The sequence below is a fragment of the Ananas comosus genome, linkage group 8, assembly GCF_001540865.1.
Source record: "Ananas comosus cultivar F153 linkage group 8, ASM154086v1, whole genome shotgun sequence".
NCBI lineage: Eukaryota > Viridiplantae > Streptophyta > Magnoliopsida > Poales > Bromeliaceae > Ananas > Ananas comosus.
This window is the reverse complement of record NC_033628.1, coordinates 9086925-9159013: the sequence shown is the minus strand read 5'-3', so window position 1 is coordinate 9159013 and position 72089 is coordinate 9086925. Positions and strand designations below refer to the sequence as shown.

General features: G+C 37.5%; 2 protein-coding genes and 1 long non-coding RNA gene across 3 annotated transcripts; all 3 read right to left on the bottom strand.

Annotated features, from left to right (window-relative positions):
* LOC109713708 lies at window positions 49162-51918 on the bottom strand. The gene is made up of 2 exons (XR_002217152.1): window positions 49717-51918; window positions 49162-49610 (listed from the first exon to the last, which is right to left on the bottom strand). It is a non-coding gene; the product is annotated as an uncharacterized LOC109713708 (long non-coding RNA).
* On the bottom strand, window positions 57865-60375 carry LOC109713985 (UDP-glucuronate 4-epimerase 3-like). The gene is made up of 2 exons (XM_020238328.1): window positions 60056-60375; window positions 57865-59949 (listed from the first exon to the last, which is right to left on the bottom strand). Exon 2 carries the CDS (start codon window positions 59947-59949, stop codon window positions 58474-58476), a length of 1476 nt encoding a protein of 491 aa, XP_020093917.1. The 5' UTR covers window positions 60056-60375; the 3' UTR covers window positions 57865-58473.
* On the bottom strand, window positions 64276-70417 carry LOC109713986 (40S ribosomal protein S20-1-like). The gene is made up of 3 exons (XM_020238329.1): window positions 70181-70417; window positions 69954-70067; window positions 64276-64661 (listed from the first exon to the last, which is right to left on the bottom strand). Exons 1-3 carry the CDS (start codon window positions 70305-70307, stop codon window positions 64519-64521), a joined length of 384 nt encoding a protein of 127 aa, XP_020093918.1. The 5' UTR covers window positions 70308-70417; the 3' UTR covers window positions 64276-64518.

The following is a 72089-nucleotide window of genomic DNA, read 5'->3' as shown; positions in this document are numbered from 1 at the left end:
AACTATTAAAAAATAAATAGTTCACTAACGGATGTTAACCAGAGATACATATCTGCATAACTTATGACTTTTGTAAGGACAACTTATGGAATTTCTGTTTTGCAGGAATATTTTCGCAATTCACTATGTTTGCAGGGACGTGTATGCAAATAACCCTAAGAAAAATATAATAAATAACAATAATATTAAAGTATAGTGTAGACGAAAACTTAGATCCTTAACATGATTTGTATAGTTTTTCATTGGTTGAACTGTTTCATATTTTATGTTGGCTTTCTGTTTGGCTTTGTAAGTTAGGTGGTAGTTTAGTATTAAATATGGCCAATTTGCATAAAAAATTCACAAGTTTTGAGCTTTTGTAAAATTGAGTCGTCTTTTTCAATTTTGCAAATTCGGATCGAATTTTTCAAAAATGGACTAAAATACACTTATTCCTTTCTCTCTTCTTTTTTTTTTCTTTCATTTTTTTTTCCTCTCGGAAGAGAGAGGCGGAGAGCCCTCGCCCTCGCCCTCGCCCTTGTCCGCGCACCACATGCCCTCCTCGCTTCCGACCCCACCAAGGCTGTGCTCGCCGCCGCCCTTTGGGACGCCCCTCCTCACCTCCACCCCATGCGCCCTCGACCGCGCTCGCTCACCCCCCGCTCTCCTCGCCTCCAACCCTACCAAGGCTACGCCATGATCATCTTTTTTTTTTTTTTTTTTTTTTTTTTTTCTAGCCAAACCTCCACCACCTCCGTGATCCTTTGCGACTCACCTCCACCTCCATTGCAGCAGATTTTTCACCCACCAAATCTATTTCTACGAACTCGCTGTCCTTATCGCCGCTGACGACAATGAAAAGGAAACGTTTCTCGGCGCCAAAATATTCGCTGGCGAGGGAGGGGACACACGACCCACCGCGCCCATCCACGGCCAACGACGAGCGAGGTGGAAACAGAGGAGAGCATGACGACATCAGAAAAGAGGGCGGGGCGGCGGTGAGCACGGCGTCCTAGAGAGTAGCAACGAGCGTGGCCTCGGCAGTATCGAAGGCGGGGAGTGCACGGGAGCATTTCTGGTCAAGTATTTTTGTTTGCTTAAAATGAAAAAAACTAACTAAAAATAAAAACCTAGAGAGTAAGGAAGAAGAACTAGAGAAGAAGGAAGAAGAAGATAAAGTTGCACTATTAAAATAAAGTTACGCTCTTTTAGAAAAAAGGGCAATTGCTTATATACCCCTGAAAAGTTTCTGACATTCTGATTTACCCCTCTTAAAGGCTAATATGGAAAATACCCTTTTTACGTTCCAACCTATTTCTAATATACCCCTAAAGTTAAAATCTGTTAATGAACTCTGTTATCTCTATGAAATTACCATTTTGCCCTTTCAAATATACTCTTCTACCATCACCGACTTTTCTTATTTGCCATTAAGTTAGGGGCACAAAAAATATTTTACTTTTTGGTCTTTTCAAATATACCCTTCTATCATCACCAATATTTCTTATTTGCCCCTAAGTTAAGGACAGAAGTAGTATTTTATTTTTTTTTTAACTGTGATAGATATTTAACTCACGTTTAATTCAAGTTAACGTAACAGGTGGTAACTGCAGGGATATTTTGGAATAACGGGGGTATATATGAGGGGTATATTGGTAAGAAAAAAAAAGTAGGGGTAAATGAGATATTTTCGAAGTTTTGAGGGGTATAGAGGCAATTATCCCTTAGAAAAATGTTGCACTATTATAGTTATAATTTGTATTTTTTGAGATATAAATTGTACTCTTTAAGATGAAAATTACATTCTTTAAACGTAAATTATACTATTTGGAAGGAAAATAGTGTAATTAGCTCCCAAATAGTGTAATTTTCATTTGAAAATTATAATTTTCATCTCAAAGGGTGCTCGTTGGGGGAGAAATAGTATAACTATTTTTCAAATGGTAAAACTTTCATTTAAAGAGTGTAATTTTTATACTGTTAAGCATGCAAATTAATGATTCATATTGATTATTAAAATTGTCAATTTTGTGCCATTAATTTCAATTATTAGTTAAATAATATCTGTAACTTATTAGATTTGAATATTAAAAATTTTAACTACTCTAAATCAAGTTTGCGAGAGCCGATTGTTAACTAGGGAGTTCCTTCATGAAATAACCAAAATTTTATTTTTCAAACTAAAACTGAAAGAATAATGCTATGTATAATTAGGTTCCATATCTTAGACCCACCATTCCAGGATTTATAACATTCTTTTGAGCTTTTGTACCCAAAAAAAAAAAAACAATATTAGTACATAGTGTGGACCTTTACATATGATTAGTAGAGTGTAAAATTAACATTCTAACTTTGGTCCTTTTTTTTTTCCAAATAACTGTATAAAATTTTATAATTAACTAAATAACCTTCTAAAAAATTTATTTGGCTAAATACTCTTTTGGTTGCCAACTCGGCATGGTATTGGATAAATATATTAAAAGCGGTGAATCGTTCACAGTATTTAAGAATGTGGTGAATGAATTTGATAAGTATATTCACCACCTTCTAAATTTCTTACGAAAGTGATAAATCGTTTACCAACTTCGTGAAACGGTGAATAATTCACCACTTTTAAGTGGATACCCTAAACCCTAAACGCCGCTTTTTAGATTCAAATTCTCAAATAAAATTAAAATTTTAATTTTAAACTAAGAATTTGAAATTAGAATTTTGAATTTGAATTGAAAGATACAATTTTAAAACTGGATTAGAAATTGAATTGAGATTCAAATTTTGAATTTTGACTTTGAAATTGAAATTGGATTTTGATTTTGATATTTGAATTTGTATTCAAAATCTAAATTTAAACTTATAATTTATATTCAAAATGTGAATTATATTTCAAAATTTGAATTCAAAAATTAGAATCTAAATTTCAATTTGAAATCATTAATTCAAAATCTAAATGTGAATTTGAATTGATATTCCAAATCAAATCTGACTTTGAATTTAAAAATATGAATTCAAAATCTGAATTTTAATTTTAATTTTAATTTTAACTTTTAAAATTTGAATTCAAAATTAAAATTTAAAATTTAAACTAAAATTTTGAATTTAAAATCTGAATGTGAACTTGAATTGATATTTTAAATCAAAATATAAATTTGAAACTAAAATCAAATTCAAAGATTTGAATTAAAATTTTAAATTTGAATTAAACATATAAATTTGAATTTGATATTTGATTTCAAATATAAAGTAAAACTTAGAACTGAGAATTGGTGAAGTGTTTACCGTTTTAGAAAAGTAGCGAACGATTTACCGTTTTTCGTACAAAATTTAGAAGGCCGTTGTGACACCCCAACTTCCCAGGGGGTTACCCATTCTAGGACTGCTCCCGTCCTAGCACGCTTAACTCTCTTAACCTCTTGGGCCTTGCCACCACCCAAAATGCTTAAGCCGGGTTAAGAGTTTAGCCATATTATATCTCATATATATGACTATCTGGGGTCTCACAGCCGTAAATCGTTCACTGCCTTCTTGAATACGTCGAAAAATTCACGTACTGCTTGGCACATCCACTGTGGCGCTTAACTGCCATGCAAAAGAAAAATTATTTGGCCAAATAAATTTTGAGTTATTTAGTCAATTATAAAATATATAAGGTTATTTTGAAAAAAGGTTCCTGAACTTTTTGTATATTGATAACATTGGTTTTTTAGTTTTTTGGTATTAAAGTTAAAAAGTTAATAAGATTGTCAAACATGATAGCCTTTGAATGTGTAGGATTTTTGATAGGTCCACATACCGAAATTCATGGTTGAATTTGGTTTACCTGTCACTCTTAAGTACTACTCACCTGAAGATATCGATGTGGCAACTTGAAGCATGATTTTTAATATTTTGATTAGAATAGAAATTATTGTTGATAGGTACTTAATTAGATTTGGCATATTGAACCTAACGAAACTACAATGTACTACAAATCAGGTACGAAAAATGTTTGGTAGGTAGGTTAAATCAACAATATTCTCTACTCAATTAATATCACGTGTTATATATATATAGCAAAAAATTAGCAAACATATGTGTTCTAAAGTCCCACCAAAAAAAAAAAAATTTTTTTTGCTCTACTTTTTTAATAGTATATTAGTATTAGACAACCCTCCGTATCAAGCAAGTGTTAACAGGGAGAAAAAGTGTTCAAAGATCTCCTAAGCTTTAGCACTTTCGCTAATGAGCGTTTGAATTTTTAATTTTAACAATTAAACCTTTTAAATTTTTAATAATTTAATAGGCCACTTTTCTATAGGAAAATTATTAATTGAACATCTGTTTTGATTGTCTATTTTGCACTTACTTTTGCATACCTTTACATAAAGAAATCTATTTTATCTTTTCTAATTATAGTAATCAAGCATTGGAATTGAAGAATGTATAAATTTAATTTTAATTTTTATTGAATTTTTAATGTGTTAGAATAGCATATATATAGAGAGAGAGCGAGCAAGGCTACTGTAATATTAGGAGCACAATAGTTCTTGTACTCTTAAGTTCATAATCACTAATCAATTTTGATGGATAATTAGTTTTAATAACCCGTTTCTCTTATTTCTCCCTCAATTTTTCTTCTTTTTGGATTTTTTTTTCAATATCTCTTCTTTTCGAATTTCTCTTTTCTTTCTCACTCAAATCATCTATCAAAATTGATGAATGATTACGAATTTAAAAGCATAAGGACTGCTGTGCGCCTAATAGCATAGTAGCCATACTCTCTCTCTCTCTCTTTATATATATATATATATATATATATATATATATATATAGTGAGGCTACTATGCTATCGAAAGTACGGAGCCTTCCGTGCTTCCAGCTCGTTTTCGATGTTGTGACTTTCGAATCGTCGATCGGCTGCGTTAAACTTGATCTAGAGTATTTGGAGTACCTAGAAAATAAATTTTATTATTTTTCGATATCATTTGCCTAGTGATCGAATGGGCTCAAAATCAACAAATTTCAATGGCCGTAGTGTGCCGTTTGCAAGTTTAACGGTGTAGAAATATCCAAATCACGTGAAATTTTGATAGAAAATTCTTTATACTATATAAAACAAGATCAATATCTTTGATTTAACTTTATACTGTCAATTACTTACAATTTGTAAGATTTTTATTTTCAGCCGCGTTGATTTGAGCCCGTCGTTCAGTAGGCAAATGATATCGTAAAATCATAAAATCTTATTTTCGGTAGGTATGCTCAATACTCTAATCAAGTTTTAACGGAGCCCGATCGACGATTCGATAGTCGTCAACATCGAAAACGAGTGGAAGCACCGGAAGGCTCCGCTGCTTTCCGATAGCATAGGTAGACCTCACTCTTTATATATATTATATATATATTATATATTAGTATATAATTGAGCTAGAATATTTTTAGAAGCACCAACCCTTGCTGCTTCTAAGTTTGTCTAGCTTCGGATCTACTTCTTATTATTAATTAGTTTTGGATTTAAATACTATTCCACCTACCGACCACCTACCACACATCATCAAACCCTACATCTCTATCTAATGGCTAAAACTCAAAAGCACCACTTTTCTGGTGCTTTTTGAGCGGTATTCTAGCTCAACAATATATATTATATATATATATATATAGTGAAGAGCTACTATCTATCGAAAGAGTATAAAGGTTGGGCTTCCGATTTTTACTGCTGTGGATTAAAGATTCTATGGTTGAGTCCACCTTGCGTTGAGTGGCCCCCCTAGAGTTGAGTGGCCACATAAGTTTAATAATATTATATTAATGGTTAGAAATGATCAATAGGGTTGATCTAACGGCTTAAAAAATATCGGAAGCACCAAACTACTTTATGCGCTTCCATACATATATAAGCGGGTTACTGTCTATTAGCGGCACACAGCAGCTTTTGCGCTCTAACTTCTAACGTCGTAATTTTGATGGGTGGACTACGAAATGAAAGAGGGCAGAGTATGGGGTGAGAAATTTGGTATTTCATTTCTCGTTCTCCGTGAATTTCTCTCTAATATCTCTTTCATCTTTATTTTAACAACTCAGTAAACTTGAGTGGGTAGGTAGAAATTTAGACAGTCTGCTTGCTTCTAATAGTCACAGATAGCCCTGCTATATATATATTATATATATATAATATATATATATATATTAGAGAAGAGACGAGGACGAGACGAGAGAGAGAGACAGAGCGAGAGAGAACCGAGGAGAGAGAAGACGTCACCCTGATCCGAGAGAGACTCCGAGAGAAGAGAGTAGGAACTGCTGGTGCTGCTCAGCGAGCCAGGAGGCTCGTGCCCCGAGTCCTTTTGTAATGGAATTTTCGAATCGACAATCGGCTCCGTTAAACTTGATCTAGCGTATTTGAAAGTTTCCTAAAAAATATTTTTGCGATTTTTTGATATCCATTTTATCTAGCAATCGAAAGATTTCAAATCAATAATTTTTAATGGCTGAAAAAAAATCCGTCTATAAAAAGTGCGTGATGATAGCCAACTAAAATTTCGATCAGAAATATTGATCTGTTGTTGTAGATTAGTAATCACAAGAATTTTGTTCAAAATTTATCTGATTTGAATAGCTTTTACACCGTTAACTTGAAAACGCAGATATCAACTCATTTAAAATTATAGATGGTTGAAACTTTCGAATCATAGGCAATGATATCAAAAATTTGCAAAATATTATTTTCTAGAAACTTCAAATGCTGCTAGATTAATAATCTAACGGAGCCGATCGTCGATTCGAAATTCTATCATCGAAAGCGCGCTTCGAGAGAGCACAGAGGCTCCTGCTTCTGAGAGCACAAGAGTGGCCCGGCTAGCATGCTTTTTAATTAGCACACAGTGAGCTGCCAACATAGTAAAATAATTGATAATAATAATGATTAGTTATTATATTAGAGAGAGATTGTGTATAAGGGCGTCGATTGAGAGAGGATGTAGTGAGATCGAGCAGCGGGATATTGCAAGAGCTACCGTGAGAAAGCCATGTAGAGCTGGAACAATGGGGAAACTTGCAATGCGAAGCTTTGCTGACGAGCTGTGAAATCTGTAGTACACAAGGTGGAATTGTACCGATTGTATAGTGGTTATGGAGCCGGAGAGTTGACAAATCGGCACACTGATGATTTTGCTTCGATCAATACGTTGGTGGGGGAACTGAGAGGACGATAGAAAAGAAGATAGCCAGCATACAGTCGACGAAGTTGTGAGACTTCATGGGGGAGGCTCATGGATCTTTCTCAGCGATATTTTGTGGTGGGATCGGGTACCATAGTTCACATTAACAATTTTAATTGGGAATAGAAGCTTAACAAGAGGCACTAGGCCTCGCGGTCGACTTTCTACGTGCATGTGAATCTCAGTGTATCGCTCAATTTTGAGAGAGGAGAGAGAGAGAGATAGGAGCTGTGCTATCAGTGGAGCACGGAGGATCGATGCGGCCCGAGGTTTTATGATAATGAATTATCGCGAATCGACGATCGGCTGTTAACTTTGATTCTGGCGTATTTGAAGTTTCTAAAATAATTTTGCGATTTTGTATATTATTAGCAAGCGAAAGGATTCAAAATCTATTTTTAATGGCTTTGAAATAAAAATCCTATAGAAGTAGTGAATATACTAAATGTATCGATTCAGAAATATTGATTTGTTAGATATATAAAATTTGTATCAAAAATTTGTATATTGAAATTACCGCACCGTTAAACTGAAAAAAGGCAGATAAATAACATTAAAAATATATAGATTTTGAACTTTCATCACTAGGCAAAGGATATCAAAAATTGCCAAAAATTTATTTTAGAAACTTAAATGAGTGTAGATTAAATCTAACGGAGGCGATCGAGGACTCGATTCAAAATAGCATCGAAGCGGCTGAGAGAGCAACAAAGAGGCCTCCGCTGCTTTGAGAGACAGAGGCCGCATATAAATATATTATAATATATATATATATATATATATATATATATATATATATATATATATATATAGAGAGTAGGGCTATAATACTCTTATGAGTATAGAACCCTTCGTACTCATAAGTAGTTTTCGATGTTGGGGCTTCCGAATCGACCATCCACACCGTTAAACACGATCTAGAGTATTTGAAACTCCTAGAAAATAAATTTCGTAATTTTTCGAAAGCATTATAAAGTCCATCAAACGGATATAAAATGAACGGTCAAAATCGAACGACGTTCTAAAAATAGATGATCGGATCCTTCAATTTAAGATCGGGGTTACTGATCTTTATCTAGGTAATGAATTGAATTTTCTATCAAAATTTCAAGCTATTCCGATTCTTTTACACCGTTAAACTAGCAAGTATCACATACCGTCCGTTAAAAATTATCAATTTTGCGAGCTATTGATCGTAAGGTAAATGATATTAAAAAATTCTAAAAGTTGATTTCTAGACGTTTTAAATACTCTAGGTAACGTTTAACGGTGTGGATCGTCGATACGGAAGCTCTATCATCGAAAACAACTTATGAGTACGAATACGATCGTGCTCATAAGAGTATAGTAGCCGGAATATATATATATATATAGTCCGGCTACTATACTATCGATAGTATCAAATGCTTGGTGCTATCGAGCTTTCTGTCGTTAGATCTACCCCTTGACCATTTCCACCTGCTAGATCATACTATTCAACCAACTGCCTATTCAATTTTAGGGGGCAGCAATCATCTTAACTTCACACCTCTTTATTAAAAGCCCGAAAATCTAATAGCACAAAGCACTTGGTACTAACTCTATATAGAGCTAGGCTGATATACTATCGGTAGCACGAAGGCCTCAGTGTTACTAAGTTGTTTTCAATGATGTGATTTTCAAATCGACGATCGGCTCCGTTAGACTTCATTTGCACTATTGAAATTATTTGGGAACTAAATTTTCAATTATTTTTAATAAGGTCGTCTCATTCATAAAAGAGGTCTATTAATATCAGGGGTCTATTAAATTACTCAATAAAGTTTACAAGTTGGACTATTAAAATTAAAGGTTTAAATATCTCTTTGCAAAAATAATGTCACTATATCCCAGCACTTCTGATAAAAATTGTAATGAAATCCGTCGGGGCCCTTTGTACATATTTTCATAAAATTTACACGAAACCTCTTAAATATTTTAACATAGTGTATTAAAAGCTTATGTCGGCAGAGCACTAAAGAGTTGTTCCAGATTAGTTGACAACACCAAGCCTAATAACTAAGCACACTTTTTGCCCTGTTTTTTTAAGGGAAAACTTCAAAAACCCCCCTTATGGTTTCGTATTTTTTCATTTTAGTACTCTGTGGTTTAAAATGTATCAAGTTAGTATCCTTTGGTTTCGCACTCTCTCACTTTAGTACCATGTGGTTTAAAATGTGTTAGTATCCTGTGATTTTATTTTTATATCAAGTTAGTATCCTGTGATTTTATTTTTTTCTTAGTGAAATATTAAACCACATGGTACTAAAGTGAAAAAGTGCGAAATCACAGGGTACTAACTTGATACACTTTAAACCACAGAATATTAAAGTGAGAAAGTGCGAAACCACAGGACACTAACTTGATACACTTTAAACAATAAGGTACTAAAGTGAAAAAAAGTGAAACTACAAGGGGGTATTTGAAGTTTTCCTTTTTTTAACCATGCATCCATAAGGGATCAATGGCACGTGCTACCTAGTTTATCCATGACCCCTACCACACTTAATATTAATTCCACGTGCTACCCTAATCTTGGTTAGTTAATTTTATACAGTGCTTTAAAGTTTTTTTAAGGCTTTACTTTGAGTAACGGAATGTGCTATCTGATGATAACTCAATCCACATGAAATTTTTTTTGTGTAATTGGAAGGTAAACTTTATTTTTTGGCCCTAAAATGAATCTGACATTCATAATTTGCTAGGATAAGAAACTTTATCTGTGAGATTATTTATTTTATTTCAAAAAAATAAAATATATGAATATCCTATTCAGTACATCTTTTCGGTTTACTCAAGAAGCATACAGTATTTGATAGATGAGTATAACTAAATATCTAGAATGGATAACATATTCATTCTCTAACTTATTTTTTTGGAATATGATAAGTCATCTTTTAGGAAAAATATACTATCTTGCCAAATTATGGATGCTAAGACCTTTCGACGAACAAAATACTTTTGCTTCCATTATGTAGCACAAGCTTCATACTGCATAAGTTATTATTGAATATCTTATAAGGCTTTATTTGGATGCATAATCATATTTGCCATATGTTTTAAATTTACTCTAGAAGCATGTACTACTTAATAGAAAGGGAGGGTGATTAAATATCTAGAGTAGGTATCATACATACTCAATTTTTAAGTTATTTTTTCAGAATAAGATAAATCACCTTATAGGTGGAATATACTATCCTAACAGATTGTCAATCCAAAATCTTTAAAGGATAAAAAATAAAACTCCTAGCTTTCAATCACAAAAAAATAAAAATACTGAATGAGTTATTACTGAATATCATATTTCGACATTAAAATATAATCTTTGTTATTCTGCTGATTTCTATTCACAATAGAAAATTCTTGCCAAATAACTTATTCTGACTTTCAAATAGAAATTTGGTATAGTCAAATTAATTTTCACAGCAAATAATATATATAGTTCGACTATGGTGTTTTTAAAAACAACAAGTATTTGTTGTTTGTAAGTTTTTTACTGTTAGATCTATTCTTTTGACAATTTTTATTCGTTAGATCATACTATTCAACCAACCACCCACTCAACCCTACATATATGTATAAATGTATATATATACATATATGATTATATGTATAGAGAGAGAGAGAGAGAGAGAGAGTGTGAGAATTGGACTCCCATGCTTTTAAAATCATCAAATCAGTGGTGCTTATAAATTTTCGGCCTTTGAAAGAAGATTTGTGGGGTTAGGATAATCGAGATCTTCTAGAATTGAGTGGGTGATTGGTAAAATAATATAATCTAAGAGCTTAAATTGATTAAAGAGATAAATCTAATGATAGAAAACTTGTAAGCACCAAATATGCGGTGCTTATAAAAGTACCATAATTTGACTATATATATATATATATATATATATATAGTCCAGCTATGGTGCTTGTAAAAGCATCAAACACTTGGTGCTTGTAAGTTTTTTACCGTTAGATCTACTTGTCGGATCATTTTCAACCATTAGATTATACTATTCAACCAACCACCCACTCAACCCTAGGGTGCCCACATCATCCTAACCGCATATTTCTTAATCCAATAGCTAAAAATCTACAAGCACCAATAACTTGGTACTTTTAAAAGCATAGGAGCTCAATTATATATATATATATATATATATATATATATATATATATATANACTTCATAATTTTAGAAGTTCGGTACCTTACAACAGAAGTTCGGTACCTTATAATTTCCATCTTACTTACTGCTGTGGATATGCTAGCTGTTAACAAGGTTGCATGTTGTGCCATTTGATTTCTAGTTCTTGATCACGCGTAAAAGTTGTCGCCTTAATTTTTCAAAGATGAGTTGGGAAAGTGGTACAATAGACCACTAGAGTCCAAATCGTTTTACAAAACTCTTGGAATCCTCAGTCCTTTGAGTGGTTATATATATATATATATATATATATATATATATATAGTAGGTCTTGTGTGCTATTAGGAGCATGGAGGCCTCCGTGCTCCTAAGTTGTTTTGATGATAGAGCTTCTGAATCGTCGATCTGCTTCGTTAGACTTGATGTAACGTATCTAAAGTATCTAGAAAATAAATTTTGCAATTTTTCGATATCATTTATCTAGCAATCGAAAGGGTTCAAAATCAACGACTTTTAAAAGTTGATGTATATTGTTTGTGTCACGCCCCGGATGTCTCGTTCCCCAGGCACGCCGACAAATCCACCGTATACAAAGGAATTTTCCCCTGTATACGAAGTGACAGCTGTACCTGTAGATATACAATACTACAAACAGTAGCATAGAGCTGCTCAAATAAACAAAAGCTAAACAAACTGAGTTTCATATACATTGTCCAAATCCAAAATACAGAGTTACTCGCACTGGCGAGTTAAGTAAGCTATGTACATAAACTCAGACAAAACATCTACCTGCAGTAGGGGTGCCTCTAGCTTAGCTCGTCGGGTAGGGCTCTAACTCGCGATGCCCTTGCCTCGATCCTGGTCCGCGGAAGGCGCAGCAGCCAAAACCTGTGGCTCTGCAAAACAGGAGTAACAACTGGGCGTGAGAACTACTGTAAAAACAAGTAGTCCTCAGTGGGTACCGCCCAAAACAACATCGGTCCACTGACTGAGTCTACAGAAAGGAGCAAGAGTAGTCGGAAAAGCAGGAAGTAAACTCTACCGCTATCGATCACTACACTATCATGCTCAACACTAATCAACTGTAGGAAATGTCAAATCTAACCCAATCCAATCGGGACTGTAAACATACCTGTCCCTGGGACTGTGAATACACCCGTCCCTGCCCCGTTGCGACTGTCCAGCTACCTCCACACTAACTGGTCTGTGGAGAGCAAGTCCAACTGGCATGAGCGACACCAACGCGAAAGCACAAAGCCTGACTCCGGAGTGGCACTCGTGGGCGCTACCCAATATGTACCTAGAATCAGCACGACGTCAAGGATGGCGAAAAGCCACACTCGCCCGACCTTCTCGCAGCAACACAACGTCGAAAGTGTGCTCGAATGGCTCCACGACGCGACGTCGGCGACGAATCCAAGCTTCACCCGAGTTCCACCGTGCTCAAGAACCCAGCTAGAGAGAGAGGAGAAGAAGAAAGAACTCCCTCTCTCTGCTCTACACAGACCTAAATAGAGAGAGAGGGAAAGGGTGATATGAACGAGGTGGAAAAAGACCAAACCACCCTTTACCTACCCCCTTTTCCTTTGTACCGGTACACGGGCTCCTGTACCGGTACAAGAGCCAACCCGAGAACAGCTATATCAGTGCGCGCTGGTTGTACCGCTACAGCGTGTTGGTTGTACCGGTACAGCAAGCAGAGTAATCTGCTGTTTTGCAGATTTCTTCGCTACAAGCTGCCATCGCGTCGCACCGAGTCCGTTTTGCGTCTATTTGACGCCAACGCGACTCGGACTTGTCCCGACACTCTCCAGAGCTGTCGGCAAGCCTCCACAGCTGAACACTAGGGATCTCACAGTTTGCAAGTTTAACAATGTAGAAGTATTCAAATCAGATGAAATTTTGATAGAAAATTCTTTATACTATTTACTGCAAGATCAATATCTCTGATCGAAAATTTTAGTGCTATATCACCACTCGTTGTGAGATTTTTATTTTCAGCCGTTGATTCTGAACCTTTCGATTGCTAGGTAAATGATATCGAAAAATCGCAAAATTTTTTTTTCTAGATACTTCGAATACGCTATATCAAGCCTAAAGGAATTGATCTTCGACTCGGAAGCTCCATCATCGAAAACGACTTAGGAGCACGAAGGCCTCCGTGCTCCTAGCACATAAGACCTACTATATATATATATATATATATATATATATAGAGAGAGAGAGAGAGAGAGAGAGAGAGAGAGAGTGGGCTGGTATGCTTTTGGAAGCACGGAGCCCTCCGTGCTTCCAAGTTGTTTTCGATGTTCGGACTTTCGAATCGACGATCGGCTCCGTTAGAGTCGATCTAGAGTATTTGAAGTACCTAGAAAATAAATTTTGCGTTTTTTCGATATCATTTGCCTAGTGATCGAAGGGGCTCAAAATCAATAATTTTAACGGTCGTGGTGAGCCGGTTGCAAGTTTAACGGTGTAGAAATATCCAAATCACATGAAATTTTGATAGAAAATTCTTTATACCATATAAAACAAGATCAATAACTTCGATCTAAAATTTTAATGTCATATCATCATATTTTGTGAGATTTTTATTTTCAGCCGTTGATTTTGAGCCACTTCGATCACTAGGCAAATGATATCGAAAAATCGCAAAATTTATTTTCTAGATACTTCAAATACTCTAGATCAAGTCTAACGGAGCCGATCGTCGATTTGAAAGTCCGAACATCGAAAACAAAGTGGAAGCACGGAGCGCTCCGTGCTTCCAAAAGCACCCTAGCCGCACTCTATATATATATATATATATATATATATATATATATATATATATATATGCTTTCTTTGCAAATAGCATGGGAAGGCCCACACAGACACCAGGCGTACTATTACAATTGCATGCAGATCGAGGCCCATGCAGACACATCAGCGTACCATTAGCGTGCTACTTAATCATGACAAATCTCAATTATTCCATCTTCCTTGTCTTAAGTTCTAATCATAGTCCTTTTTGCTCCTTGATGCATGGGAAGGGTACATAATGCCTCTCTCTTGTTAAAGTCATTGCGATGGAACATTGCACCTTCCTATTAATTGCTTTGCTAAAAACTTTTTTCTACTACATAACTAGCTTTTAGCACCAGCTAAAATTATTATTAAAATTTTCACTATTAAAGTTTTTAATAATAAGTTTATTATTTGAAGTACGTACACTTGGAATGCTGTTTGATTATCGTTGTTTGAAGAAAATGCTAACAACTCCTTTGCGTTTTCATGAATTCTTGAAGAGCTTCTTACTGTAGTTCAGCTACTATTTTGGCTTTTCTATATGATATATGCAGATCAAATATATGCCTGTTCGTTGCTTTTCTAGGTTGAAATGCTAGTTTAGAAACCAGTCGAACTGCTACTAAGCTACTATTATTAATTTTTTCTAGTAAAAACTATTGCCATGTAGTGTGTCCACATTGGCTGGTCTTAATTTTAAACAATAGTACATGCTTGCTTTCCATTACCTTTATTAGTTACCAATAATTATTACTTTATTCCTCAAACAGGCTATATAGTTAATTGAAAAATAGCACACAAAGTGGATATCTTGCTAGGAAGCTACAAAGATCCTTACGAACAGTTTGATGGTTAATTGTCGACTAAATTATACTTTGGGTTGTTAAGTTATGAGATGCATGATATGTTAGATCATGAAATATTAATTTATTATAGTTTCCGGCTCACACATTCTAAACTATTGCAATCTATTTTTACAGGACAATTTAATTATTTAAATGATGATGTTACTAAATTTGAAATGATGTTATACTGTCGTACGAATTTTATGGCAAATAATAATTAATATATATTATATTATTGTCGTATCACCAACATATTGTCATATAGTTAACTAATTAAGATTGTGGGACTTGATTTTAATAATCGCAATAGATAGAAATTACAATAAAATAAAATATAAGGACCAAAATATATTCCGCCTCATAATTTGAGGACCAAAAGTGCAATTTAGCCTTAATTTTATCTTTCTCCTCCTTAACACAACTTCTCCAAACCGACCGTCCCTAGAGCAAGTGGCCAAGGGCTTGGTGGTTGGTACTCGAGACCCAAGTTCGAATCCTAGTTGATTCAAATTTCCAGCTAAGTTTATTTCTAAATGAAATAAACGAAGCGGGTAGCGTGCTACCTATCTCTCAAAAAAAAAAAAAAAAAAAAAAAAAAACATAACTTCTCCAAGAATATCTAGGACTCTGGCTCTCTCCCCTGCAGGTTTTGTGCACGTATTAAAAATTTAAAACTGGGTTGAACCGGCCAATCGAACCGGTCGGACCGTGAGATAATCCCTAGGATGGTTCAGTTTGACTCCAAAACCAGAAATTTTAAAGCACATATTGACCTATTTGAACTGATGGTTCAACCAATAAATTGGTGAATTGGTCAGAATTTAATTAGACCGGTTTGGACTATCACTTACTAGCTATATATGATTGCCGGTAGGATATATTGTTTAATCAATTTGATTAAGATTTTCTTGAAGAATTTTTGTAAAATATATTTATTTATCTTATTTATCTCTATAATTTTATATATAGAAAATTAATAATTTATTATTTATATATGATATTGTGGTGATATATGTCACTTGTTCGCTCGGTTGAACTATTGGGCAAGCCCCAGTTGAACCGTGATCTAGCATCTTTTTTGGTTCTTAACTAGTTCCGCATTTTTGGAGGTTTTTGTTTGCACACCTTGTAGGGGTTTTAACTCATTAATTAACTTTAGTTAATCTTGTTTAGTGAGAAATGGAGACAATGCATGTACCTCGATTTATGGAAGAATAATTAGATATATATTTTAACTCTTTTCATGATCTTTTGACTTGTGATAGAAGGTAAAAAATGCTTTTGGCAAGTCGAATTATTCTCTTTTTTTTCTGTACAAGTGCCTCACTCTCATTGGTTCACCTTAAATTACGGCGCTTTAACTATTGAATCATGTAGTTAGTAACCTCTCTATTGTTTAATTAAGAGGGAACATTAATATATATATATATATATATACACAATAATGAGCTTGGTTTTTCATCAATGGGTTCCGCAAAGGAGATCTTTAGCTTAAGTACCAACACTTTGTGGCATAAGACATAAGCAAAACATTTTAGTGTCACTAAGCGCTAAATTGTGTACAATTAAATAATTGAAACTAGCTCATTATGACTATATTTGTTTGCGTCATTGCATGCGAGATGGATCTAATTTTATATGTTCCACCCAACCTGTCCGGGTGCAAATGAACTTCTGGTTTAGAAATTCGACCTGGTCTTTGATCCAAATGTACTAGCAGGAGACAATGGCGCGTGTCGGACTTAATTTGGCGCTCGACTCCACCACTTTGGCTCCACAATGCACAGAAAAGCTGTACCAAACTGTAAAATTTAAGTCTTTTTGGATAAAAAAAAAATGTCTTAAAATTTGTTTCACCAAAATGGAGTGGGGTAAAGTGATTTTCGATCATAAATGTCCGTTTCTGTTGTTTGATGATTTTCATCATAGTTTTATATTCGATCCAAACTAAAAGTTTCCAAAATACAGATTGAAATCAATTACAGAAAAAAAAAAAAGGTGAAAACAATTAAGATATTAATTGATCATCTATCACGCCTTCAGTTTTTACACCATTCTTTTTTTTACCGAACAAATAATAAAATTAGGAAAACTTTAGTTTCGTAGCTACGCAAACAAACAACGGAAGGAAAATTATTTTTTCATAAAAAAATCTATGTCAATCTGAACTTCATCTTCAGTAAAACAAACAGATCCTATTCTTCATCAGGTACTTACAAGAAAGTATCATGCAATAGGCAAGTTACTGAGATGGACAACATTAATGGTGATGGCAGAAAATAAATTGACATTCTCTTCTGCCGATTGTTAGAACCAATTACCATTTTCAAGTAAAATAATTTTGTTTCGTCTTTGATAAAATTAAACAATTTACTCTGTTTATATAAAATATTCTCTTGATTAAAGTTTTCCTCATGTGCATGCTGATCAATTTTCACAAATTCTTGAAATCAGAAACATGGGGGGGATATGTGAGGTTCAAACACTTGGTTGACCAAAAGCAGGCCCAGCATTGGATGGGCTTTTCGATACTGCAAAAAGAGTGTGGGCTCTAACACGGGCATGACGTATGTACGCCCGCGTAATGTATTAAACTTTACTTTAAAATAACGTCACCAGTGCAAGTAGCAAAAGACTTGATGGTTGATATCTGTACGAAGTCTAATTGTTTCACATTTTTAGCTAAATTTATTTTTGAAAAAATTAAACAAAACGAATGGAATGCCATCTTTCTCTCAAAAAATGTTTATTGGGCTAAAATGAATGTAGCTCCCTGTCACATTTTGTACTACAGTATTCACAGTTTTAATATTTGTGTCCTACTGTTAGCATCCTGCTATGTGGCGGAAGGCTAATTTGTGCCGAATTATGTTTGAAATGCGCGTGAGACTGATGTGGCCGAATCACAATCGAGATCCATGAATACTAAATCTATATGTTTTAAGTGAATTGGTTGCATAATTTTAATAGCTCGAGTTTTGAGAATTAATAGTTAGCACCAACAACTCAAACTAATTTTGTCATACATAAAACATTTAAAAATAATAAAATATAGTTTCCAATATCAACTGTAGAAAAGTCAGATTCGATCATCTCTTCTATACTGTCTAGAAATAGCAGACAGATTTTACAAATGGGATAAAAGGTATGAAAGAATATTTGGATGTCATAAGGATATAGGGTATATAATTGGTGCTTGAGATTATAATATAGGTTTTTCCTTTTTTTCTTTTTCTTTGAAGGGAATGTATGGGAAAATACAAAAAGAATTTAAGTGATAATCAAATAATTTATTTAGAATAAAAATGAAAACATCCTTTCAATACTCTACCTCCCACACTGTTAGGGGTGTAATGTAGGCCGTCTGGGCCGTCTGGGCCGACGCAGCATTTAAAATTTTTAAATTTTAAATTAATTATATTGCATTCGAGGAATGAAAAAAATTAAGAAATATATATTAATAGAATGGAATGACTTAAACAACCAACCACCAAATATATATTAAAAAAATAATAATAATCTAATTCTATTATCTCTCCATTACATTATATTTACTTAAAAAAGTTGGCTTAATTCAATATGCCACGAGTGTTGGCATATTCTTAAACAACTGATTCTATTGTATCTGATGATGTATACTCGAGACCTCTTTTATCTTGTATTCTTCAATCGGTAGCTCGCCGATCTTTTAGGTATTCAAACACTTCGAATACATCATTTCTGAGCTGAATTCTATAATTATCTAGTATTCTTCCATCTGCAACTTGATGCCACTGGCGAAACCTACAAGATAGGTCGATCATGGACTATAGCAAAAGTACAAAATATGTACTTCCATGTACTCCACAACACTAAAATGTTAAACTTATCTCATTCTTGTTTGGTGAAAAAATTTAAAAAATCACGCGGTTTGTAAATAAAACTAAAATTCGTTAGTTGTGGTTATAAAATCGATTTGTTTTTGCTTTCTAACAAAGATAAAAACATATTTTTACTAATTTTACTATTACTGCTGCTGCTATTGCCTTACAACTTTGAAGAATATGAACGTTAATTGCTCGAAATAGCTGCATAATCACCAACCATTTGACATAAATATTTATTCACTATTTACAAGTACTTTTGCTACATGAATAATTATTTAAAATAATTTTTTTTAAAAATTGTATTTTCTAAGGAAGAGAAAAGAAGATGAAAAGAAAAGTTAAAGCGAACTTTGGCCTAAAAGCATTACATTTCAGAACCCAAATGTTAGGCTTTGAAACCTGAGCAAAAGATTCGGATGAAAGATAGTTTGGGTTCTAAGAAACCAACAAAAGGTTTTTGGAATCCACTTTGTGATTTTGAAACCTCAGTAAAGGGAAGAAAAGGTGCAGATCATATCCTTCAAATTTTTGATTTTGAAGTACTTTTATTATTCACTTGTTATCTTTTATGATGCCTTTTAGAATTTGCATCAAAAATATTTTCTTGAAGTTGTGGACTCTCACCATCCTCTATAAAAATGCTAGCTACAGTAGGATGATTGATTGCTGATGTACTATTTAGGAGTATAATTAGTATTAAAAAATCTAATGAAAAATTCGTCCGACGTTGTTTTTAAAAAAACAACACAACAACTACTAAACAATAATTGACTAAAAATATTTTTAAAAAATATATAATTAGAAATTGAGAGTTATATGTTGTCTTGAGATTGAGAGCTTGTATTTAGAGCTTAAGGATTTTTTTTTTTTTTTTTTTTTTTTTTTTAGAGAGATAGATAGCACGCTACCCGCTTCGTTTATTTCATTTAGAAATAAACTTAGCTGAAAATGTGAATCAACTAGGATTACACCAAGCTCTTTCCCACTTGCTCTAGGAATGGTCGGCTAAGGATAAATTTTCTAAGAAGAATTTGTTCAATTTTAAAAAATTCTTATGGTTTAATTAAGAAAATTTGAGATTTGAGAGTAGAAAAAGTTAGGGTGGGTTTGGATCCCTGTAAAATACCTCCGTTTTTCCCAGGTTTGGTTGTCCGTAAAATCTTTTTTAGAAAAGTTAGTTTACAGATTTTGAAGAAAAAATCGACTTTTCGTTTTCGCATGCTGCCTGCGGAAAACGAAAACCCGTGAATGGAAATTGCAGCTCACGAACTTTTTGAGCACGCGGTCCACAAGATCATCCTCACTTTGTGGACTGCGTGAGAGAGAGTCCACGGTGGACTCTCTCACCCTTTTCCATTATATACTAGTGAAGATACCCGCGCGATGCGGCGGAAAGATTTCGTGGAAGCAAATGAATGTGTATAACAATTAACGAAAATGATATAGAAATCAAAATTTGTATATCTATTGCAAGATGGCGAAGGAGGGAACCTATAGTTACAAATAATTTTAACCTCCAAAGTTTAGAATTGCAACTCAGGAGCGAAAATATAATAAAATTAGAGAAAGAATTAAAAATTACTTTACCTTGGCTTCCAACTTCATAACCTACTCATTTTCACAGATTTTACTTAGAATCAAGCTAAATTCTTTCGGACCATGTTCTTTCCAAGGTTTCTCAGCAATGCAACTCATATTTTTAGTATTTAATTTGGTTGATATTTCCTCCTCTGTTTCACTTTCAGTATCCAACAGAATTTTTGGATTCCTCCCTCATATTGAAACTTCAAGAGACGATCTTCTTTGGAAAGGTAATGCTCTTTAAAATAAAAGATAAAGTTCTTGTATGCTACTCAATAAATTAGACGTGTATAAGTGCATGCAGGGGTTTTGTATCAAACACCAACCAGCTCTCAAACTAAATAAAAATAGCTCAAAATACAGTAAGATGATGTAAACTTAAAAGGAAACATAGTTTATATATGGTATAAATCTAAAATTTAGAAAAAAAAAAAAAAACATGGTTCTAAAAGGATTTGTAGACAATGCAACCTAAAAAAATAAAATTCCAACTAAAAACAGTAGATATGCTGATACTGAGAATTAATCAATGTAATCACCAAACATTTCTTCTTCTTTCTCTTTTACTCCTTTTGCCATCAAGTATTCATGTTAATATAATATAATTTTTTTAACAAAGCTAATTGTAATATTATGTGCGTGGTCAGCTTAGAAAGTACCTGTAACGACCCAGCTCACTAGCAACAATAACTCGTTGGGCCCAGCCAACAGCCCAAAATGCTTAAGCCCAGTTATTATTACTAGTGTCTAAGTCTCTTATAAATCCAATGAGACCCCAGATAGTCCTATATATGAGATATAATAGGGCTAAACTCTTAATCCGGCTTAAGCATTTTGGGTGGTGGCTAGACCAAGAGGTTAAGAGAGTTAAGCGTGCTAGGATAGGAGTAGTCCTAGGATGGGTGACCCTCTGGGAAGTCGGGGCGTTACAGATGGTATCAGCACTACAACAAAAACGGTCTATAGCGACACTTTTAAATATAGGTACATGTCAACACTTTTAAAAAGTGTTGCTATATGTGGGGTCGCTAGGTACATAGTAACAATTAAAGAGTGTCGCTATAACCTAAAAGAGTGCTGCTAATTTACCAACACTTATTTAAGCATTTAGCAACCGCCGAAACTCTATCTCGTTGGCTGCGGTGGCGGAGAAGGACGACAGGAAAGGCTCTTCGTCTAGAATTTCAGTAGATTGAGTGAAGAGAGAAGAAAAGATGGTAATTGATTTTTCTTTTTTTTTTTCTTTTCTGTTTATAATCGGGCCAAATGAACTAGGTGTGGTGAGTTGAGTAGAGTAATCTTTTATTTTTGGTTGGATTGGGCTTTATATTTAGGCATTAGTAGATATTTTTTTAAGTTTTAGAATAAATAGGACACTTACTCAAAAGTGTTCCAAACATGTGTCCCTATAATCTAATTCTGTTGTAATACAGAGCCAATTACCAGCCGGAAGTGTGAGATGAGTCTCGGCTGAGCTAGGGTCTGGATGACGGGCTAGCGAGATGAGTCTCACATTGCCTGGTACTTGTGAGTCTGAGCCTGACGAGGACGTCAGGGCTTAAAGGAGGGGAGATTGTGAGACCCCAGATAGTCCTATATATNACTAAAAACAGTAGATATGCTGATACTGAGGATTAATCAATGTAATCACCAAACATTTCTTCTTCTTTCTCTTTTACTCCTTTTGCCATCAAGTATTCATGTTAATATAATACAATTTTTTTAACAAAGTTAAATGTAATATTATGTGCATGGTCAGCTTAGAAAGTACCCCATGTGTTGCGGTTAATAGATATTGTTGCAATAAAAATTTGTCGGCATTGGGCCTGTTTGGCTTGCTTATATAGAGTAATACGGTTGAAAAGGTACTATATGAAATAGTGCATTATTGTTAAAAAAAAGCTGTAGAGCATTTAGTATTTTTTATTATCAAAGCATTGTCTGCTATAGAAAACTGTTTGATAAGAACTCTGTTAAATTATTACACACTTAAATCAAAGTTTCAAATTAAGTTTGAAATTTGAATTTTAAAATAAAATATAATCCAAAATCAAATATCAAATTTAAAATCTGAACCAATAATCAAATTTATAATTCAACTTCAAAAGTAGTATTTAAATTCAAAATTTGAACCAAAGTTAAATTTAAAATTTAAATTTGAAGTCATTAATCTAATTGTGAATTTAAAATTTTTAATTCAATATATAATTCAAATTTAAAATTTGAATTTAAAATATAAATATAAATATAAATATGAATTCAAGTTTTAAATTTCAAGTAAAATAAAATTGATCTCTAAAAATAGGTTAGGGAACAAAATAAAAACTTGCAAAGATTAGGGTTAACCAAAATTTTCTTACCACAAAGGCTCCGACAATAGGGCTTCTGCAGTTTAGCGACATTCCCAAATGGCCAATTATGGAGAAGTACGTGTTTTGGACCGACAAAAGCCAGGCCAAAAGGGCACAATAAAATATCAGAGAAGAGACTTTCAAATTATTCATAATTACATCGAACAATAGAAGTTGAACATGAGAGATAAAACTTATAGTGCAAATATACAAACTGAATCTTGGAGGTAAAAAGTCCAATGCAAATAGTGATAGAGAAAATTATATGTCCAAGAGTATAAAGAAGAGGTGCATTAATCAACATAATCTTATCTAGTTCCAACAAATTAGCTTCTAGCGAGTCTCATAACAAAGAATTAAAATTAAAATCAATGTATGTAAGATAATTATAGCACATATTCAATAGTCTTAAGTTTATATAGAGTTTGCATATTAGAATATTTGGAAAATCAACATACCATAGATGCATGCTACACAATTTGTGGTGCTGCTACTATTTGCTTGTTCTTTTTCTTCTTCTTCTTCTTCTTATTCTTTATCTTCTTCTTTTCTATTGATTATGCTGCTAGTGCTGCTGCTGCCGCTGCTTATGTAATACTGAATCATCACTTCAGCCAAATATTTAGCATGGAAAAGTAAATTCTTGATAGTATCTAAAATCTTAAGTGTCCTCAATTTCATTTTGTAAACCAAAATGTGGAAATAAACTAATTGCCTTCACTGCGGCAAATAATGTCCGAACCAAACCAATTCGTGTTTCCATCAAGCCTAAGAGTGTCTCCGATCTTGAAGGAAATCAACTAAGCTCCAGGTGCAACTTTAAGTAATTAAAAACAAACAATTGTAAGGAAAAAAGTGAAGAAATGCAGTATCTAATCATGTTAACATACCTTAGGATAGAAGGCAGTTGCAATAGTGGCAAAATGATTACCATGGGAAGAACAACCTGTGACTATACTTCATCATAAGCATTTACGACAAAAGTGCAAGCATCTAGTTTGCTAAATATGCCAAACTTCTGCTCGATCCTACAGATGAATTTCCAACGTACTGGATACTCCAGTTCATGAATCTGTATAATGCAAACATGAATAAATTTTTTTTATTAATTAGTAATTTGGAGATAATAACTTATTCAAAGAAGTAATAGAAGTAGAATTGCTACTTCTACAGCAGCAGTGGCAGGAAGGAAAAGAAGCAATAGTAGCAAAAATTGTTGCTGCAGCAGTATGGCAGCAAAAACATAAAAAGAATAAGAAAAAACTGAATCTAAAGTAAATGAAAAATTGGAGATAGTAGTAGCAAAAGTAGGAGAGGGTGTACAAAAGAAGGGAGTTCCAACAATGGAGCACAACAAATTAAGTAAGAGCAAAATGGGATTAGATCCTACAGACCTGATCAAGATGGAGTGTATTAAAAAAAAAAGAAAAAAAGAGGAGATTAGAAGGTATCTTACTCTGGTGCCATTGTCAAACACCACGACCTACCTACTCTCTCTCTCTCTCTCTCTCTCTCTCTCTACTTTCTTTGCTCCCTTCCCCTGCCATCATTCGCCACCTCATGCCTCGAACCCCTGTCGCCACCTCTCATCCCCAATATTGTGACGCTTTATGTAAGGAACGTAGAGAAAACGGCAATCGAGGAAATGGTGGGGAGGGAAGAAGAAACGACAATGCACTGGACCTGTATTTCATCAGCGGGGGTGGATGGGAAGAAGAAACGGCTTAAGGGAGGGGAAAAGACGGTTCAAGGAAGAAGAGAAACAGTTCAAGAATGGGAAAAAGCCGGTTCAAGAGAAAAAGAATTGTCAGGTAGGCCCCACGGACTTGTAATTTCATTTAAGATTATGCTGACGTGTAGGTTTGTAGGCTAAAATTATGCTAAGCTTGCCACGTGGATTAATTATGGGGTTTAATATAAGTTAATAGATAGATATTATAATTTAATACACATTTATAATCTATATATTTAACAACTAATATACATAGTATTCTATACGTTTCTTTGTGCATTAATGCANTTTTTTTTTATTAATCAGTAATTTGGAGATAATAACTTATTCAAAGAAGTAATAGAAGTAGAATTGCTGCTTCTACAGCAGCAGAGCAGGAAGAAAATGAAGCAATAGTAGCAAAAATTGCTGCTGCAGCAGTATGGCAGCAAAAACATAAAAAGAATAAGAAAAAACTGAATCTAAAGTAAATGAAAAATTGGAGATAGTAGTAGCAAAAGTAGGAGAGGGTGTACAAAAGAAGGGAGTTCCAACAATGGAGCACAACAAATTAAGTAAGAGCAAAATGGGATTAGATCCTACAGACCTGATCGAGATGGAGTACATTAAAAAAAAAGAAAAAAAAGGAAATTATAAGGTATCTTACTTTGGTGTCATTGTCAAACACCACGACCTACCTACTCTCTCTCTCTCTACTTTCTTTGCTCCCTTACCCTGCCATCATCCGCCACCTCATGCCTCGAACCCCTGTCGCCACCTCTCATCCCCAATATTGTGACGCTTTATGTAAGGAAGGTAGAGAAAATGGCAATCGAGGAAATGGTCGGGAGGGAAGAAGAAACGACAATGCACTGGACCTGTATTTCATCAGCGGGGGTGGGTCGGAAGAAGAAACGGCTTAAGGGAGGGGAAAAGACGGTTCAAGAAAGAAGAGAAACAGTTCAAGAATGGGAAAAAGCTAGTTCAAGAGAAAAAGAATTGTCAGGTAGGCCCCACGGACTTGTAATTTCATTTAAGATTATGCTGACGTGTAGGCTTGTAGGCTAAAATTATGCTAAGCTTGCCACGTGGATTAATTATGGGGTTTAATATAAGTTAATAGATAGATATTATAATTTAATACACATTTATAATCTATATATTTAACAACTAATATACATAGTATTCTATACGTTTCTTTGTGCATTAATGCATTCTCCTTTTTTGCCATTTATTTTTATAACAATGTGGATTGTGACATAGAAACCAAAAGGTCATTTTAGTAACATAAAAAAACCTTCTCGATGAGTTAGACTATTTTAAGAACCTCTTAGGCCAAGATTTTTTTAGGATAAAATTGAGAAATAATGGTGATTCAACTAAATATCACTATTTTTTTACTTTCTCTACTAATTCACTATTTTTATTATCTCTTTAATTCCCTACTTTTCAATTATAATGGAATATGAAAAATTTGAATTTCAAGTTTTACATTAATTTGTAATAATTCTTTTGAAGGTTATATGTATTTATTAAATTATTATGGGTCATTAAGTAATTCAAATTAATATGGTAACCTATAGTGAGGAAGCGAAAAGTCTTTAAAGTTTAAATAATTTTTTTCTCTTATAACTAANCTTTTTTTTCTTTTCAACCAAACAATCATAAAGAAAAACTAATTTTATATTTTTATTTATAAAAATTATATATTTTTATATAGTATTATTATATGCGGACTCTTACATATATTATATTAAATACTTATCAATTTATCATATTATATAATTTTGATATATTTAATTCATAAATATAAATTATAATAATAATATATATAGCCTAATAATTATTATAAATTATAAATAAATAATATATAGAATATATAATAAAAAAATGTAATTTTTCTTTTCAATTATTTAACCAAACAATTATAACTGAAAACTAGTTTTCTTTTCCTACAAACCAAACACTAAAAACCGTAAAATAAATTTTTCACGAAAAACTGTTTTTCACGGAAAATTTTTTTTCCCAATTTTACGTAAAACCAAACAACCGCTTAACATTTACAGAAGAGAAAGAGTAAGGAAAAAACAAAACTTTTGTTGTGGTGAATTAGGTGGTTTGTAAGAGAATTCATACATACTAGTGAAGGCCCGCACTTCGCAGCAAAAAATTTATGTAATTTATAAAAATTGATTATAAAATTTAAGCAAAACCAAAATGAATAATTAAATATTAAAAATGTAAAATTTTCTATTATGCAAATTTTAAATTTAAATTTAAGGTATAAAACGTTGAGAACAAAATTTTAAATTTTAACATATGAAATTAAAAGTTCAATATTTACAATTTAATATTTGAATTCACTATTTAAAATCTTAAAATTTGAAATTTAAAAATTAAAACTTAAAATTAAAAAATTATATTTTTTCTGAATTAATTTTTTATGCCAAAAATCCCCTCAGCCTTCTCTTCTGTGAATATGGTGAGGGAAAAAATAGTGGGGGACAAAATGGTCATTTTATCATCACAGTTTACACCGTACCCCCTGTGAATGTTTTCATTTCATAAGGAGGCAAAGTGTAGGTTTTTAAATGACAGTGAGAAGAAGTGAAAAATTGAATTTTGATAGGGGGTTTTATGTAATTTAGCCTAAAAATTAACCAAATAACCTAGCTGAATGATAAAAAGTAAAAACCGAGACATAAAATCAAGGGTTATTTGCATACACGTCCCTGCAAATATAGTGAATTGCAGAAATATTCCTGCAAAACGGAAACTCCATAAGTTGTCTCTGCAAAAGTCTTAAGTTATGCAGATATGTCCCTGCCGTTAAGGACTGTTAGAAAATTTTCGTTAACCACGGTTAAAATACTTAACCATGGTTAATTATAACGTGAATTTACGGTTCTACCCTTCTTCTTCTTCCTCCTCTTCTTCTTCCCTCTTCTTCGTCGCCGGCGAGGGCGGCGACGGCGGCGGTTTGTAAGAGAATTCATACATATAACAATTTTCTAAAATTTATTAAAATTTTTTTACTGTTACGGAGGATAGTTTTGTCTCTGTGATTCACAAAACCCTCCAAAAGTAGTTGTACTAGTGGGTCCTTACTCTACAGCCCTAACCACAGAGTACTAACTTGATACACTTTAAACCACAGTGTACTAAAGTGAGAAAGTGCGAAACCACAGGGTACTAACTTGATACACTTTAAACCACATGGCACTAAAATGAAAAAGTGCAAAACCACAGGTTGGTTTTTTTGAAGTTTTCCCTTATATTATTGTAAGGGGCCGTTTGGTTGGATGTACTTGTAAATGCAATATAATTAAAAATGTATGCAGTTGAAAATACAGTAATTGTAAACATATAGTTTATTTGGTTTTGTATAGATGTAACTGTTGCAATTACATTTCTTCTATTTGGTAATATGAAATTGATAGTTGTATTTGTGAATCTCATTATCTCTGCATATAGATTGGTGGGATTTTCTTCACTATATAGAAAATAATTGTATAATTTTCTTAATCATTTAACTTACTATCTATAAATAAATAAGTGGAGATATGTAATATTTTTATATTTTTTAATAATTCTTCAACTTATCAATCGACACATTTAAAATTTTCAATATATTTAATTTTAATATGTGTCACGCCCCGGGGTCCCATTTTAGGTTAAAATACAGCGAAAATTTTTTTTTTTTTTGAAAACCTAACCCCAGGGAATGCCAGATCCGCCACAAATACAGGGAATCCACTGTTCACACGGACAGAGTCTCCCCTGTATTTGCACGGCGTCGTACAAGTACAAAAATACAAACAGGATACAACCACAACTAAATGAATATAAAGATAACTATACATTCATACATTCACCATTCACATCACAGATTTACATTCAATGTTTAAACATAATTCCACAGAAAATCTTTTAAAAACTGGTCCCTACACGGAAACTTTTATCTTTTAAAAACGCTACCACGAGGGGTAGAAAATATTTTATTTACGAAAATCTAGAAATCCTTGAATATTTTAACATAATGAAATATTGAACCATATAGACCGACTAAGCTATATATCACCAGAAATAATAGGGTAATAACTAAATAGTACAAACCGGGTCGGAGGCTCTAACGACAGCTATCCACGTGTCTCACGTCTCGTCTCAACCTCACCGCCCGCGATACCTGAAAAATAGTGGGGGAGGTGAGAACATATAAACATGTCTCCCCTCCCAGTGGGTACGCAAGCCGAAGAAGGCGAGGAGTACTCACCGGATCAGGAAGAGATAAACAACAGTATGGGTAAGTAAAATACAGTAGCACGATAATGAACAATGAGATATATATATAAAGCACAACTACGCTACTGTAATGTACAACTGCAAGCATAACAAGGATATCAAAACTATAGTACAAGACAACTGTAAAGAAAGAACTAGAAGTATATATGCAACAACCGCTACTATAGCTATATGCGCCAAACCGGACGAGAAGTCCAAAAGTACCAAATCTAAACCGCCGTGTCGGTCTAAGGACCTCAGGGAAAAGCCACTACCTGCTCACACCTGGCATGTAACCCTAGCACAAAGAGAACACCGCTGGGCTCACGGGTCGGATGTACGACCACTTTTCCGGAAAAGAACAGCCATCCTGCGGGGATCAACCCGCTGGTGTACGTGAAATGCACTCGAGCTGTGGCGATCAATGCGGATATGATCAATAGCCAACCGTCGACAAATCAGCCGAGAATCACCCGCCCTTGGGTAACGACCAAAAGTCATCCACTGTAAGGAAGCACAAGAACCGACCACTCAGTCAACTAGGATGGGAACACATCGACATCCTCTCAAACATATGCAAGTACTGCTCAATGAACCCACAATGACTGACACACTCAAGTCAACTAGGATATATGCACAACGAATCGACTCAATCCTCTCAAAAGTATGGAAATACTGTTCGATGGATCAACTAAAGTATAGATATCAAGACAACCATAAATCACAGGAATGTATCACTATAATCTGGAATTGCCGTCAGCCACTAGCTGACAATCCTACCCCTCAGGGTACACCGACCTCATGGGTCATCAAACGACAAGAATCCAGAACTAACAGACTAGGTCACAAAGGGTCAAATGACGGATTTGTGAAAACTATAATCATCCGTCGGCCATTAACCGACAATCTCACCCCTCAGGGTATACCGACCTCAACGGTCATCAAACAATGAAAGTCACGAAGATGCTCTACTCTAAACATGATACCGGATATGCAGAACAGCTAAATAGAGTAACAAAGAAATATGGAATAACTACTCTACTCCTACTCATGATACTAGATATAACGAAAATAACCGAGTAGAGCATAACTGAAACAACATGGTGCTAGGCTCAACACTATATATCAAGATATATATATATGCCAGATAATAACGAGAGAACAAAAGTAAGAAACCATCACCGAGCGTGCACCACTGTACCGACGTCGGATCGAAGTACCCACTTGTACGTGTCTGACGAAGATCTCTCGACTATGAAGACAGAACAATCGAACCTACGAAAGGTCCACGGGTTAGAATCTAACCCACTAACATGACTCGCTAACACACAAACCCCACTCACCAGAACCACGAGAACCGGTTTCCCAAAACCGATTACCAAACAAGCCGGAAGTCACGAAAACCGCACCGGAACTCTACCGTCACTCACCCGTCGTTTTCGAACCCTCGAAACGACGCGGGTGACCAGCCAACAAGGCTCAGCGACGACGCAAATAATCACCAAGTACCGTCGGAAGAATTCCGAACCGAACCTGCGTTCTGTCGGCGAATTTCGCCGAGAAACGCATCGGAAATCACTTTACGGTCTCCGTAAGGGCTTGGGGCCTTGGACAATCAGTCCAAAGGTTACTCACTACTCACCCATGCTGCCAACAGCAGCCGCAACAACCCAAAATACATAAAAGCCCTCCCGATTACCCGAAATCGCATTATTTTATGTGATTTCGACGCTTTTATGGTCCGTCTACACAAACTAGAAGTCAATCAGCCAAACCGAGACACCCGCTGTCAGGTCTCGGCGTGCCGGAGACCATGCTCACCTTTCGGAGCACTACCGGCCACTGTGGCACGTGCACGAGCGATGCGAAATCAGTGAAACAGCGCGCACAGCAGGAAAAACATGCTTATCTCGCCAACCAGGGGCTCGTTGGCTCTAAATGAGGTGAGCACTGTGATCAGGACTGACAGACAATCACCGTGCTCACCCCCGGAGGCATCGGAACAGCATTGGGTCGCCGGAACAGTGACCAGAACAGGAAACTATGAGCAGAAACGCTGAAATCAAGCTTACCGGCCAAGGGAGAGCTAGGGCTGGCCGTCGGCGGCCGGATGGCGAGCGATTCGGCCGAAGATGGGAGCGGCTGGTCTAAGGGATCCGGGGAACCTGCTGGCCGGCGGCGGGAGGCGGCCGGTGGCGCGGCGACACGGATCGACCCGCGACTTGCTCACGGGTTCATGAGGTCTGAGGCGGCCGGCGGCGGCCGGGGGATCTCCGGGCGGCGACGAACTGTCGGCGGAGGCCTAGGGGGAGGTGGTGCTCCCTGCCATAGGCGGTGGCAACGCGCGGAGGCCACGAGGGCTCTGCCTCGGCCAGCATCGAGTCTGAGCGGCTGCAAGAGCTTCGGGCGACGCGTGCGGGCGGCGACGGCCGGCGGGGGACGGCGCCGGGGAGTTCCAGGAGGGTGGCGGGAGCGGGCTCAGGTGGCGGCTGTACACGAGGGGGCCGCGAGTTAGCCTCGGCCTGGGCAGCAGCAGGGTGCAGCAGCGGCCGCGGCGGCGCTTGGCGACGGCGGCAGGCAGCAGCGATCGACCTGGGGCGGCTCCGACAAGGTCAGGGCGACGCCAGCAGGGAGTAGGGAGGCAATGCAGCCTCGACTAGGGCTCCAACCCGAGAAGAAGCGAGAGAGAGAGAGAGAGAGAGAAAGAGAGAGAGAGAGAGAGATATATATATGGAGAGGAAGAAAGAAGATGGCTGCGGCGGCGGTTGGCCGGTCGGGGCTCAGTCGGCGGCGGGCGGGAGTCGTGCGGCTAGGTCAGAGGGAAGCAAGAACGTGGCTGGGGGTGCCGTTAGGGCTAGGTTAGGGTTTCAAGTGGAAAACCCTAATGCAACCATATATATATGGTGTAGAATTGCAGATAAGTCCACCAAAGCTAAGAATTTCAAACTGGGTCCTCCACAGCATGAGTAAAACGTGCGAATACCCCTCCACCTGCGATTTCATGCAAAATGGCACATAAAATGTCGCGGCTTTTGCGAAAATACCGTTTTGCCAACACCGACCTCACCTCGATCAACGTGCAGTCTCCGTAGACCCGTCTATCCGATTTGCGAACGAATCTCACCAGTGCGATCAGCACCTCGGAGACAACAAGGCTGCGATTTCGTTTCGCCTCAAATAGTCACGGATTCGCGACGAAATCCGCTCTCTCTCCAAAAGGCCAAATACGACGCACAATTACATATAAAACATGTATTTTCTGATTTTCTCAAAATCCATGCGTCAAACTCAAAATCCGTCAGCGCCATTAGTTCCAGAATAACTGAACCGGTCGAAACGAGCTATTGGATTGCTATGAACGGAGTGCGATACGCGCCAGAAGCCGTATTTTCTTATTAACTTTTCCGAAAAATCAGAGTTACTATTCACTTAAGTGAAAACTAAAAATCGCGTATCTTCTCCATTTTAGCTCATTTTCTCCTGAAACTTGACGAGTGTTTATGTAATTAAATTGCACACAGGAACATCGTCAACAGAGAGTCTAATTGTACTGCCAAAATTTCAGTCCTTACAATATGTAAATCAAACTTTAAAAATTTAAATGATTCTTTTATTTTTTATCAAATTTAATAATTATAATTAATTAAAACTTATTAAGTTTTCATACTGTTGGGCCTATAAGGCGCGGACACGTGGTACGCTGGTACACCACTCAGCTTTATTTATTAAGTGTAATAATTTTGCTGTGCATCGGGAGCATCGGAAGAGGTTTTAAGCAAATCACCGCGCAATTAAGGGAAGTTACAGTAACCGCGAGCAGTTACAAGCGGTTCCGATCGGCTGAAAGTGGCCCGGGAAAATAGAAGTAGTGGCCGATCATGGGTGGGGAATAATTGATCAACAGGGGCAATCTATAAATAGGCCAATAACGCCCTAAAAAGTGGTCTTTTTCCCGAGAATAGAAGACCACCTGTATCTTGCCTGCAATTTCCTCGCATTTTTTAGAAGTAGTCTACTTGTAATCCTTTACTTTCCTGCATTTACTGCTTTTCTTTAGGAGTAGAGTTTTAGCTAGATCAACCCAGTCTGTATGCCCTCAAGCACACTGAATCTTTGTACTGTTTTAACAAGTTACATTCAATATATAAAGGCTTTCGGCTCTTTCAACCGACTAGTCATTGTATTTTCTGCCTATTCGGCTCTTCGGCCAACCCAAATCTGTGCATAGTTCGTACATTCGGCTCATCCAGCCGAACCGACTCTTCAGTAGAAGGTTTCGAACTTGGCTGATCCGATCCCTCATCAGCCGAATTGCTTGATCCAGTTGAAGGGCACAAACTTCGAGGGTCACTATTCGTAGCTATTCCATACCCCGACACGCTTCCCGAGGAGGATCTTTGATCGGGTCAAAGAAGGGTAAATTCGGCTCCTAACAATTTTGGCATACCCGGTGGGACACCAATTTAGGTAAATTTATATTTCTCTTGAAGTTATGGCTGATGATAACACCATGAATTTACGCAATTGAGTCGTTCCTAGAAATTTCGGGAGCGATCAACCAAGCAATTCCGATAATGCTGGAGAGCGCCAAGCGGTCTTGCCTGTCGAATGTGAGACTAGTGGTCAATCTGACCAGCAAGAGCCTAGTTTGACTCAGGCGCTTGGACAAATGACACGGGTCCTACAAGTATTGGATCAAAATAGTCATAGAAGCACTGCACGATTAGATGCAGTGTTGGCCACAATCACGGCCTCCAACGAGAATATTGCCCGAATAGGGCAATTATTGACTCGTAATGAGCAACCGGTAGTAGGCTTGCAAGGGCCTGTAATGACGCTAGTGTTACAAAATCCTGTAATACCAGCAAATGGTCAGCCCCAATACCAGGAGGCACCATTTCAAGCAGCTTACAGACCGGCTATTAATAATGCCGGTCCACAGCCAGAGATACCATGGGGATTACCGCCTCCTCCGCCAGTGGCAGCATATCAGCCCCAAAATATAGGGGCTAGAGCTGGGGGGTAGGCCCCGAATATACAAGAAGTAAACCCTATGGTACAGAATTTAGGGCTACCGCAAGGACCGAATGAAGCACAAGCACAAGTTCCTTTCCAAGGGAATAATAATGAAATATACGCACAGATTGAAGAAGCCATCCGAAATACTTTCGGAGTTTGCGCAAGGCCGGCAATGCGGCCTGTATTTAGATCACCTTATCCTGCGAATATAGACGCAGAGCATCCTTATCCAGCAAATTGGAAAGTGCCGAAGTTTGACAAATTTTCTAGCGATGAGACCGAAAACACGGTCGAACATGTTGCACGGTTTACGGCACAATGCCGAGAAGCCGCGGTGGATCCGTTTTTAAAATTGAGATTATTTAACACCTCGTTAACCAAGACACTTTTACTTGGTATACGAGTTTGCCGGCTAATTCCGTCCGAGATTGGGACAAATTAGAAAGAAAATTTCATGAACAATTTTATAGATCAGAACCAGAATTATCGGTAGCTGATCTGGCTCAATTTAAACAGAGAACAGGTGAATCGGTTGAAGAATACTTGAATCGGTTGAAGAATACTTGAACCGATTCAAGACGGCCAGGAGCCGTTGTTTTGTAAGAATGCCAGAATCAGAATTTGCCAAGATGGCATTTAACGGCTTACATTTCAAGATAAAAGATCATTTTGAAGATAAATATTTTTCAAATCTATTTGATTTGGAAGTTCGGGTTGTCCAATATGAGCAATTTCGAAAAGGAAACAACGAGGATCGGCCTAGGTGGAGCCGAAACAAAGATTAGAACAAAGGAAAAGAGAAAAATATCTCTTTCCTCAAAGAATCTTCGGTTCACGAGGAACCGAATACATCTGAAGAAACAGAGGATTTGGCTGATGAAGCCGAAATATAAGTGGCAGAAATGATAAAAAATCGCCAGCCATATAAATGTGCTTTGTTAAAGCCTGCTAAATCAAGCGAGGCAAAAGCACGAGTTTCAACATATACTTATTCATTTGATGTATCGAAGACCAATTTAATTTTTGATCGGTTGTTAAAGGATGGGCGAATTCAGCTACAGGAGGGTCAAACTATACCTTCTGGAGAGGAATTGAAAAGGAGAAGATACTGTAAATGGCACCATTCATGGAGCCATAGAACGAATGAATGTACTGCTTTTAAAAGGCAGATTCAAAAAGAAATAAATGAAGGTCGGCTCATATTTGCCGGCCAAGAAAATAAAAATATAAAAATTGACAAGAATCTATTTCCATCGCAGGTCAATATGGTAGGTGTTAAGGGAAAGGCAGTCGCGGACAAGAAGGCCGCCGAAAGTATCACTTACTCCAAAAGAACTCTTCGGCTTTACATAAAGTGTAAGGCCAAAATAACCAAGAAAGATTGGGAAGCAATCATCAACGAGAAGAAAACACATAATGAATGGAGGGAATTCATGGCATTCCCGGAGGAATGGGAAGAAATTCCCAAAGGTGACAACAAATCAGAGGATGGCTCAGATGAAGCCTCCAACGAGTCTGAGCCAGAAGTCGACTCGGTACAAAATAAAAAAGATTTGTTGATGCAAAAAGTTTTAAATAATTATTACAACAGCCGGAGAGAGGAACACAATAGCCGATGGAGTTATCCAGAAAAACCATTCGGCTCAAAACAGAGGTTCCCGGGGCATCGACCACATTGGCAACATCAAACCAGGCTGAGACCAGAACCAGAGTTTGAAGGGATGACCGGGGGGGATATAGAATTCCTCGGTCGGAGATTGGTCAATGAGCTCGGCATACAACCGTGGCCGAGACCATGGGAAAGAAGAGAAATTTTGAGGAATCATTTGAGAACGGTGAAAGTACCGGCAAACGTGCCAGTTGATCAATGGCACGAAGCCAAACCATCGGCCAAATGGCAAGGGCCGATGTTAACAAAAACACAGAAGCGTCGGCAACAGAGGTTGCAAGCCGAGGCAAGACATCACTACGAAGAAGCAAAAGGGATTAGGTTGAATGTGTGGAGACGACTCAATGAACCACCACATCCTTTTCGTCCGATACGGAATGATCACGAGGCGGGCGGTTCATCGCCCATTCCTTGGTTAAAATTGAAGATAGAACGGCCAATTACGGCCGAACCGGAGGAGAAGGTGACTTGGAAAGAGCTGGAGGAAAAAATAGCTTCTCTCGAGACCATTATCAAGCGAGACAAATGGCCTCCCAAGGAGAGGGAGGCACGAATAGAAAATGACTCCTCAGCCAAGATGGCGAGGGAGTCTGAAGAAAAGAAATAGAGAATACAAGAAAGATCGGCTGACGAAGGTCCGGTCGATGTGAACATGGTGTATGCTCTGCCTCAATCATTTAAAGAAGAGTATACTGAGTACGAGGAAATGATAGATGAGGAAGAAGGGGTCACAGTGGCCCAATTGCAGTTGGAGGACTCTAAGCCAGCCGATTCGATGGTTTTTGAAAAACCATCGATTATGCAAACAAGGTTTGTCAGGCCTTTATTTATAAGGGCCTTAGTAAAGGGACGGCCAGTAGGCCGAGTCATGGTGGACGGTGGAGCAATGGTCAACGTCATACCTACTTCATTTTTCAAAAAACTAGGCAAGAGCGAAGACGAGTTGAAGCCTACCGACACAATTATGACCGACTTCACCGGAAACAGTGAACAAGCCAGAGGAGTGCTCACAACCGAGGTTACGGTAGGATCTAAAACCTTAAGAACAAAATTTTTTGTAGTGGATGCAGATAGCCATTACAATTTATTGCTTGGGCGTGACTGGATTCATGCCAATGAATGTGTGCCCTAGCGCTGCATGGAAAGTTGTTCCAGTGGGTAGGAGGAAAAGGAAAATAAAGTAGAGAGGAGAGAAAGGGCTGCTGCTGTGAAGGAAGGTGTTTGAGGGTATATATGGTATGCTACAATTGCAACTAACCCCCCCAAATATCCCTATTTGTAATAGACCTTATTGTTGCTGCCAGACCAAAGTGTACCGGTACACGGGACTCTGTCACCGGTAACACGATTACGCAGAGGCAAACCCGAGAGCAGCCTCCACGGATTTTACCAAAGTGTACCGGTACACACACCAGGGGTGTACCGGTACATTTCTGTGAAAACTCAAACCCAAGAGTAAACTCTTCTCGGTCTGCAGGGCTGTACCGGTGACAACTCGATGGTTGTACCGGTACACTTTGCCCAGAATGCTAGTTTTGCGCTGTTTTCGATTTTATTTCACGCCGGTCGATGCTAAACCCCTTTTAACTCTTTTAAAATTCCTTTTTAACCCTTCCAACATTGTTGGAACGCTTAATGGAACATACACAACTATTTCTTTCGCATTGTTCACTTTTAAATCGCGCCGAGCAATGCTAAAACTTGCTTAACACTCTCGGAACTCAACTTTGACCCTTCCAACATTGTTGGAATGTCAACCGGACTTTGTCCATCCATTTCTCTCGGCACTTTAACCAATTTGGCTAAAGTTCGATAATCGCTATCGAGGTTTTGATACGTTACATTCTCCACCCCTTAAAATTAGTTTCATCCATGAAACTAACTTGATTAAAATCCAAATCCATACCTTATTCCAGATTCTCGAAGAGATGGGGATAATGCTCCCGCATCGCGCTCTCGAGCTCCCAAGTGGCTTCTCGATCATCGTGGTTGCACCAACGGATCTTAACATACGGAATTTGATGGTTCCGTAGTTTTCTTACTTCTCGGTCGATGATGAATACCGGGAACTCCTCGTAAGTCATATCCTCTTGAATCTCAGACGGTTCAAACGAGAGGACATGCTCGGGGTCATGAATATACTTGCGGAGATTCGATACATGAAACACATTGTGCACTCCCGCAAGTCTCGGTGGTAGTGCTATCTTGTACGCCACCGTGCTGACCCGCTCTAATATCTCAAACGGTCCAAGGTAAGGGGACGTAGTTTCCCTCGAATTCCAAAACGTTTTATTCCTCGCATTGGCGATATTTTTAAGAATACGCGGTCGCCAACCGCAAACTCGATATCCTTTCTTCGATTGTCGGCATAGCTTTTTTGCCGAGATTGCGCGGTAGCAAGTCGTTGGCGAGCGAGGCGAACTTTCATCTCCGCCTACCGCACTACATCCGGGCCAAGAGTAACTCTCTCGCCCACATCGCTCCAATGAATTGGGGAGCGTCACTTCTTTCCATAAAGGGCCTCGAATGGCGCCATCGCGATACTTTCTTGATAACTGTTATTGTACGCGAACTCCGCCATCGGTAGATGATCATGCCAACCGCCCTTGTAGTCAAGTACACATGCTCGAAGCATATCCTCAAGTATTTGTATCGTCCTCTCCGATTGACCATCACTTTGAGGATGAAATGTCGTGCTAAAGTCGAGTCATGTGCCCAATGCCTCCTGTAGGCTCCTCGAAAAGTGAGATGTGAATGTCGGGTCCCGGTCCGATAGAATTGATACCGGAACACCATGAAGTCTCACAACCTCGTCGATGTATTCTTGAGCCAACTTGTCCCTCGACCATGTAATATGAATCGGTAGGAAATGCGCCGACTTCGTCAACCGGTCTACTATCACCCAGATTGCGTCGTGTCCACCTTGAGATCGAGACAAACCGGTCACGAAATCCATAGCGATATTTTTCGATTTCCAAACCGGTATAGGCAAAGTTTGCAATTTCTCTGCCGGAAACCGCCGCTCCGCTTTCACTTGTTGGCACGTAAGACATTGTACCACGAACTCCCCAATATCTTTCTTCATGTCCGGCCACCAATAGTAGGCTTTCAAACCTTGGTACATTTTGGTGCCGTCCGGGTGGATGTTATAATGAGATTGATGCGCCTCTTGCATAATCCCCTTGCGAAGATCCTTGTTCTTAGATACACACCAACGATTTCGGAATCAAAGTGTGTCGTCGGTCCCAATGCCAAAATCATCGGCACTACCGCTCTCAACTTCACTGCGCACCTTTTGGAGAAACTCGTCGGAAGCTTGCAACTCTTTTATCTTCTCCAACAAGGTCGGTTGCACCACCAAGGTAGCAAGTGTAGCCGGCACTCCTGGCGCTACTACTTCTAATCCAAGCCGTTGCATCTCCTTTTGCAATAATGCTTGGGGTGTAATTGCCGAAGCCATGTTTTCTCCCAATTTTCTACTAAGTGCATCGGCCACGACGTTTGCTTTTCCGGGGTGGTATAGGATAGTGACATCATAGTCTTTTAATAATTCTAACCACCGCCATTGTCGCATATTCAGCTCCTTTTGGGTGAACAAGTATTTAAGATTTTTGTGATCCGTGTAGATCTCGCAATGTTCACCATACAAGTAGTGCCTCCATAACTTTAGCGCGAAGATAACTGCCGCTAGCTCGAGGTCATGAATCGGGTAGTTCTTTTCATAAGTTTTCAATTGGCGCGAGGCATAAGCTATAACTCGGCCGTTTTGCATCAAGACACACCCGAGACCGACATAGGAAGTATCACTGTATACCACAAAGGTCTCCCCCGGCGTCGGCAATGCAAGCACCGGGGTCGTCGTCAACCTTTCCTTCAACTCCTTAAAGCTTCGATCGCAATCGTCGCTCCACACATATTTCACTCCCTTGTGTGTAAGGCACATTAGTAGAGTAGTTATTTTGGCGAACCCCTCCACGAACCGCCGATAGTAGCCCGCTAGTCCAAGAAAACTGCAGACCTCCGACACACTCGTCGGGCGAGGCCAATCTTTAATTGCCTCAACTTTCTTTGGGTCTATCGAGATGCCATCACCAGATATAACATGACCCAAGAAAGTAACCTCCAAAAGCCAAAATTCACACTTCTTTAATTTTGCATATAGCTTTTCTTTTCGGAGTGTCTCCAACACGATCCTCAAATGCTCCTCGTGTTCTCCCTCGGTTCGAGAATATACTAATACGTCATCAACCAATAGCAGACGGAAGACTCGATTCATTAAGTCCCTGAATACCGCCGGGGCATTAGTAAGCCCAAACGGCATTACCGTGAACTCGTAGTGGCTATACCGCGTACGGTACGTCGTTTTGTGCACATCCTTGAGTCGTATCTTCAACTGATGATACCCCGACTGAAGGTCTATCTTCGAGTACACCTTCGACCCTTGCAACTGATCGAATAAATCATCAATCCTCGGCAACGGGTACTTGTTCTTAACTATGACCTTGTTCAACTCGCGGTAGTCTACGCAGAGTTGAAGTGTGCCATCCTTCTTTTTAACAAATAGCACCGGAGCTCCCCACGGTGACACACTCAGCCTCACAAAGTCTTTATCGAGCAAATCTTGCAATTGTGCCTTAAGCTCCTTTAGCTCCGCCGGTGCCATTCTATACGGAGCTTTTGAAATTGGCGCTGCCCCGGGAATCAAATCAATGACGAACTCGATCTCCCGGTCGGGTGGCAATCCCGGTAACTCCGTCGGAAATACATCCGGAAACTCGCACGCGACTCGAATACCACTAAGTTCTCGGTGCTCCTTTTGGGCTTCTACCATTGTCGCCAAGTAGGCTACACATCCTCCCTTAATCATTTTCCTCGCTCTCGCCGCCGATACAGTTGCCGCGAAGCGCTTGCTTTTACACGCCCGGTATACTAACTCTTCTTGATTAGGCTCACGGAACNGACTCGAATACCACTAAGTTCTCGGTGCTCCTTTTGGGCTTCTACCATTGTCGCCAAGTAGGCTACACATCCTCCCTTAATCATTTTCCTCGCTCTCGCCGCCGATACAGTTGCCGCGAAGCGCTTGCTTTTACACGCCCGGTATACTAACTCTTCTTGATTAGGCTCACGGAACATGATCACTTTACTTTTGCAATCTATCACGATATAATACTTGGAGAGCCAATCGATCCCCAAGTTCACATCGAAGCCCTACATTTGGTTTAACACCAATAGGTCTATCGGCATAACCCAATAACCAATCTGTACTGGACAAGCCAAGCACTCGTCATGAACACGGAACGAATGCTCTGGTGTATTCATCGACCAATAATCCTCGTTATGTGTGATTTCTATGTCATGAGCTTTTGCAAATGATGCACTTATGAATGAATGCGATGCACCTGTGTCGAATAAAGCTCTAGCTCTAGTGCCTCGGATCAAAATAATACCTGCCACGACATCGTCGGGGATTGGAATCGGCTCCTCCACCTGAGTGGCAAAAACCCGCCCACTCGGTGCTCTAGATGCCTTCGGCTGACGCGATGTAGATGAGCATCTAGCCGACATAGCTCGGGGCAACCCCGCAAGCTGCCTCAGGGTGGAAGGAACTGACGCCGCCGTCGGTGCAGACGACGCCCGTCTCGGGCACTCCCGTATCATATGTCCCGCCTAACCGCACTTGAAGCACTTTCCTTCGCTTTGCGGGCAAGTCGACGGTCGATGCTCGCCTCCGCAAATAACGCACCGGGGAGGCTTCCAGTTCTTCGATTGCTGTCCGGGATATCGAGGGTTTTCTTAGCATTTGGCCAGCCCCCGGTGCCACCCGCCGCCCGCTTCTTCCTTTGTCCCTTACCTCGGCTGCAGACTCGCGCTCCTCGCATTCGTGGGCATAGCCATGCTCCGCCCACAAGGCTCGATCAAAGACCTCAGCAAAGGTCGTAAACTTAAGGATTTGCACGGCCCTATAAATTTCCGGCCGAAGTCCTCGCAAGAACCAATTAGCCCGGTCCCGGTCATCGCGAACAACCCCCGGGACATAATCGATAAGGTGGGAGAACTCCTGCTCGTAGTCCGCCACGGAACGATCCCCTTGCCTCAACTTGCGGAATTTTTCTTGCAACTTTCGTTTCACCGTGTCGGGAAAATAATTGGCGAACACCGCCTTCTTGAACTCCTCCCACAACATAGGCGGAAGATCGGGAGATCGATCCCGCCTAACTCGCTTCTACCACACCTTCGCCGCCTTCTCAAAGCAATGTGTGGCGAGGTACACCTTGTCCTTCTTCGAGGTATATAAGTCCTCGAAGAGCATCTCTATGGAGTCAATCCATGACTTCATAACCGCCAGTTCCACCACTCCCCTTTCGAAGATAAGTGGGTTGAACTTGTTGAACTGTACGAGAGCCGCTAACGCACGCTCCCGCTCCGCCTCCACCGCCGCACTATTGGGATTTGAAGTCCCCGATTCGGCCGGCACCATCGTGACTGGCACGGCCGCAGCGGCCACACCCTCGGTCGCGGTCGGCACCACTGTAGGGGGCGCAGGGTGCACGGCCTCCAAGGGCGCCGCCGCCGCCATCTGCTGCCGCTCCAAGGTCTCCTGGAGCCTTTGGATTTGCTCCCTTTGGCACTGAACAGACTCCACCTATTGCCGCACTACGCCAATAAGCGCGGCCATCTGCTCCCGAAGCTCTTCGTCGCCACCTGCTCCGGGTTGCGCGGCAGTCACACTTGGCTCCTCGGCCATAGACCTCGTTCGCGGTCGACCACGGGGCATCTTAGGTTGACCACGAGGCGGCATTGCTTCCTGAAATGAAGCAATTACATTAGTTACTTAACCAACTTACTCGAATTTACCCAATCCGGCGAAAGCATATAAGTGCATTTATTTTCACTCCCAAGCATCATGTTGTCGGCCGCCGATCACAACACAAGGGAAAAGAAAACAAATATCAACTTAAATTTAGTCCCTAATCACATTAGAGACATATCGCCATTCACCCAATCATAAGCTTTCGCTATATTTCGATTCCACGTCACTACGTTCCCTAGATCCTTAAGGTTTTCCATTCCTAAGGGTCTCTGGGTCCATTCTAAACTTTCACTTTTTGGCTCTTTACGCTCTGATACCATTATATCTGTCACGCCCCGAGCCCGATCCTTTTGGCCGGTTCGAGCGCGTCGAACAGACGCCGAACGGACAGAGCCTCCCCTGTCCGCCCAAGGCTCAACAATAGATACAGATGGAGTATGAAAATTTGCACTTGCGGAAGCATACATGATGGCTTGCACGACGGCAAGCAATAGCCAAAGTGAAAGTACTAACTAATCAACATACAAGTACTATTATTAAATTAATCACATACATGTATTCAACTTCGAAGTACTTTTACAATCTTTGCATCATTTCTTTTATACATCTCAAATCTCCAAAATAAACCTTTGCATTTAACATCATAAGGTATCTTTAATACATTCGCTCTAACATCCCTAATCATCATCAAAGTACAAAAGATGATATATATATAAACGGGGTATGCAACTACAAAATGTAAAATATCTCGGGCGGTCACTATCTAGGGTGCGATACCCTTACCAAGATCATCTGCCGGCTCGCTCAATTCAGGCTCTGTGGAAATAGTGGGGTTAGAACTACAATAAAGTTTCCAGTGGGTTCGGCAACCAACCACGCCGACTTTCCCACTAGGTCTAAATCAGGCATAATAGAAGAACAGATAGATAGTAACTAACTAAACAAATGCAGCTAATATGCCTGAACAATAAGTAATGCGATGCTCGATAGAATACTAATGATGAATGCAAGATCATAGTTTCATTACCCAATCTCTTGGCTAGCCCGTAGGTTTCGCCCTCAATAGACTCACCAACTCAAATCCCAAGTATCGGGAAAACTACTACACTCGACGGGACCGTCCTCTGGGGAGACTACTACGACCCAGTGATGACAACTCTGGAGCACATCGCCCGAAGGGGAGCTACTACCCTGGAGCAAGGACTTACAGGTAAGTATGATCCAATCCTTAACTATAAGGATGTCAAGTTCAATCCATTCCTTAACTATAAGGAAACAATGTACATATGACCCTTAACTCTAAGGTTGCTATGTCATAATGTCACAATGTTACTTTCTTTTTTCACTTGCATTCTTTGACTTACACTAGTGTCATACACACTACCTTGTTCTTGGTACTCATTTGCTCATGTCACACTTGTTTTCTAGGTGTTCAACTCTAGTATTCTTGGCTCTTCAATGTCACTCACTATCTTTATGTCAACATGTCACACTTGTTCTCTAATCCACTAAGTTCTTGTCATTTTTCATGCATACATAGGGTTTATAGATTCTCACTTGTATTTCACACGCATTTGAACTCACAATATGCAATAAGAAGCTCACAATAACCCTACTATGCAATATGCTCAATACATACAAATGCTCAAATATGATACTTTAGACATAAAAGGAATTTTGAGGTCTTCGGTATGCACCACCTATCTTGTATGGTTGCAAAGGTGCTACGGTGAATTTCTTAGAATTTTTGAAGATCTACTTTTTCGTCTGCGGCAAAACGATGCCAAATTTGGCTTTTTCTCAATAACTTTATCTAGACCTTTTCGTAATGTCGAACCGAGTTGCCCAACGTGTCGGAAATACCCCCAATTAGGTTTCTACAAGGTCAATTTGTCTTAGAAACTCCCTAGGGCAAAAGCCCCAAATTCTATGCCCTGACAATGTCATATAGGGTTTTCTCCTAGATTGATCTCATTCCTAAGCAAAAGCTAGCTTAGAATCAACTAGGAAGCATTCTAATATCATCACAAAGCCATTCCAAGCATCCCTAGAGCATCTACTTTAAACCCTAGGTGTTCACCATTAGAGCACATGAAGCTCCCATGGGTTTCATGGTGTTCATGGCCCTAAAGGGTTTTTAAAGCCTCTAAGAAGCTCAAAACTCTAAAACTTAGGATTTAAAACCAAACCCTAGAAGTAATCTTGCAAGAACTTACCTCTAGTCCCAAGCTCTGCCGAGTCCTCCTTGTTGGAGAGCTTCTAGAACCACCAAAACCTCCAAAATCCACCTTCAATGCCTTCCAAGCCTTCTCCTCCTTGCTCTAGGGCACAATCTCTAGAGAGAGAGAGAGGAAAATGAAGTGGAGAGGAGAGAAGGGGCTGCTGCTGTGAGGGAGGTGTTTGGGGGTATATATGGTATGCTACAATTGCAACTAACCCCCCCAAATATTCCTATTTGCAACAGACCTTATTGTTGTTGCCAGACCAAAGTGTACCGGTACACGAGACTCTGTCACAGGTAACACGATTACGCAGAGGCAAACCCAAGAGCAGCCTCCACGAATTTTACCACAGTGTACCGGTACACACCAACGGTGTACCGATACATTTCTGCCAAAACTCAAACCCGAGAGCAAAATCTTCTCGGTCTGCAAGGCTGTACCGGTGACAACTCGATGGTTGTACCGGTACACTTTACCCAGAATGTTGGTTTTGCGCCGTTTTCGATTCTATTTCGCGCCGGTCGATGCTAAAACCCTTTTAACTCTTTTAAAATTCCTTTTTAACCCTTCCAACATTGTTGGAACGCTTAATGGAACATACCCAACTATTTCTTTCGCATTGTTCACTTTTAAATCGCGCCGAGCAATGCTAAAACTTGCTTAACACTCTCGGGAGTCGACTTTGACCCTTCGAACATTGTTGGAATGTCAACCGGACTTTGTCTATCCATTTCTCTCGGCACTTTAACTAATTTGGCTAAAGTTCGATAATCGCTATCGAGGTTTCGATACGTTACACTTGCCTAGAATCATATGTCATGTGATCTGTTGGACCAGAATCAATTATCCATGCATTATTCAAAACAGGTGTTAAAATATTTAAAACCTTACCACCATTGTCTGCAGCAATTACCAATGCCGAGGCGTTGTGAGTGATTTCATCCTCCATTTTTGTTTTGGCAACTGCTGCAGTGGAAGGTTTTTGGTGATTTTTCTTCGCGCAACTAGGATCCCACCATTCTGGATAGCCCACCAGTTCAAAACAGCCACTTTTGGTATGGCCAGTCTTATGACAAGGAGTGCACTTGTATGAAGACCTGTCAACATATTTGGTCCATCTACCAGTGTTAGGTTGTGCTCGAGGTTGTTGACCCTGACTAGGTCGATTCCGAGCCACCATGGCACTAGGTTCAGATGCTCTAGAATCACCTTTCAAGGTGATACTCCGTACTTCTTCCCGTCGAACTAATGAGTAACATTCCTCCAAGTTTGGTACTAGGTCTTTTCGCAAAATCTCACGTCAGATTGAATCAAAGGCATCATCTAATCCAGCAAGAAAAATATGAACTCTTAATCGTTCAATAGATTGGCGGTAAGTTTTGACATCATCAAAATCTTTCATAACCACCTTATCACGATGGTCCAACTCTTGGAAGAGTTCTGTTAATTCTCCATAATACACAGAGAGGATTTGCCCATTTTGTCTTGCAGAAAAAGCCTTTTGATTCAGAGTAAAGACCTGCAACTCATCACTTCCATCATAGAATGCCGTGGACAAGGCAGTCAAGATGATGTGGGCTGTAGGTAAGCGTAAATAACGCCTCATAATATCGGGAGACATAGACATTAATAGCCACTGTTTGACCTTTTGATTCTCAGCATACCATTTTTCATAGCCTTCATCAGATTTTGCAGGTGGCTTGGTCTTGCCACGAATATATGAGATCTTGTCTCTTTTGGCAATTTGTATTTCCATCAGTTGAGACCATATATCGTAATTTGATTCAGTTAGGATGATTCCGGCATTAAAAACGCCTTCGGACTGAATTACAACTGGAACGGATTTAATCTTAGCCGATTCAAGATTTTCTTCACTCATTTTTTTTTTTAAGCAACATTGATGGAAATAAGAGTAATGGAAATAAGTTGCCAAATAGGATTAATATTCACTTCCTATTTGGCACCACTGATTGATTTCTAATATACACTTTCTTTTATTTAAAATTGTTTCCTTAGTTTAAGATCTCTATGATTTGTATAAATAAAGGGTGAACCTTGTATATGCATGATATGAGAATAAGAGAAAGTCGCTACCTTCTCCGTGGTTGTAGGCTATAGGCCGAACCACGTATATCTTTGTCTCTCTTCTTTTATTATACTTCAAATTTCTACATGGTATCAGAGCGGTGTTTCGATCCAATTGTTTCTTTGGTGCTGTAGAAGATTGCAGTAAATCTGCTTTTGAGAGTCATCTTCAACATTGTGTTGGCTCTTTCAAGCACTATTTTATTTGGTACTATTCTTCCTCTTTATATCTCTTTGGTATTAACATATGGCTGAGGATGGTAATGTTAACAATATTCTGGCTTCCTCAAAATCTGTTTCTCATGAGTCCGATTCCAATACTGGTATGAAACTCACCACTGTTCTTCTTAATGGTTTTAATTATGTAACTTGGTCACGAGCTGCTTCTATTGCACTTGGTGGAAAGTCAAAACTTGGATATATTGATGGCAAAAAGGTGCCCCCAAATATTGATGACCCTTCCTTTGAAGAATGGCAATCCAATAATCACTTAGTTATGACATGGCTCCTAAACTCAATGGAACCCAGAATTGCTGAAATTTTTACGTTTTTGAAACTGCTAAAGATCTTTGGGATTCTGTTAAAACTCTGTATAGTCAACAAAATAATGCATCCCTAATATTTGAGTTAAAGCATGATATTACAAGGGCAAAGCAAGGAGATAAGTCTTTTATTGAGCGTCTGGGCACTCTTAAAGCTATGTGGGATGAATTAAATCTTTATCAACCTCTAATTACTGATTTAAAGACTCTCCAAAAATGTTCTGAGGAGGAAAAGATTTTTCAACTTCTTGCTAATTTAAAACCGGAATATGAGAGTCTTAGAAGAGCCAAATTTTGATGAGCCTGGAACTTCCTTCTCTTAATAGTGTTTGTGCTATTATACAACGTGAAGAGACTAGAAAAAAGGCTATGAATTTAGAACCAAAGCATCAAAGTGAGTTCTCTGAAACTAGTGCTTTTGCTGCCTTGAAAGAAAAGAATGAGTATAAGAAGCCTTTTCATAATGATGCAAAGGGTACTAGTAGAAACAGAGGGCAAAGTGGAAGACCTCCACCCAGATGTGATCATTGCAATGCTATAGGTCATATTAAAGACAGATGTTGGGTTTTACATCCTCACTTGAAACCTTACAAGAGCAAAGGTAGAGATAATGATAATAGACCAATAGCTCAAGTTGCTTCTTCGGAAACTCATATCTCTGTTGAAAAGCTCACTCAGCTCCTTCAACACCTTAGCAAATCTGTACCGTCCTCCACATCACCCTCCACTTAGAACTCTTCTACAGCAGCAAACGAATCAGGTAACTCCATTGCATTAATTTCTGATAACACAACTTGGGTCGTTGATTCCGGTGCTACTGATCATATGACCGGTAATTTGAATTGCTTATCACACTACCAAGATTCCATCTGCAGAAATCCTGTTTCAATTGCAAATGGATCATTAATTCCTGTGCAGGGAGTTGGAAAGACTAGTTTCTTTTCTGAATCTCACAAATCAGATGTTCTTTTCATGCCATCTTTTCCATCCAATTTACTCTCTATTCGTAAACTTACCCAAGATCTAAATTGCAATGTTACCTTCATACCTTATTCGGTAATTTTTCAGGACAGAACCACGGGGAAGAAGATTGGTGAAGGAAAATTCCACCAAGGCCTTTATTTGTTTGATCAAAAGAGTAAAGTTTTGGTAGCAAAAAAAGGACTGCATGAAAATTTCAGCTTATGGCACAGTAGAATGGGTCATCCTTCTGACAAAGTTTTAAGTATTTTGATACCTTCTATATCTTCTAATTCTGATGCTTGTGATGTTTGTCAATTTTCTAAACAAACTAGACTGCCGTTTCAACTGTTTATGAAAAAATCTGATGAACTCTTTAGTTTAATGCATTCCGATGTATGGGGTCCTGCACCTATTGATTCTCGTGATGGTTTTCGATACTTTGTCAGTTTCATTGATGATAATTCTCGGTGTACTTGGATTTATTTGTTGAAGCACAAAACTAAAGTTTTTACTGCCTTTAAAGATTTTCTTAATATGATTTCAAATCAATATAATGCAAAGGTTAAAGTTTTGAGAACTAATAATGGAAAAGAGTATTATAACAAATGTTTCTGTGAACATCTCTCTAATCTTGGGATTATACATCAAACGACTTGTGTCGGTACACCTCAACAGAACGGGATTGCTGAAAGGAAAAATATACACTTACTAGATGTTACAAGATGCTTAATGTTTCAAATGCATGTTCCTAAAACTTATTGGTCTGACGCTATACTCACAGCTTGTTACCTAATTAATAGGTTACCAAGTAAAGTGCTTAATAATGAATCTCCTCTTTAGATCTTGAAGGGAAGGAATATTGACCTGAATCATTTACGCATTTTTGGATGTGTATGCTATGTTCACATTAATGAGCAAAATAGAGATAAGCTTGACAAACGTGCTATTAAATGCTTATTTAATTCTTGGTTATTCCTCTACAAAAAAAGGTTATAAATGTTATGATCCAGCAAAGAAAAGATTGTTTGTTTCAAGAGATGTTGTTTTTTCTGAAAATCAAGCTTATTTTAATGAGAACAGAGAGAATAGCATTCAGGGGGAGAATTACAAAGAAGCCGGGATCACACCATTACCTTATGATGGATCAAATACAAGAATTAGTGAAGTACAAATCAGCAATGAGAAACAACATGAAGTTCAAGGCGTCGAAGGCCAGAATAATGTCGAAGATGATGACAAAGGCCCTACTGACATTGCCACTCAGTCTGAACAAGTCCAACAGATCTCCAATGTTCATAGGTCATCTCAAATTCCTCGCCCTTCATCTAGATTGCAAGGTTTTTATACCTATCATGCTTCTTCCTATCCTCTACAAAATCACATTCTTTATGACAAAATTTCTTCCAGTTGTTCAGCCTTTCTTAGTTCCATTTCTAATAATATGGAACCAACTAGTTTTCAAGATGCTAACTCCCAACCAGTGTGGAAAAAAGCAATGAAAGAAGAACTTCGTGCACTGAAGAAAAACCATACTTGGGACTTGGTCGAGTTACCTATTGGAAAAAAGGCCATAGGATGTAGATGGGTTTATAAAATTAAATACAATAGTGATGGATCAATTGAAAGACATAAGGCAAGATTAGTAGCTAAAGGGTTTACTCAAACTTATGGAGTTGATTACAAAGAAACCTGTGCTCCAGTAGCCAAAATGAGCACTGTTCGAGTTCTTCTTTCTGTTGCCGTGAATCACGACTGGCCGCTTTTTCAAATGGACGTTAAGAATGCCTTCTTGCATGGAAATCTTGAGGAACAAGTTTATATGGATCTTCCTCCAGGTCATGAAAGTCAACACCAAAAAAATCTTGTTTGTAAATTGAATAAAGCTATATATGGTCTCAAACAATCCCCACGCGCATGGTATGCAAAACTTAGTTCAGCTCTTACTCAAGTCGGCTTTAAACGAAGTGTTGCTGATTCCTCTATGTTTGTTAAGACGGATAACACCAGTATCATAATTGTTTTGATTTATGTTGATGATATTGTTTTTATGGGTAGCAACTTCGAAGGGATTTCAAAACTCAAAAGTTATCTTAAAATGACATTTGATATCAAGGATCTTGGAAAACTCAAATATTTTCTTGGAATTGAAATTGCCTATTCAAATAAAAGTTTATTTATTTGCCAAAGAAAATATACTTTGGACTTACTCAAGGAAACAGGGAAACTTGCAGTGAAACCAGTTGATACCCCTATTGGTTGCAACTATAAATTTGATTTTGTGGAAGGAAAACCCCTCAAAGATGTAACTCGTTTTCAGCAATTGGCAGGAAAATTGATTTATTTGACAATCACCAGACCTGATATAACATATGCTGTTAGCTTGGTAAGTCAATATATGCATAATCCATTAACTAGTCATATGCAAGCTGTTGATAGGATTCTCAGGTACCTTAAAACATCACCAGGTAGAGGAATTTGGATGAAAAAGGCAGGTCACATAGAAATAAGTGGGTTTATTGATGCTGACTGGGCTGGAAATCCGACTGATAGAAGGTCTACAACAGGATACTGTACTCTAGTAGGAGGTAATTTGGTAACTTGGAAGAGTAAAAAACAGAATGTAGTTGCAAGATCAAGTGCTGAGGCTGAATATAGATCTATGGCATCCACTTCAAGTGAGTTAGTGTGGTTGAAGGCACTGCTTCAAGACATGAGCTTTAAAACAAAAGAGCCGATGACTATGTTCTGTGATAATCAAGCAGCTATTCACATTGCATCCAATCCAGTATTTCATGAAAGAACGAAACACATTGAAGTTGATTGCCATTTTGTCCGTGAGATGGTACAGTCCAAGATCATTAGCACTCCATATGTTCGGAGCGAAGATCAACTAGCCGATATCTTTACGAAAGCTGTGAATAAATGTCGTTTTCACTAAATTTTGTCCAAGTTGGGCTCCATTGACATTTACGCACCAACTTGAGGGGGAGTGATGGAAATAAGTTGCCAAATAGGATTGATATTCACTTCCTATTTGGCACCACTGATTGATTTCTAATATACACTTCCTTTTATTTAAAATTATTTCCTTAGTTTGAGATCTCTATGATTTGTATAAATAAAGGGTGAACCTTGCATATGCATGATATGAGAATAAGAGTCGTTACCTTCTCCGTGGATGTAGGCTATAGGCCGAACCACGTATATCTTTGTCTCTCTTCTTTTATTATACTTCAAATTTCTACATGATTGAACTCTTCTCTTTACGAAGAAGAATCAACCTCGTGCATTCTTAAGGTTTGGAAGCTACCTGAGAGGAAAAAATCACTGCTATGGTTGATGGAGCGGTGTTGGATTGGTGACAGCAGCAGGGGCAAAAGGATGAGGTTGACGGTGACTTCAAATGGCTGGGCAGATCTAAGTTTGGTTTCAGATCTAGATCTGAGGTTGGTCTTGTTCTCGGCGACGAAAGCGGTTTGATCAGCCAATGAATAGATCTGAGCGGCAAGCAATGGTGAGCAGTAGCGACCGGAGTAGTCAGAGGACGGCGGCGACGCAGGCGACGTCGATTTTTTTTTTTTTTTTTTTTAGATTTGCACAGGTTCAACTTGTCTCTGATACCATGTTACAATATATGTAGTAACTGTACCATTTTTTTTATTATTCATTTAAAAACTTAGGTACAAGGATATATATAGACTTTGATTCTAAGGCATCCCTAAAATCAAGCCGTTACATAAATCAAGTCCCTAATTACATAATCTAATTTAGGAAAGTGTAATCACATATAATTTCGGCCTTATTTAACATTTATTCTCTATTTCTTTCCATTTCAAGTCATTCTTATAGTTCATAAATTATAGTTTTTGTGAACTTAGGAGATATGGATTTAGTATTTTATTTTAAGTTTTGTGGATCAGTTGAAATGTCATATTATTGTTTACTGCAGAAGAATTACTAAATTGATATGAGAAAATTTTTTTTGGGAGTATTTGATTTCTATAAGTGCTATCGTAAGGTTATGTATGCAACAAATGAGAATTGTCCAGTTACTGGATTCATGTGAAAAAAAAAAATTTCGGAAGTATTTAGTTTCTACATGTGGTGCCACAAATTTATGTACACAACAAATGAGAATTATCCAGGGTTGAAGGTGAACATACTTTTATTAAGTTAATTTGTTGTACTGCTAGGATTCTATTGCAGTCCATGTACAGATTTGAAGCCTTTTTATAATCCAAAAAAAACAATGCATCATTGAATCAGTTGTTTCCTTAAAAATAAGACAACTTAGTTCTGAATCAATCTCTCCTTGGGAAGATTGTTGCTATGTAGTTGTTTGATCTGTACATGACTATCCGCTCCAAACTTCTCATTCTATTAAATTTACTAAATTTGGTTGCTTATTTTTCTTATATACCATGCCAAAGGCATAGACAATGTAGATGTCACAGAAGGCAATGGAAGAATTAAAGGATCTGAATATAGTAAATTAGCAAATATATGTGGTGGGAACTAACAGTACTTAGATATCATGTTAGCTAAAAGACCGGTCGATAACAGTTTTAGTACATCTGTTTAGACTTAGAATTTTGATTGTGGAAAATAAATCCAACATTGTTACTCCTTGTTGAGTAATATAGCTGTAATGAGATCACTCAAATCCTAATGGAATGGCAAATTAGATCACTGATAACTTTGTAATTGCCTTATCTTCTTCCTTAAACAATATATATATCGAGTACTTTGTATATCTCACTTTAGGTGAGAATAATATGGATCGTGTTTTTTTTCTCTCTATTGTCTACAATGTTATTCTTAACAGAGATTTTACTATTCAAGAGTTTATATTTTTATTAGACATACTCGCAATTTAAAAACCTTTTTAACTGCTTATTTGCAAATTATCGACTTTTTTATATCCTTTATGTCATTAAAATATAGGCAATTTATAAGATGAATGAGAGCTTGCACAAAGATCTGCTTAGAAAGCCCAACAATGATGAAATGGAAGCGACAATGAATATGAGGGTTTCACAATTTAGACAACATTTGGAGGTTGGTTGAGAGGCAAGAAACAAGCTAATAAAGTAATCCATAATTAGTCCATTTCTAATCATCAATTTTCAATTTATAAGCATTTTGCCATTTAAATTACATAAATAGGTCAATATAGCTTTTTTTAACTAACAATGTGCAATTTTAGTTTTAAGTTTTTTGATAGTTTTACTTTTTTAGTTCCATCAATGTACTCTGAATTTATATATGCCAAGTTAACCAAGTTAATTTTCTCAGCATGTGCTTCCTTTTGCTTTTTAAATTAAGTTAGTCTCTCAATTGCCATAAATATAAGTCCTATTAAGTTTTGTTGGACATTTCTTCTAAAGATTTTTTGTATTTCTCTGAGTTTGGCTATGTTGATTATACTTAATACTATGCTTTCATGTTACATATGGAGTTCAATAGTCTATTTGCCTTAAATATGGGTCTTATTCACCAAAAGGAAGGGCGGAGGTTCACTGGAATAATAATTTCCAGTTAATAAGTGTGTATAAAGAAATGAGCAATGATGGACAACTCTTGCTTCTATTAATTGTTCACAAACTATTGATTTGCAAGAATAAAATTGGTGTATTTAGTGCAAAAATACCGATGAAAATCTAATTATCCTAGCTCATATTCAGTGAATCTTTTTTTTTTTATCTACTTATTTTTGCTTACTGCTCCGTTATTCTTGCTTTGTTATTTTTCATTGTAGATTTTTGCTCTATCTACTATTCAGCGACTTAGATATATTTCATCTCATAACATCATAATGACAAGTGCATTTGTGATTATTCTATTCTTAAGTAATTTACATTTTCAATTAAATTTCTTATCTATTCTAATTTTGTTATTTTTTTTATTTTGTTGGATTTCAGTGCGTTAAGAGCTATAATATATTAAGAGAAAGATTTCTGACGATACAGCCAATTAATGAAAGCCCTATAAATATTCGAAGAAGGGGCATTAAAGATATAAGATTTAGTAGTGAAAGAGTGTTTGTAAATTATAATGTATAGGAATTAGTAAGTTAATTCTAAGTCTTTTTGTATTTGTTGATCATATTATTCTTTCATTACTATGATAAATATATCTTTAGACCCACATGTTTAACTAAACATAGAGTAGAGCTTTCCGCTATCATTTTATGCATTGTAACTACTTTTCGACTTTTTCACGTATTTTAACGAATGAAAGTCAATTATGATATCATTTTCATTAATTATTATATATATTGATTTATTTCTATAGAAATGATCGGTTGCCGACGCGCGGGCACCTACACTAGTATGAATTATTACTCTCTCATACATATTAATGAGCACAAAAAGTTATACAGACCACTTAAAGGACTATATATACTTTCATACGATATTAATTAGTGATGAGCAACTTATTGCTGTACAAACTCATGCCATTCGCATATTTCACGAGGACAGAGAAAAGTAAATGTTGAGTTATTGACCATGTCTTGTTCACATGAGATAATAAAAAGTGTCAGATGTCCGTAAAGCAGCTAATATATAAGTTCAAAAAAAAAAAAGAAAAAAGAAAAAAGAAGAAGAAGTACGAGGAAAATCATACTCGCAACTTTTATAAGGAATTAAGAACCTTAAAACTAATCTACACAAAATGAGCTTTGCAATAAAAAACATAATAGATAAAGTGCGAAAGAAAAAACTTTGCGACCAATTTCAGTAAAGCATAAGCATCGTGTGCTGTGCTGTTAGTGTTTAGGGGAAAAAAAAAAACCATGCAACTAGTAAGAAATGTCAATTTAGCGAAGGAAATACGAAGATGCAAATTTTAACAAAACCAACAAACATAAGGTCAGAAATATGCACATTTAATCAGAAAGAAGAATTCGAAATCATAGACTAACTGGTTTGCAAAGTATTCAGAAAAAATACAAACCTAACTACTGATGAAGTGATTTAGACAACCAACGAAATTGAAAATAACAGCAGATCTATGTCATGGCAGACCTCATCTATGTCATATTTCTTAACATCTTACATAAGAAAGTCATCAATACAAAGTACTAGCTACCATTCTTCTCTTTCCACTGGTAAGTACTACTACTATACTTGGATTTTGGAACATCTTATACTGGACTCTTAAAAGGACGCTTAAAAAGGCGCAATGTTTGCTTTGTGTGCGTATGCGCGTGTGCATTGGCGTGTTCATGTTTTGAGGTGCCTTCGAATGGAGCTAGTTTCACGACTCTAATTTTATTAAGAATAACCGAACACCTAATTGCTAAAATAATTACAACCATAAAAGAACCACTCATGCGATCGCTCCTGCATTATTACACAGTAAATCATGACAAATATCCTTATGTTTCCTCCCTGCTGTTTCGACGAGCATACGGTACGCAGATAAATTTATCTGATGAGCTTTCTAACAAACTAAGTGGACACTCCCATTGAACAATCATCAATCTGATAAGCTTTCTAATAAAACATCTGCAAAGGTTAAATATCAATCAGCTTTTCTTCATGTTAGCCTCATAGAATTTTAGTTCGAGAAAGTTTGTGATTTTCGTTATTTGGTTTCGCCAAAATAGCTAAAAACATAAAATTGGAACCCGGTGCTAACTCAAATTCAAATCAGTTCTAACTCAAATTCAAATTAAACCGTGAGCAGTATAATCAAGATCGGATTAAACTTATGTCCTAAATTATATAATAATGGTAAAATCAAACTCATAGTTCTGAAAATAACTGCCATCATAAATTTCAATCATGTATCACAACAACTAGAGTATAAACACACTAACAAATCTCACTAAACAATAGACAACCAACAGATTCAGTGGAACAGCAAGTACATCATACATTCTAGCATACCAGGTACCAAACAATTAGTCTAAATATGTCTTAGTCTTGACAATAGTTCAGGCATAAAAAGCAGATGCAGTAACATAATAATGATAGTCAGAAATTAACAAAAGCTATCCACAAGCAATATGGGGCATTTACATAGGGTTACTGATATGGAGAATGACAGAACGAAAATAAACAATTTGTGAAAAATAAGTACCTGGAACTTTGTTCTTTTCTCAAGCAAGAGGAGAAAAATTCAAGCAAGCTGACAAGTTAGAAAGTTCGAATAAGAAAGCGACATCTTACACGGTGCAAATAAGGACAAAACACAAACCAGAGTTGGACAAAATTGTGAAATTATGCAATGCTTTGTACCTAATATTTTGGTTGCAAAACACTATCTTGGATTATTTTCCAAGAACTTCAAATAAGTCAAAAAATGTCCTCGCTTCGATGCAAGTGAAACTTATTTTCCATCAGCAAACTCTCAATAACATAGACGATGGATGATTCTTCATGTATTTAAAGATATAATAGGAAAGGCACAAGGGCCTATGAGCAACAATGATCAATTAGAAATCTAAATACAGAGAAAGTGAATATTACTACTCAACACATTGAAGTACCCAAATAGAACTAAATTAAAATTCACAAAGATGTCCTATTTCCAAACATAGAAAATAAAAAATAAAAAATAAAAAAAAACCTCAAGTTTTGGTCATACTGTGTTATTGTGATGAAGAAGAATGGTATTATGAGAAAATGATTGTTTGAAAATAACAGCAACATTCTAAATAAGTACGAGCATTAAGCAGATGGGACAGCATGTTGGGGCCTTTCTAACTTCAGGATGAACAAAAATTACAAATATTCCCCACAAAAGTCACACAGTGATCCAATTTGGGAGAAAAAAAAGGTGCTGACGCAACATGCCATGGGAAGAATTATAATACTTGGGTCTGCAACTCTATTAGAACTTCCTAGTGAATCCTACAGTTTGAGAAGAACAAACCAACATTTTGGAATCACAAAGGCCTAAGCCCTTACAAAAGCAATTCCATTAACCTAAATTTGTTCTAGATATGTTTGAAAGCTTTGAGCACAAACAAAATTATTTACAATTAGAGTAACCAAAACAATCTGAATCTTTAAAGAATATTATATATCCATCCTCAAACATAACATGTACCTATTTGAAGCACCTGGCCAACCAGCAGTTCATCTAAAGCTTCATGTCTACTGGCTAGTTCCTCTCAATTTTCATAGAACAGTTTTACCACACTAATGATACAGTGAACTCAACTAAGTTTCATCTGGGATCAATTTCTATTTACCATACTATGACTGGTTTCTTAATTCTTAACCCCTACCAAATTGTACTCTTCTAATCCCAGGACACATAATTCCTTTGCTCTTTCTTCTGTATTTATTAAAACAAGAGTCAAGTGTCAAGCACTACTAACTTTTATTTTGCAGCCGTGCTCCCTTTAGGCATCAAATTGTACTCTTTACAACTCGACAAATTAAAAGTCACTTTAGGAAGAAATCAATCTAAATTGTATTAGGACCACTTGTAAGAGTGCTAAAGGAAAAGTTTCTGTTTCAGAACCAGAAGTAAATATCTCATCGTACATCAAAAAATAACAAAATCATATCATCTCACATAACTATGACAAGAGTCCATAAAAAAGTAAATGAGAAAAAAACATGTCTGGCGGCACAAGAAAAGGCCAGAAATGATGAATTACAAAAATTGCAAGCCCTAATATAGTCAAGAGAGTGAATCTTCAGGCAATTCTAGCTCTAGAATAATTGCTCCATAGAGGTTACGATGCGTTGAGTTTATAAAAGCATCAAACTCATCATTAGCAATTTCAAATGTCAGGAACTAGAGTATTTAGAGTGCTTATTTGATAACAATTCTCAAAATCTTACATTCAAAAGAACCAAAAAGCCTCAACTCTTCTTTGCTAATAAAAACAGAAGCAACAAAACCAAAAGCCATCGGTCGTGGCTCTCATTACAAATTTACACGGCAAGATGTCCGTCAATTAGCATGTTTTTCTCGAATTAGTCATGTACAGCATGAATGCTAAATATTCATCACATAGATCGCGACACAGCGCCTGCAATTAATGCTGCCGTGAACATAAGAAGGATCAAAAAAGAGTTAAAAAAAACATGACACCTTATGCGTGCTTCATCCTCTTCATAGTACTAAATCATGAATGTCCTGCAAACTTCACGAGTGGGGGCGTGGGGAAGAAAAAATAAAAGGAAAAAAAAAAACCACCCTTGCCGATGCCAGACCCACATCCCCTCTTCACTTCCATCTTCCACCGCGTTCATCTAACAATGCAGCACTACTATAGATACACCCGACGAAACATAAGAAATGCGAGGAACAAGCAATCCAGTACTAACTGTAGCCAACTAAATTCAAATACGAGGAAAAGAATTCCATAATTCGAAGAACAAGTAGAAGAATGGGAGGAAGAGTTAGTAATATCCCTGACCACCTTATGAAGCTGCCGGTGCCGCAACCTCAGCTTGCGCTGATGCTGCCGGCCCCGCCGTGCCTGCCACTCTTCTTACCATAGTAATCGAGATACCACCGCACGAACTTCTTGAGCCCGGTATGCAGATTCGTTGTGGGCCGGTACCCGAGCTCCCTCTCCGCCAAACTAATATTGGCATGAGTGAACTGCACATCGCCGTTCCGCGGCATCTTCACCACCTTCCTTATCGCCTTCGCCTTCAAGAGCCGCTCCAAGATCGTGACGAGCTCCGCGACGGGCACGGGGGCCGTGTTCCCGAGGTTGTAGACCCGGAGCGGGGCGGGCCCGCGCTTCTTGCCCCGGCTCCCCGTGCTCTTCCCGGCGGTGTCGACGGCGGCGAGGCAGCCACGCACAATGTCGTCGATGTAGGTGAAGTCGCGCGCCACGGTGGCGTGGCCGGGGCCCTCGAAGACGGTGATGGGCTTGCCGCGGAGGATGTCGCGGGTGAAGGAGAAGTAGGCCATGTCAGGGCGGCCCCAGGGGCCGTAAACGGTGAAGAAGCGGAGGCCGGTGATGGAGAGCCCGTAGATGTGATTGTAAACGTGGGCAATTTCCTCGCCGGCCTTCTTGGTGGCGGCGTATAAGGAGGCGGGGCGATCGGTGCGGTCGGATTCGGAGAAGGGGGTGCGGGTGTTGAGGCCGTAGACGGAGGAGGAGGAGGCCCAGACGACGGCGGGCTGGGGATCGGCGGAGCGGCAGGCCTCGAGGAGGGAGACGAGGCCGTTGACGTTGGAGGCGACGTAGGAGGAGGGGTTCTTGAGGGCGTGGCGCACCCCGGCTTGGGCGGCCAGGTGGAGGACGTGGGAGAAGGGGGCGGCGTCGAACACCTTGCGGAGGAGCGGGGCGTCGTTGATGTCGCCCTCCACGACGAACACCCCCGCGCGCCACAGGAGCGCGGCGCGGGCGCGCTTGAGGGAGGGGTCGTAGTAGTCGTTGAAGGAGTCGAGGCCCACGACCCCGTCGCCGCGGCGCCGCAGCGCGGCGGCGGCGTGGCACCCGACGAAGCCCGCGGCGCCCGTGACGAGCACCGAGAGGCCGCCCGGCGCGCCGCGCCGCGGGGCAGCCGACGCGCGCACGCTCCGCTCCCAGGCCCCGGCGGCGGCGGCGGCGCGGAGGGAGCGGCGGCGCTCCTCGCGGGCCGCCGAGGAGGAGGAGGAGGACGAAGAAGGGGCGTGGGGTTTGGGGGAGAGGAGGAAGAGGGCCAGGAACAGGGCGAGGGCGAAGAAGGACCAAATGGAGAGCTTGGAGAGAGACGGGACATGGTGATGGTGGTGGTGCCAGCGGGGGAGGAGGCGGTGGTAGGGGTGGTTATAGGGGGGTTTCTCCGGCTTGGGCTTAGGGTTTCCTCCGCCGCCGCCGGCCGAGCAGGAGGAGGACGCGGCGGCGGCGGCGGATGAGGAGGAGGAAGAAGACGACGCCATGGGAGGAGGGGCGTCGAGGTGGGAGGAGATGATGGGCTTCATCTGAGCCGTCCAACAATAATAGTAGTAGATTTCTCCAAAAAATTATTATTATTAATTATTAATAAACCAAAAAAAAAAAGAAAATAGTAAATAAAGAAAAACCCACCAATTTACTATTATTACTATCTTTTTCCTCCCTTCTTGTTTCTCGTTGCTACTGCTACTACCCAAGAACGGAAATGTAATGTAGCCCAATTTCTCTCTCTCTCTCTCTCTCTCTCTCTCTCTTCTTACTTTTTGTAATGTGAAACTGGGAATATGCTTTGTTGGAAGGGGGAGGGAAACTAAAACCCATTACTATAAGCAATGTGTATTGTTCTTGGCTTCATTTGAAGGTAATTTAGACAGAAAAAGAGAAAGAGGAAGTGATAGAGGAGGTCAAATAAAAAGCGAAAAAGGTTCGGGGTGTCCGGTGAAAAATGCGGATTTGGGATATTTCCTTTTGCCTTTTCGGTGTATCTTGGAGATTAGGACCACCTGGTTGTCGCTTAGTTTCTAAGCAAGTGCTAATTTCTAAGCCAGGGCAATTTGTTTCTTAATTTTGATTAGGACTGCTGGGATTTATTAGAGAGAGAGAGAGTATTTGTGTGAGAGGTATAAGTGAAAATAAGTACTCTGATATATATTTTTTTGGAATAATATCAAATATTCCTTCTACAACTCCAAATATATCTAATATATTTATTTCTAATTTACCAAAATTCACTCATTGATTTTCAAAAAAATTTCATTTGTTCCCAGATTTTTAGATTTACTAATAGAAACTAGGGTTTAAAAAGGTATTTTCGTAACTTCATAATAAGGAATAAATGGGTAAAAGCCCCTTTTTTTGTTTTATATGAAGTTTTTAAGAGAGAGAACAAAGCATAAGCAAGCCAGTTTTGTTTTGGTCGTTCGCGTAAGCGGTGTCAAAGCGTCGGATTCGTTTCGGATTCGAATCTAAATCCAAAAAGCCACTGGTTACTTTATTCACATAGTTCGAGATGAGATATTGAGTCAGTGTTTTAACTAGACAATGATCAAATTCACGAGAAATTGAGTTGGGCTAATAATTGTGCTCGAGTCCATCTAGGATAGATCTGTATTTGAATCCAGTTGGTTATTAAAAACTAGGGAAAACTTCAAAAAACCCCCTTGTGGTTTCATAATTTCTCACTTTGCCCCCATGTGGTTTAAAATGTATCAATTTGCCCTCCTGTGATTTTGTTTTTCTCTTTTTCCTATCAATTTCATTATTTTTTTTCCTTAAATTAGTAATAAAGTTAAAATTAAAGGGTACTAAAGTGAATATTTGATAAATATAGATGGGTATCTGAAGTTTTTTGTATATAATTTAACGAAATATTAACGAAAAGCTACCGAAAAGATAAAAACGAAACCACAGGGGGGCAAATTGATACACTTTAAACCACAGGGGGGCAAAGTGAGAAACTACGAAACCACATGGGGGGTTTCTGAAGTTTTTCCTAAAAACTACTATCAAACTTTAAAGTAAATAAGCCATCTTCGGTTCAGAACGGAATAAGATAAGTCACTGGATCCAAGTTTTCGAACCCAAACCCGATATTAGAGTTCCAATTAGAGTAGAGTCACACTTTCAAGTAAAGCAAGCATTGGTTGGGTAGTTACAGCTTGCAAATGTTGCATTTCTATCATGCCCCAGCCGTGTACTCCCTAATAATAGATTCAAAAGCTCAAAATAGGTATATGGTAAATTCCATCAAATATATATATAGTGTAAAGCTACTATACTATTGGAAATATAGAGAATTTGATGTTTTCGATTTTTTTACCTTTGGATCAAGAATTGTATGTTTGGGATGATTGCGGTCCGCTCCTAAGATTGAATAGTACTCTTAGGGTAAAGTGGTCCCTACAAGATAATAGTATTAATCCAAAAGTTAAAAATGATCAAAATAGTTGATCTAAGGGCTAAAAAGTCGAAAACATCAGATCTCCTATGCTTCCGATAGCATAGTAGCTTTACTCTATATATAGAGAGAGGGAGGGAGAGTTGAGCTGACATACTATTAATAGTATTTGAACTTTTTTACTATTAATTTTTTAGCCGTTAAATTTATACTTTAATCAATTTCATCCTGTAGATCATACTATTCAACCAACCACCCACTCAACCCTAAGGGGACTACCACTAAACTCTACGGCAGAAAACTTGATAGCACCAAGTACTTAGTGCTATCGATAGCATAGCGGCCAGACTCTATATATAGAACTAGATTAGAATACTATCAATAGCACCAAACTCTTGTTACTATCGATTTTTTAGCCATTAGATTGAGAAATGTGCGGTTAGAATGATATGGACCTCCTAGGGTTGAGTGGGTGGTTGGTTGAATAGTATAATCTAACGGGTAAAAATAATCAAAGAGATTAATCTAACAGCAGAAAACTTGATAGCACAAAATGCTTGGTGCTATCGATAGATAGCGTAGCAACCGAACTCTATATATATATATATATATAGAGAGAGAGAGAGAGAGAGAGAGAGAGAGAGAATTGAGCTAGAATACTTTTAGAAGTCTTACCCCCTTGGTGCTTATAGGTTTTTAGCCCTTGGATCTACTCCATGATTACTAATAGTTCTTGGATCAAACACTATTCCACCTACCACCACCTACCACCACCATCCCAACCTTACATTTCTTCATTTAAGGGTTAAAAATTCAAAAATACCAACCTCTTGGTACTTTTGAGAGTATTCTAGCTCAACTCTATATATATATATATATACATCGGTATCTGTTTAGATATGTGCAGTTATATAAATATTAATAAAACTCGGTGCAACGCGCTTTGATTCTGAATTTTGGGACCCAATGCACGCAAAAATTGAGGACAAAGGCGAATACTAACTTGGTATGGCTCTGTAGGAACCAGTTGATTCAATTCTAATTTTACTCTTGTGCACATTCCAGAATAAGTACTCTGTTGGAACCAGTTGATTCAGTTCTAATTTTACTCTTGTGCACATTCCAGAATAAGTATAATTCTTTTTTTAATTTTGAGAACAAGATCCACTTCGTTTATTTTTTTTATTTAAAATCAAATATAAACATAAAATAATTAGATTTCGAACTTAGACAATAGATACCAACTATTAAATCTTTTCAATTGAGTTAGATACATTGAGTGGTATAAGTATAATGCTATTCTACTCTAACCTACTTATTATTACTAATTAGTAATAACTTAGGGCTTGTTTTAGATTGAGAACTATCCAACATTATTTAGCCAATTTGAGCTGCGGTAGAAGAAAATGAAAATATGCCTTTTCATGTTTTGATGAAACTATACAATCATATCTTGACTAAATTAGCATGATCTACCTAATTTATTATCAATGAAAACAATGTTTGCACCGTGCTTTTTGACCGTACGATCGTAGCCGAAGTTTTCTATTACAGAGTTATTTTGTAGTGTTGTGTCATGAATTCATCTTATCAAAGCCCTGTCACTAGTATAGAATTCTAATCCTTGTATTACTGGTTGCATGTGACTATGGACCTGTTTGGTTTAATTATTAGAGAAGTAAATTTTGTATAGTTAATTTTAATTTGAAAATTAATTTTAATTTAGAAAATTGATTTTATTTAAAAACTGTAGTGTGTTTGACAGAATCAAGCAAAAAAAAAAAAAAAAAAAAGTTAATATTTCTGCAGTGACTTTATAATGTCATTTGAATTTTTTTACTGTTTGTAAATAATATTTTTACAGAAATTTTATTTTAAAATTTTAATTCACTTATTAGCTTTTTACTGTCATACAATTTCACCATAAAATTAACACTTCCTGTCCCAAATTGAATTCCTTACTCTAGCGCTGCAACAGCAAGACAATTTTCAGAGTAAAAGACCTCTCTCTTGCGGCAAAAATTTAACCTAACCTTCTGTAGCAAACACTTCCACAACAACAACAACAACAACAACAACAACAACAACGACAACAACAAAAAAAAAAAAAGAAACAGTTCTTCCTTTGGAGCCAGCAACCAGGCAGGAAATATCCCTGAATATACACAGGTTGTCTGCTCGAGAAGCAGAAGACAAGCATTGAGGAGCAGAAGATAAAGCATTCAACAATCAAAATGCTACAGCCTCTAGCCAGTATGATCTGAAATAAGTTCGTGATCCCAAAAAGCAGCAGCTTCAGATTGTGAAGCTCTCAAGGGAAATTTATTTGGAAAAAAAAAATGCATATTTGAATCACTCTACTCAAACAGCACTTAATGGAAAAAAAAAATGCATATTTGAATCACTCTACTCAAACAGCACTTGAAGCTTTGACAAGCGGAAGCCATTAAGGACATCATAAGGTGAGGTAGGGGTCATGCCTCAACTTTTAACACACAAAAGCATAGTAAAAACTCACTTTTAACAACTGCATAATATTATAGCTCAAACCAAAAACTTGGTTCTAAATTCGAAAAACAAAAAGATGATAAGGCTCTAAAATCTGAGTCTCAATAAAAAGAAATGACTATAAGAGAAAAGATTACCAAATAGAGGATCATATAATTGATATCTAGGACACCTACAGAAAATTAGCTTTTCAGAGATCTGCAATGGTGACCTCAACATCCACACCAGGCTCAATAGTGATGGAGGTGATCTGCTTCACCACTTCAGGAGAGCTGTAGAGGTCAATCACCCTCTTGTGGATGCGAAACTCAAAGCGATCCCATGTGTTCGTTCCTGCATTACACAAAAATTACCATGAAAATAATGATCACAGAAAAATTCTAGCATTAGAAAACTACACCAGAACGAACCATTACCACCAAGTGAAAACCAACAAACCATGATATTTTGCCGAAGATCAAAAAAATATTAACCTATACAAAGATATAACATATGCAAACTGGCTTTATATCATCCAGTATGTCACCTCCTCGCACCATCCATAGGGCATCATAGTTTCTGTCACTATAGGTGTAATGAAATTTGGATCTACAACATCCAATCCTTCCTTTGGATGGCCAATTATGTACGCATACAGGCAAGTTGCCAGCAAATTATCTTCAAACTTCAGATTCACTGAAGTTACACTTAAATCTATAGTGATAAATCAGCTTTCATGAACAATAATCAGAATTTGGTTAGGTCAAAACTTTTGCCTCACACTCCTAGGAAATCAGTTTAGGCTTGATACCATCAAAACTTTAAGATGAAACCAGTCAGAATAAGAAGAAATACGATGAAATAAAAAGAAAAAGGGACAAGGGTAAAGATAATATATTTAATTAGTAGCTGCAACTTCTTATTTAGAAAGAAGGTAAGACCAAACAGTCCTATCAGTAGGAAACAAAATCTCAAAGATCATTTACTAAAAAGCTCAACTTTTTCCACTCAAAAGGAAACTGAGGTGATTACAATATCCTGCAACATGCCCCTGCTACGTCCAATCTCAAGAGCAGCTACCGAGATTTCTTACTAAGAACCACTTGTTTGTTACAAGGAGAAGGAATTACTCAGCAAACAGGACTAAATGAATAAAAATGTCCATTTACAAGTATACTAATTAAAAGAAAAAAAAAATCGATATATATATGATAACAGGTTACATTAATAATCATAAAAATGTTACTGAAACATACGAAAAGATATGGTTAAGAGATTTAAACCTTAAAAGATTAAGAAATGCAATAATGAAGCATACTTCATTACTGCACTTAATAGGCATAAAAATATAAAGAGAGAGAGAGAGAGAGAGAGAGAGAGAGATGGGCAAGAATACTCATAAGAGTATTCTGGCTCGGTACTATTTAGCCATTTTCGATGATACAACATCCGAATCGACGATCCACACCGTTCAAGTTTATCTAGAACATTCAAAACTTTTAGGCCCCGTTTGGTTCGGGGGATAAGCGGGGATAACGAAAGTTATCCCCACTATTCCGCCAAACGGGGTGAAATTTGGCCGGGATATTTTATCCCGGCCAAACCTTGCTATTCCCGATTATTCCGGAATAACAAGGGATTTGCTATTCCACCATTTTAGTGGAATGGTGCTATTCCAATTCTTAATTTCAAACTTAATTAAAATTATTATAAATTGAATTAAAACTAAATTATATAATTATAATATCTTATATATTATAATACATTATTTTTATTATACAATTATTAATTGTACTATATTAATAAATATTATTTATATTTAAATATTATAATAAAATTTATAATAAATTATATTTGAATATTATAATAAATTATTTTTATTAAATTTAAGTTTAAGTAGAATTTTAAAAAAAATTATAAATGTATTATAATAAATTATTTTTATTAATTGTTCCCACTCCTATTCTTATTTTAAAATTTTAAAAATTTAAAATTTAAAATTTTAAAATTTACAAATTTATAATTTATAATTTATAATCTCAAAATTAAAGTTTATAATTATAAATTATAAATTATAAATTATAAATTTTAATTTTGATATTTTAATTTTGAAATTTAAAATTTGATATTTTATATTTATTAAATTTAAATTTGATCTTAAATTTAAAGTTTGAAATTTAAAATTTAAAATTTTGAATTTTAAATTTGAGATTTTAAATTTCAAATTTTGAAATTTAAAAGTTAAAATTTTAAAATTAAAAATTTAAAAATTTAAATTCAAATATAATAAGAGGATAATATCATTATTTTTTATTTATTAAAACCCACTATCTTTCTTATTCCATCTTACCTAACCAAACGCTATTTTTTTTATTCCCAGAAATAACCCAATTTTCATCCAAACGCAAAATTGATCTAATCCCCGCATATACCTCAATTTATACCTATCCCTGGAATAGCCACTTTTTGCTTATCCCCGAACCAAACGATACCTTAGGAATTAAATTTTGTAATTTTTTGACATCACTTAACTTGTGATCGAGTAGTCTCAGAATTGAACAATTTTTATGCATTTTCTATATCACTTGAAGTATCTAAAAATCAAATTTCTAATCTTTTCAACATCATTGACCTAATGATCAAAGGGTTTCAAAATTTGTAATTTTAATAGTCGATATGAGGCATTTTCTCGTTTAAAGGTGTAAAGCTATCCAAATTAATTAAATTTTGATTAGAAAATTCTTTAAACTATTTAGAACAAGATCTATACTCTCGATCTTGATTACAAAATTCCTATCATCACATTTTAGAGGATATTCATTTTCAGCCGTTCATTTTTACACCCACTTGATGAATAAGAGAACAATATCGAAAAAGCATGAAATTTGATTTCTAGATACTTCAAGTGGTATAGATCATTTTCAACAGTACCGATCGTCGATTTGGAGGCTCCATCATCAAAAACAAATGGGTGGCAATGGAACCCGTTTGCTACCGATAGTATTCCAGCTCAATTCTATATATGTATATATGTATATATGTATATGTATATGTATGTATATATGTATATGTATATACATGTATATATGTATATCTGTATGTGTATGTGTATGTGTATGTGTATGTTTGTATGTCTGTATGTATGTATATATATATATATATATATATATATATATATATATAGAGAGAGAGAGAGAGAGAGAGCTAGTCTCCTATACTATCTATAGTACCGGGCTCCGGTACTAGTCTCGTTTTCGATCTTAGGGTGTTCAAATCAACGATCCACATTGTTAAAACTGATCTAAGGTATTTAAAGTTTTTAGAAATAAAATTTTGTATTTTTTCGACATAATTTACTTTATGATCAAACCATTTCAAAATTGTCAATTTTCAATGGCTACTATGGCGGGTTTGGAGTTTAACGGTGTAGAAGAATCTAAATTTCTTCAAATTTTGATAGAAAATAGTTTAAACTATCTAGATTAAGGTTAACATTCTTGATCTTGAATTTAAAAGTCCTACGCTCAAATTTTAAAGATTATTCAATTTCCACCGTCCATTTTGACATAATTTATTTACTAAGTAAACGATGTCGAAAAAAACTAAAATTTTATTCCTAAGAACTTCATATACCCTAGATCATATTTAACGGTGTGGATCGTTAATTTTAACACCCTAAGATCGAAAACAAGACTATAGTACCGGAACTCCGGTACAGTATATGTATATGTATATGTATATGATATATGTAATATGTGTAGATACACACACACGCGCGCATACATATACACATATACACATATATACATACATATACATACATATACATAAGTAATTTGGAGATACAATTCAAATGATTCACTTTGGAATAGTCAATAATGCACTCACCCAGGCAAGTCACACAGCAAATTATCATCAAACTTGAGGCCAATGAGTATATGCATAAATTGATGGTATATCAACTTTCATACACAATAACCAAAGAATGTCAACTTTCATACACAATAATCGAAGAATGGTCTGATCAATAGTTTCACTTGACTCCTACCATCTAACAGATCACTTTAGGCTTTCGTTAGATCACAATGTAAAAAGATGAAGCCACTCAATACACGAAAATGCGATAAACCAAAGTGAACAACGGAAATGGTAAAGATAACATGTCTGATATGCAGCATTCAATTTTTCAGTTTGTAAAATGGCAAAAACTCCTATTCAGTATGGGGCAATATTTCAAAAGATAATTTTTAAAAATCCCCATTTTTTTCAAAACCCACTCAAAGGAAACAAAGTAGATAACAAGATCCTGCAACGGTGCACTTGTCACTTCACAATTACAGCAGCAGCGACAAAAATTTCTTAATAAGAGCCACTTTCTTATTATATGCTTCTAGCAAATGTTATGAAGGAGAGACAATTACTGGGTAAACAGGAATATGGGGGAAAACGTTCATTTATCAAACAAATTAGTTTCAAAAAACTTTGATGCAGATGTGAATACTAGAAAAACTACTTTAAAAATGTTCCATAAGCACAATTAATCATTTAACTAAGGGGTTTAATCCTCAAAAGATTAAGAAGAATAATGAAACATAATTTATATCACCAGTTAGTTGGATTTGCACATTTTCCTTTTGAAGAGCACCTTAGGGAAAGGAAAACTCTTAAGCAAAAAATAATACTACATTTTAAATACAATAGACCGTTCAGGACATCATAAAATTTAGGTAAAAATGCATTAACCTGAACTATTGACCTTTTTATTTGAATATGCAACTTTTAAAAGTTTTGATTTTGCTACCAAACCTTTTAAGTCATTTTACTTGAGCCATTGGACGCTTCTCTCATTAGATGCAGCGTTTATTTTACCAGATTTTATTTGAGTATCTCATATCGTAAAATTTTTGGTAAAAATGCATGAAACTTACCTGAAGTACTGACCCTTTTTTATTTGAATATGTAACCTATAGAATTTTTTATTTTGCTACCAAAAACTTAAAAAGTCAGTCTACTTGAGCCATTTAACGGTTCTTTTATTAGATGCATCATTTATTTTACCAGACTTTATTTGAATATCTCACATAATTTATATGACTGCATTCCCACTAAAGCAAGAAGTGCATCCAATTTTGCAATAGAAGAGCCATCAAATGGCTCAAATTTAAGTGATTAGAAAGATTAGGTGCCAAAATCATAACTTTTAAAGGTTGGGTAGTTGATCAAAGCAGCCCATTCTTCAACTTCTTCAAGTAAGTTCCATAAATTTCTATCTAAAACTTATCTGCGGCACAAACAAATAGATTGAACTTGCATGCACACATCTCTCAAGCACAAGAGAATCATGCAAATCAAATGTTCCTAACTAACAACCTTCATCTTCTAAGATGTAAGAGCAAATAGTAATTAAAAAAAAAATGCTCAGATGCTATACTACAAGAACAATTACACAAACTGAGATAAGTAGATAGATTAGAATGAAGCTAATAGTTCCAGCGAAAACACATGATATCCGCCCATCTCACGCAGATGAATCCAAAACTCATCATTTGCAACACGAAATGAATAAAAAAGGGAAAACAAACAAAACGAACAAGATATGAACAATTAAAGAACATAGAATCACAGATACAAGATAAAAGGTTTAACCTTCGCCACAAGGAGACTTCCGTGTCGTAATGTGTAGGACCTTGGTTGGGATGCGAACCGGCCCTTTAACCCTAAGCTGCTTATCCTTGGCTCCCTTCACTAGATCCGCGCAAACTACACCCAGAACACACATAGTAATCTCTAGCTTCAAGGATATCGATACAAACCCTAACCCTAACCCTAACCCTAACCCTAACCCTAACCCTAATCAGAGGGAGAACGGTCACCTTTCTCGAGGTTTTTGACGTCCTTGGACGAGAGGGTGATGCGTATGCGATTGACCTGCTCGCGGGGCTCCTCGATCCCCAGTTTCGCCCCCTTCATCACCCCGTACGGAGTCGCCGCCGCCGCCATGGTCGCTCACTCCTTTCTCTCTCTTCGCTCTCTTCGTCTCTCTCGCGCTCTACGGGGAAACTGGCGGCTAGGGTTTCGCGACAGGTGAGGAGCCGATTATATAGGGGGCCGAATAGCAAATCGGAGTTAGGGTTTATAATACTTGGCCTATTATATTGTCCCTCACCTTTAAATTATATTTTCGTACTCAAACTTTTAAATTATTATACATTATAAATCACAAACTTTAATAAAATTAAATTGGCCAATTTGTATAAAAATTCTAGAAGTTTTAAATTTTTATAAAATTGGACCATCTTTTTCAATTTTGCAGATTCGATCCGGATTTTCAATAAACTGATTAAAATATTCTTATATATTTCTCACTCTCCTATTTTTTCTCGCCTTCTTCTTTTTTCTCGCCGAAGAAGTCGACGGAGGCGGAGGCGGAGGCGGAGGCGGAAATGGCTAGCCTCCCCTCCGGCCTCCGACTACGTCGAGGCCGCGCTGCAACTCTCTTTTTTTTTTCTCTCTGACCCTCCTCCATTGCCTTTGCGGCCCTTCACGACGATAGCGAGGACGGTACCGCGTCCTCTTCCTCCACCTTCGCCCTCCACCTTCACTACAGCAGATTTTCTACCTGCCAAACAAATCCGCCGTCTCCACCATCGCCGCTAGCAATGAAGAGGAAGTGCTTTTCGAGGCCAAGAAGCACGCCGACGATGAAAAATAATTATACTTCGGCAAAGGCGGTGGTTGCAATAGAAGCCAAGAGAGAAGTCGTGACCAAAAATAAATTATAGAGAGAAAAAATATAAAAAAATTAAACAAAATTTCTACGCGAGAAATCAAATTATAGAAGAAGAAAAAAGAAGATGAAATTGCATGGTTAAAATAAAGGTTACACTGTTTTTAAAAATTTTTATACTATTTAAAATAAAAATTGCACTCTTTAAGACAGAAATTATACTCTTTATAATAAGAGTTACACTTTTTAAACGAAAGTTGCACCCTTTGAATAAAATTTACACAATTTCTCTTTTTCTTCTTCTTCTTTCTCATGAATCTTATCCTCTTTCCCCTCCACCTCCTCCTCTTTCTCTTTCTCCTCCTCCTTCGCCTCTGATCAGCAGCAGCAACAGCGCATCTGCGACCTCCCCGCCGAGCTCGAGGCTGACTGTCGCATCCGCCGCTCTGCTAAGGACGCCTGCATGAGTCCCACCTCCACCGCCTCAGGGCCTTCGCCCAGGACGTCATCAAGAAGCATGACGACACCCTCCGTTCCGCCGACACCCTCTGCTTCGCCGATGCTGTCGCCAAGAAGCTCAACGACGACCCCGCAAAGCTCGCCGAGGCCTCCGCCCGCGGCGACGCCCTCGAGTCCGAGATGTCCACCGCCTCCCAGATGATTTATATGATTATTTACTTAATTTAAATTATTTTAAAGTAAATATTGATTAAAATTAAAACCAATTTGATACTAACCTTGTGCTCAACTATATATGGATCATTATGGACTGGTACATACGCACGCACCTACTTCCACACCATTCCACCACCTACTTACATACGTGCGCACGCACGCCCAAAATGCGCGTATAAAAATTACGAAAAAACGGAGGAGAAGGAGGAGGAAGAAGAAGAGAAAGACTAATGGTGTAAATTTTGCTCAAAGAGTGTAACTAGCAACAGCTCAAAGTCCCTCATAGAACAACAGGGTTGCGTTAAAGTCAACAATAGAAAATTAGATTGCATATTAGTTCCCAAAACGAAAACCAAATATAATAAAGCAAACAGAATTTC

Excerpts from the sequence above, each read along its gene's own strand:
- LOC109713986 (XM_020238329.1), bottom strand. The coding sequence starts at position 70,307 with ATGGCGGCGGCGGCGACTCCGTACGGGGTGATGAAGGGGGCGAAACTG. Across the intron at positions 70,068-70,180 it reads CGTCAAAAACCTCGAGAAAG|TTTGCGCGGATCTAGTGAAG; the intron begins GTGACCGTTCTC and ends TTCTGGGTGTAG. Across the intron at positions 64,662-69,953 it reads GAAGTCTCCTTGTGGCGAAG|GAACGAACACATGGGATCGC; the intron begins GTTAAACCTTTT and ends TGTGTAATGCAG.
- LOC109713985 (XM_020238328.1), bottom strand. The coding sequence starts at position 59,949 with ATGAAGCCCATCATCTCCTCCCACCTCGACGCCCCTCCTCCCATGGCG.